General features: G+C 49.4%; 2 protein-coding genes and 1 long non-coding RNA gene across 8 annotated transcripts in view; 2 read left to right on the top strand and 1 right to left on the bottom strand.

Moving 5' to 3' along the window:
* Positions 1-19,579: 19,579 nt before the first annotated feature.
* On the top strand, positions 19,580-31,451 carry NR2F1 (nuclear receptor subfamily 2 group F member 1). Of its 2 annotated transcripts, XM_067315408.1 has the most exons (4): positions 19,580-20,096; positions 22,800-23,327; positions 28,175-28,362; positions 28,447-31,451. In XM_067315408.1, exons 1-4 carry the CDS (start codon positions 19,649-19,651, stop codon positions 28,453-28,455), a joined length of 1,173 nt encoding a protein of 390 aa, XP_067171509.1. In that variant the 5' UTR covers positions 19,580-19,648; the 3' UTR covers positions 28,456-31,451. The 2 variants fall into 2 exon arrangements, with proteins under 2 accessions (XP_067171509.1, XP_067171508.1); XM_067315407.1 differs by having other exon boundaries at positions 28,175-31,451.
* A 4,650-nt stretch (positions 31,452-36,101) lies between these two features.
* On the top strand, positions 36,102-41,600 carry LOC106494793 (uncharacterized). Its single transcript, XR_001294363.2, has 3 exons — positions 36,102-36,409; positions 39,417-39,521; positions 40,445-41,600. It is a non-coding gene; the product is annotated as an uncharacterized lncRNA (long non-coding RNA).
* Positions 41,601-52,522: 10,922 nt separating this feature from the next.
* The window catches only part of ARB2A (ARB2 cotranscriptional regulator A), a 271,256-nt gene continuing 253,182 nt past the window's right edge, over positions 52,523-70,596 (bottom strand). For 4 of the 5 annotated variants that reach the window (XM_067315874.1, XM_067315873.1, XM_067315875.1 and 1 more), the window contains one exon: positions 52,523-55,614. In XM_067315874.1, the coding sequence (XP_067171975.1) occupies positions 55,472-55,614 (143 nt within the window). In that variant the 3' untranslated portion in view covers positions 52,523-55,471. Of the gene's footprint in view, positions 55,615-60,434; positions 60,497-70,596 lie in introns of all 5 variants that reach the window. The other variant, XR_010886917.1, reaches the window with a different exon arrangement.

The raw sequence follows: 70,596 nt of genomic DNA, 5'->3' as shown, positions 1-70,596 counted from the left end.
TAAATATATGAATGGTGCTCAGGCAGGACAAGCAATGTTTTCTGGCTTTATAGCAAGGAAATCTTGCTATGACCTAAGTGATGGATTTGACCTGAAATTACAGTAAATTAACATAGGAAGTAGCAGGCTAACATCCTCCTGAAAAGCAGAAAAAATAGGGTTATAACTCCAGAGTTTCTTAGATTAGCCATGCACTTGTATCTGTGCTATGCAGTACAATAAATTTGCTGTCCCTTTGAAAGTAGCTATTGAGCTACTCTCATCATAAGGCAGATACGGAAGTGAAATAAATGCTTCTCTACTCTCAGTGCTGTCCAAAAGTGCTGTTTCGGCATGGCATAGCTTTGCATAAGGCCAAGCTGGAAAGACGTTAGCACATGAAAACATTACTTTTTACCACACAACTAATTGCATCTAAAGTTTAACTTGAGAACACTAAATCAATACAATTTTTAGTGCTGCATTGTGAAAAATAGATTAGCACAGCTGACCCATGTCTGCAGACGGTAAAGCAGTTCTGAAAAGAGCAGTGCTGTGGCTTGACTACCAGCAGCAGGCTACAATATGGGATTTTTCTCTCCTTCCCTTGCCCTTCCCCATAACATGCACTGGAAGGGGTTCCCAGCTCCCTTTTCCTGCCACATTCCAGTGTTTCAAGGCCTTATTTTGCGATCAGCTCACCCAAAAGCATGCAGATGAATTGATCTGAGAGTCCAATCCCAGCCACCCCCACAGCAGGCCAGTCTCTCTGAGACCTGACATAAACCACATTTCTTTGCGATAGCCCAGACAGGCAGATTGATCGATAATAGATTAGCTATAGACAGGCCTTGGATTTTAAGAAAGAATTAACTGTGAGGTTCACTTAGTCCTTCTTGGACACCTACCCCTATTGTTAAGCATGAACAAAACATTTCTTCAAGACTGTCACATGCCCATCATTTACATGCAACTACTTGCTGAAATTGCTATTAAAACTAAGCAGCCCCTCCAAAGGTCCCTGCAAGCTTTTCTGTAATGGGGGGAGGAGGGTGGAGAAGTCGGACTCACTTTTAAGAATTGCCAATTTTACAGCACAGCAAGGAAAAATTTCTTTATGGCTTTCCTGGGACTTCAGGATTTTGTGTTTCTATTTTTACAAGAATGGGCTGATTTGTCTTAGGCTATTACTGTCTATTACTGCTGGAAGTCCCAGGGAAAGGTGGGAAGCAGAGAATTCTGGCAATCTGCCTAAAGAGAAATCAATGAAACAAATTAATCCTTCGCAGGCTGCAATGACACAGTAATCCATCATTCAGAGCTGCTTTTATACACCAAATCAGAGAGCAGAGGAAAGAGCCCTGGGGGACATCATAGACAACAACTTACAGCAACACTGGGAAAATACTAAGGAATCAGTTTATTTAAAGAGGATAGATTTCAGTTGATTGCCTATTTCGTTTTATAGAGATTTTTCTTCCATAGTGCTGTGAAGCTCTGGGCGGATGGCTCTATCTGCTGAACACTGGCTCTCCGGATCCCCTCCTTGGGATTTCAGTACGGCTGGGGAAAATGAGTCCTTTTAGCCGTGATAGGCAGGCGGCTGTTAAGTGACTCTTGCAGGGGGTGTCAGGGCGCCGGGGCGAGGCGGCTTCTCGAAGCCCCCGGCGGCTGCAGGATGCCCCCGGCCCCGGCACTCGCCGCCCGGGAGCCCCGCGGAGCCCGCGTTGATCCTGGCCCACCTGGGCGGCCGGAGGGGGGCGGCCCCCAAAAAGGGGGGCGAGGGGCGGCCGCCCGGGCCCCGCGGGGAGGGCTCGGCCGGGGCAGCGCTGCTCCCCGTCGGCCGCGGCGCTCCGCGGGGAGCCGCGGGGCACGAGAGGAGCCCGGGCGCGGGGTGCGCGCTGCGGGGCGCTCCGCGCCGGCGGCTGCTTCGGGAAGCCTGCGCGGCGAGGAGCGGGGCAGAAGGGGAGAGGATAGACTGAGGACGAGCAGTCGGTGCGAGGCAGTGGTCACCCTGTATCCAAAGGGCGGAGGGGAGGCGGGAGCCAGGACGGCGCCCGAGTCGGGACCGAGCGAGAGGCGCTGAGCGTCCGTCCGGGAAGGGCCGGGCACCCGCAGCCCTTATTTCTGCCGGCGGAGGCACCGCCACGTACCCGCTGTCGAGAGAGCAGCACTGGGGGCGATAAGGCGGCGAGGGGTCGCTAACTTTCCTCGGCGGGCGGCAGTTTCCAGGCGAACAGCCGCTGCCGCCGCCGGCCGCCTCCAGAAGCACCTGCGGAGAGGCCGGCGGGGCTGGCCGCGGCTCTCCCGCGGGGGCCGGGGCCGGGGCCGGGGCCGGGGCCGGGGCGCTGCCGTGCGCGCCTGGGGCGGCGGCACCGCCGCTTCCTTCCCTTGGTGGACGTGAGCAGCGGCCGGAGCCGGCGCTGCGCTTGGGAGCGGCGGTCCGGGGAGCCTCTCCGCGCTCCCGCACGCTGCGCCCAGGCACCCCTCGGCGCGGACGCGCGGACACACGGACAGGCAGGCTCGGCCCCCGCGCCCCGCTCCCGGCGCACCCGCCGCTGCACCAGCTCGGGCAGCGGCTTCCCTCCGCCCGGGCTCCGCGTCGCGCTAAACCGTGCTGAACCAAGGGGGAAAACAACCATTAGTTACTCAGTGGTTTCGCAACACGCTCGAAATCCGTGCAAAACGCTAAAACAGCCCAGGGAAGAACCGCAGTGGAATGACTGAGTCGGAGAAGGGCTGCCCGTGCTGTTGAAACATAAACACCAGGGTGCTATTAGGAGGCTTTTTTCCCCACCCCTTAAGGGCAAAGCAGTAATTTTGACAGCCCGCTTGCGTGTTGGTTTCACCACTCCGCACACTTGGGAGGCATGTTTTATTCCGGCTTTCCCCTACTTTGAAGAGATGGATAATGTAAAGACCTGGTGGTGCTGCTGGGGTCAGGAGAAGTATGCTAATTGGGGAGCCTAATTGCTTCAAGCAGTCATGCCTCTAAACATGGAGAGCGCAGTTGATGGAGTCAGTCTGTTCCTAATAAAATGAAGAAGCACTGAATTAAATTCCCAAGAAAGGGACTATAAAAGTTTCCACAGTGTAACTAAATGACTTCACCTATACTATTACCCCTCAGATGACATCTTGAAAGAAGGCAGACTCAATAGAGCCTCCATATTCATAAATTGGCTGTGCTTAGGCCAGTAAATCCGGATTGATTTAAAAAGGCTTTTTCATCCTCCCAATCAAATGAAGTCATTGTTAATTAGATGTTTTCTGTTAACAATGTCACTATTCCCCGCATTACCTACTCACACATTTAGTGAACTTCTTAAAACATCTGGATCAGCGGTTTCTGCGGTATCAGGTTGAAAGGCGGTTTCCCTTTTGTGACACCTCTTTCAGGGCGAATACTATTCATTCTGCTCTTGGCGGGATAAATATCGCCTCTGGATATTTTTAGAGGTGATAAATGTTCCTGAACGGGCTGTGTAATAGGATTCTCCGCGAGCCCCCCGGGCTGCCTGCGGAGCAGGGGATCAGGGAGGAGCGCACGGGGATCCCGAGGCAGCGTCCCGGCCAGCCACGGCGCTTTGCTCGTGTTCCCGGGACCCCCGGATCACGCCGCAGCCAGACGGCTGCCCTGCCTGGGACTCCTGCCGAGGGGGGCACAGGCTTGGGGACAAGTGCGTAGCAGGAAAAGAAACCCAAACTGCCAGTTGTAGTTCAGGGTGTTTGGAAACAAAAGGAGAAACCAAAGCTCCGGTTTCTCGGGTTCCCCCCGCCATAGTGAAAGGCGCAAGAGAAACGTTGGTATGCACCTCGCTTAGTTTAATGGCTTCTAAAACGTGCGTTTGCTTAGCCTGCTTGTCTGCTCGAAGAAACTACGTTGATGCTACTTTTGTGTGTTTCTCACTTACTATCGAAGCACGACTTGATATTATGCACAGATTCAGCATTTCACAGCCTGGCGCAGAGCACACGCGTAAGAAACAGGATACGAGCTACATCCCTCAGGTTGTGATCTGATACGAGGTTATCCTAGTAAAGGGTATGCGATGTGTGCGATGCTGAAATATTTCTGCACTGGCTTGCTGGGGAGCATAGCGATGCACTAAGCAGTACACAGTTTAGCCATGCCTGTCTTAGGCTCGCTGGAGAAGGCAGGAGCGTCCTATTTAATTAGATATAGCAGGTGTTTTGCCAAGTGCTTTGCACCTAAACTGGCGACCTCTTCAGAGTTTCCCCGCAATCTTTTGTGCCATGTAAGCCCATCTTCATCCTACTTAGAAAGAGTCAGTCATGTGCTTCGTATGTCTCTCTCTCGGAATTGGCTCCAAATAAACGGATCACAAATGTGAAACTATCTCCCCAAGACATATGACTAGGAATTGTCAAGGAGACTTTGGTCCACTCTCCCTGTCTATTATGCTAGTCACTCATAATGATCCCTTGTGTTGTGTCATACGTCATCATGACACTGATCCATGACACAGTTTAACGCTATTCAGGGATGCTTCAGCATCGCATAGCAGGCTGCCTCCACCCTGTACCTTTGAAACTCTCTGGAAATGAATCCTCTGGTTTCCTCTCAAAAGGACCATTATATAGCTTAAATTAAAAGCGACCATCTCAGGCACTTTCTAGCCAAATCGCGCTGTTCTGAGTTTTTAGCCATTTCCTTGGTCTGGGGCTTTGTTTTGGACTCCCCCCCCCCTTTTTCACCTAGGCTCCCACACAGGAGCTATCCTCACCCTCCCTTTCCCCACCTTTCGGCTGAAGACAGCCTCTATTCATCTCGTTAGGTCTCTGTTGCTTGCGATACGTTATACCGTCCGTTAGACGTTAAGCATTCCTGAAATTAAACTGAGAAAATGCATTTCCACAAATGAGCTATCTATAGTGTGCGTGGGCGAACGCCAGCCTCTCCATACTCCGTACACACAAACGAGTGCGTGCAGGGAGCGCGTACGAGCGACTGGAGGGACGCCAGTGGTAAAAACATCAACTTCTCCCTCTGTGCAACGCCGTTATCCCGCCTTGGGTCTCTCACTAGCTTCGTGGAGGGACCTGCAGCCGCAGCACGGGCTGTGCCCGTATACGTGTGCACCAGGTCGCCCGCGGGCAGGTCCCCGGCGGGGTCGCACCGGGCAGTGCCACGCGTGTGTATGGATTTGCCGTCAGCTTGCCCCCGTGGCCACTCGTGTGCTCGTTACCTGCGCTCGCTGCGCGCACGGAGCAGAGCCACGCTGTCACTCGCCCCCGCACTGTATAGATGGCTCATTTGTACAAATACAGCGAGCTCTCCAGGGGAGGGAGGCTCGGCCAGCATACACACTGCGGAGATTTAAGCTGCCTTCTGCTTTCATCTAAAGCGGAAGGGTTGAGAGGCGGGTTGGGGAGTTCAAATGGAAACTGACGGGATGCCACTGCTTTCCAGAGGCTTTATGTGCCCCTTATACTCAGCTAATACTCCCCGGGCAAAACGCCACGGCCCTAGTAGGGATTCCCAAGGTAAAAAAAAAAAAAAAAACAGCAACTTAGTATCGAAACCTTGCAACTTCACCTGATCGCGCAAGGACTGAGCCCGAGCCCCGCCAGGATCGTTAGTTATTTATCGTGGGACGCGGCGGGGAGCGGGAGCAGCCCCTGCCCTCCCGCCGCTCCCCCTGGCCCGCGGAGCAGAGCGTCCCGGCTGCGGGGCAGCAGGGGGCGGCGGCGCAGGCAGCGCGGCCGCCGCGGGAGCGCAAACGCGGGGCCGGGCCGGGGCCAGACCCGCTGCCCGGCCGCTCCCGCGGCCCCGGGAGGCCGCCCCGGCCCCGCACGGCCCCGGCCCCGCACGGCCCCGCAGCGGCCGGCGCAGGGCGAGCGCCCGCCGGGTTTCCGCGGAGGCGGTGGGGCGCCGCAGCAGGGCGCAGCGCCGCCGCAGCACCGGGCACCCCAGCACCGGCGCGGCTGGGGCCGCGGGGGCCGCGGGCCGGCTCCGGTTAACTAGGACTTTCCTGCAGCTGCTCCTCCCTAGTTAAAGGGCTCTGGGAGGGAGGCAGACAATAGCAGCAGCTGAAACACCTGCGATCTATCATTGCAATAAAATATGTACAGTAATGTGGAGTAATTGCTCTTTTCGCTTCCAGAGGGAGCTCAAAGCTGGAAAATCAAGGTTAGAGTCTTCCAAACTGTAAACAATTTCCACAGGGCACATCCAAAGTGTAAGGAGATAGACAGGGAGACAGAAAGACAGAGAAAGAGAGTTCCCCGTTTGTCTCAGAAGGGACTTTAAGATTCATTTAACATTGTGCGAAGAGGGATAAGGAGTCTGTCAACGTATATTAATCTGTTTAGCTACAGCACAGGGATGTGAAACTTTTACCTGTGTGCAATTCAGCAGAGGTAGCAGAAAAGCCACGAGGTAGAAGGGGCGGGGGGGGAACGGAGGTAAAAGGTGAGCAGACACTGAACAGATTTACGGCCGGATTAGGACCGTAATAATTAATTCATTGCAGACCACAGCGTTGTTTAACAAGTATGTAAACTCTGGATGGAAATAGCTACGTACTTGTGTATATTCGCACAGGGATCACATATGTGTGTCTATATACACATTGTGCACGTACGGCTATATGTGAACGTTTGTGTGCCATGTGTGCAGATTTTCCGAATTTGGGCGCATATATATGTCTGAGTATGAGCGTGTTAAGTTATAGTATGGGATTTGGGTATATCCATCCACCTCTATGGGCTTACGTGCGTACATTTCTGTGTATGTTTTGTCTCCGTGCGGCTGATGTATAAATATGTGTGCATCTGTATCACATGTTTTATTAAATGCACATAATCCCATTCGGTGCCTCACAGTTCAATAACGGCTGACGCTAAAAATTTAGTGCTGACTCTGAAATGGCAAACTCTAATTAGAGATACAGAAGGTGCCTCAAACACAAACCCGCCGAAGAGTGGGTGGGATTCGGTTGCTGGGGGGGAGATTGCTTTCCTGGTGCCCTGGAAGGGACGGGCGCAAGTGGCCAAAGCGAAATCCCCGCTGCGCTGTGCTCATGCAGCTCTCAAGAGGTCAAAAGGCTCCGTCCTGCTCCTGCCCGGACCCGCGGTGCCCGCTCACCTGCCCGGCCTGGGTCGCACACACAACCACACACACACACACACACACACACACACAAAACCGCACGCACACACACACACACACACACACTGCCACACTCCGTCCCTGCCTCCTGCTCCGGCCAGGTGCGCCCCACCGCGCTGCCTCCAGCCCGCGGGCTGGCGGGTTCCCGCCACCCTCCCCGCCGCCACGGCTCCCAGCACTGTCATATTCTGCGCATAAATCACCCAGAACAAGTTGCAGGTTTGCTTCCTTCAGGGAAAAATAAATAAGTAAAAATAAATAAATGAATCCCTCTTTATTGCTCTTTTAGCAGAGAGACGGCACGTCAGTGTTTATAAAAAGGGAGGGAAGGGGGGGAGAGAGAGTACATTAGAGAATCACGATCGTCTTCCTGACAAGTTATTACGCCTTTATCCCCCACCAATTAACCACACCTCACAGGGCTGCTACTAACAGCTAAACTGAGCTTAAAAGTAAGGGATCCCCTTGCGTGCCGGCGTGGTGCTCTGACTGGCAAGATGCGCTCAGACGGCCGCGAAGGGGCTGCGGGCCCCTGCGGTGCCGGGCCAGCCCCGGGGAGGGGGCCGGGGGCCCCGGGAAGCTGCCCGGGCCGGGCAGGGTGCGCCCCGCTCGGACGCAGCCCAGCCCCTGCAGAGGAGGGTGAGGGGGGCAGGGCCAGCTTCGACCCAGGGATGCTTCTTCACAGCACAGAGCCTGAAGGGCTCTTGCTCGAGCAGGCAAACTTTTCCTCTTTCTTTTTTAGTTTTTCCTCTTCCCCCCGCTCCCATCCCGCTCCATGCTACAGAGGCAGAGGCAAAATTGCGCTTTTCTGGGAGCAGGGCGAGGAGGCGCTGGGGAAGCGGGGCTCCCCGGCGGGGCGCAGCCCTGGCCCCGGACTCGAACCTGGACCCGGACCCGCAGCCGCCAACCCCGAGAGCGGCCGCCGCGTTTCCCAGGGGAGCAGCCGCTCCCAAAGGCGCCTCGCAGCCCCCCCGGCATCAGTTACGGCGATCAAGCAGGACTTCCACACTCCTTGCAGATTCTTTTATATTTTCCATTTTTAATTTATTTTTCCTCCCCAGAGGTACCCACCCCGTGATGGAGCCCTGATCCATAGCAGTCCAGAAAACAATTCTGTTTATCACCTTACAATATTAATTATATGCGCTATAATGCAACATATATAGCAATGAATATGCATAGAGAGCTCTGAGTGCACATGAACGCATACCTTCAAATGTTACCTTCCCTAACTGTTCTTTTTCTTAGTTAGTTCCAACAAAAGGCATCCCAGATGCTTTTAGTAACAGTGAATTAATTCCAAATATTTGGTACACAAACTTAGCAAGTCCAAAGGAGATTAATTTTCCAGAGTAATCCAATTAAAAGATTTCTAAACTAATCTTTTCGCAAAAAAAAAAAAAAAAAAAAAAAAGTGGAAAGCTAAGGAGGAAAATCGTTTTTATGACAGTGATTTATTGCACTAGTTTGATCTATGGAACGAGGCTTTCCTGACTTGGAGATGACCACTCCCCCCCCCTTCCCCTCCAGCGAGGTCGCAAACATACCCCAGCATACATGCGGCTTATTCTGATATTTTTAATATATATTTTTTAATTTTTTGGAAAGACTCTCATCCAGGACTGACTCTCGCCTTTAACGCACCAAGGAAGGGAGTTTGGTTGCTTACAAGTACCTTAGACTTTTTAAAGTGCTAATAGATTTATGGTCTCTTTTCCGACGCCCATCCAGAGTAATTAGCACATATGTTCTAAATAGATGATAGTTTTGTGAGCAATAAAGCAATTACCCATCGCTGGAGCTGACAGTTCCTCCAACTAAACTCCAACCAGCAGCTAATTGGAGAAGTCATTTCAGCTCCGTTGTCTGCAATTAGTCCTGCTAAACTATTACGCCCAAACTACCTGGTCTGAGGTTTATTTATTCATTTCTGTTTGCATTTGCAAACGTTCCCCGAGTCACGCCTAACTTTTCCAAGAGATCAGCGTCTCTGGGGCTGGCTTTTTCTCCTTTTGAATTAAACAAGCCAGGCTCTCGCCTCTGAGCCCTTCCGCGGTCCGTGAGCACCGGAGGGCTCGGGGGGGGAGTGGTCACGAACATTTGTCCACGGTGCTGAGCCGGGTTGTTAAAACAATATTTCCTCAGCCGTTCGCGGGCTGCAGCCAGTTTAGCCAAATGGGCGAGCGAGGGCGGTGGGGAGCAGGGGAGGAAGGTAGGCGGGAGAGAGAAAGGAGGAGGCTGATGCTGCTAAAATAATTTCGAGCCCCTTTCAGCTCGAGCTCCGCATTTAGGGGCAGCCTCGGTGCCCCCCGGCTCGCAGGTGCCGATTCCCCAGGGGCGCCGGCCCTGGCCCCCCCCCCGGTCCCCTCGGGGGCGGCGGAGCACGGGGCAAGGTCTGCGGCCGGGGGAGCCCTTTTCTGTCAGTTCTCGCAACCGCCTCCTCCTCCTCCTCGAAGGCGGAAAAAATTAAAAGGCTGTGCAGGCTCAGGACTTGTGCACAGTGAGTGGAAAAAATGTGTTAAACATCGGTTTGACGCCCCACCGGAGCTTCAAAATATATACCGGCTGGATTTCTTCTACTTAATTTAATCTTTATTGGACTGGGTTTCTTCTTGCCATCCTTTGACCAAAAGTCCCAGCAAAACGTATCAGGGGAGAGCGGAGGGAGAAGAAGAGCACTGTGCAGTCCTTCATTTGAACCGCAGACTTTAGCAGGTATTTAGCAGGGAGGCACTCCAAGGAGTTTGAAGTAGGTTTCTTAAGTCAAGGCTCCTGCCCAGGGCTTGAGTTGGTCCTGGAGTGGAAAAGATTTGTGTGTTGGGATGGGAACTTGTAGCCTTAGCAACAAAGTAGTCACTCAAAGGAATTTCCAGCGAAAGCATCCTGGACTCAGACAGAAATGCCAATTTCTGAGCGGCTAGGAGGGGGAGAGATAGTGCCCTGGCTTGAATCGCGAGGTCTTTAGCCTCTAGAACAAAGCTTTTTCTATTTGCCAGCGGCCCCCAATTTTGTCTGCCTTCCCCCCTCCCCCCGCTTAAGCCTCTAAAAATAATAATCAGCCTCAGAAAGATGACCACTGTGTGCGAAAGAAAACCACACTCACTTCCCGTGGTAGCTAGCATGTTAGTCGGGCTCAAGGAATTCGGATATCAATAAACCGAAGTTAATTGCCCAACTTGAGGGAGGCAGCTACACGCGCTGCTGCAAGCCCCGCTCAGTTCCAAAGATATCCTGTTCCAACGGACGGGGCTGTCTCCGACCGAGCCCTGTTCCGGCAAAATTAATAAGCAGTGCCCTGGATATAAATAATCAAAACCTGGGATCTGCGAATAAGAGTGAAAATAATTATTGGCTGCCTGTGCGCGCTATATCCGCCGCCCCGCTCGCATTCCTCGGCGCGTCCGCTCACCCGAAAGGATCGCCACAAGTTTAGCGGCGAGAGGGGCTTTGCCGTGCTGGCTCTGCCCCCCGGCTATCATCGCTTCCCGGCTCCTCGCCCCGGAGCCCTCGGCAGGACAGCGGCAGCGGGCGGGGGGAGCCGAGCGCCGCCGCGGGCTGCGCGGGCCGCGGACACGCGCGGGCCGAGCGGCGGGCGCGCAGGGGGCGCGCGGAGGGCACCGCCGCGGGCTGCGCGCCCTGGGCAGCGGGCTACGAGTTCACATATACGCACGCAGCCAGCCCGGTGCTCCCAGAGCCTTTTTTTTTTTCTTTCCATTACGAGCGATTAGATGGTGTCTATTCAAACTTGCTGATCCAGGGAGAAAATAGGAGTAGATAAAAGGAGATTTCAAGTGACCTCCTCGTCCCTTTCACGCCAACCTGAGCCCCAGAATAACCAAGGATCAACCCGGACAAAAGCCCTTTCCTTTTCCCTTTCAGCTTCAGAAGAGTCAGTGCAAGGGGTTAACAATAAAACACATAACTCTAACCCAGTTTGATAGGATCATGCAATTTTGTATACTTTATTAACGACACCGTTGGATATGCCCGGGCTTCACCCCTAGAAATGTGTGAATAAAAAAGTCTTCGCATGGCAAAATACATAGCAGTCATTTACAGCTTTTGTGCTGGTCTGGGGAGATTTGACACGTTTTTATTCTGTTTCGTTTAAACTTTACCTAAAGCGCATCCTCGCCCTCCCCACGCAGATAGAATACGCTGTAATAAACATATCTTACTACTGACAGTTTAAGTGAAAATGTTAAGGTTTATTACTTAGATCAACTTCTGATGAGGTAAATATGATTATATCACCACTGTTGTTACCAGCCACATTTCTCGAGCAAAATACATTTGCACTATTTTATCTTAGAGGCGGGGGAGAAAGTGACATTAAATGCTCTAACGTATTCGAGAGATCTTTGGTCTGCGAAAAGTCCAACTCAAATCTACTTCTGATGGACTAATCCCTGTAGTAAAAGAAATGGGATCTTTGACAGGTAACCATTAAGGAAATGATTATATAGTACAGTCGATTGCATTGTCAGGACAATCTAGCAACTTTCAAACTCGTTTCCAAACGTCAACTCCTCATCAAAAGCTCTAGCCCAATTCAGAATAATAAATAACACCAAATTCATCCCTAACAGAAGTCGAGGATTTAAAATACAGCCAGATATGTTCCAATGCAAAGCCTCCTGTTAATGGCTTTTGTACACTTTTGTTTCTTTTGGCTTCAGCGCTTAGATCACCACAGCTTTATTTGTGCCGAAAGTAAATATCTGGTCCTGGATTCACCAGTGTGTTGAAAATGATTCCCAGATTTGCCTTATATAGGAAGGATTGATTTGCATCAAGAGGTCATCAGTTTCTTTCCTGGAGCTTACTTGGGAACTGCCACGCTCCTTTATACCGTTAGACAAGTGGCCTTCGCTTTGGGTGCTGTCTCTCCCCTCCCTGCGCAGACGCTTTTTTAACTTTCATGCACAGATTTTTATTTTATTTTTTAAGGCAGTCTTCGGATGCTCAGACGTTGCTGTTTGGATGGATGGCGAGCGCAAAGTTGTGATTCAGCGCCCTGCTTTTGCAGGCTGGCGCTCGAGCCCAGAACTTTTGAGACAGAACAAATGACAAAATCCAGCTCGCAGCAGCCCCGGCTGTTGGGGAGACGGCGGTGACGGCAGATTGTCTTGCCGAGGGGGTGGCGGGGGGTGGCCGGGGGGGGGGGGGGACTGGCTGTCACGCCGCGTTATGCCATACGGGCTAAAATAATTCCCGGGAGCGCAGGCGGCTTGCGCGGAGGGAGCGCGGCCGCGCCCGGGCCGGGCACACGGGGACACCGAGGGGCCGCGGGCGCCCCCGGGAGCCCCGACGGGGTCCCCGGTGCCGCCCGCGGCCCCTCGGCGGCTCTCCCTGCGCTTGGCCCCGCTGCGCTCTTGCTGCCGGACGCGGGGGCCTGAAGGCTGCCACTGCCACAAGTGACGCTAGAAATTTTTTTTTTGGGGGGGGGGGGGCGCTCCTGAGCGGGGCGTGGGTGCACGTGCGCCCCTTCCCCACTTCTTTCCCAAGGCCGCCTGCGTTCAGTGGGATCCACTAAAAAAAAAAATCAAACAGAAATGGCCTGCGTGGACGGGCTTTAGCAAACATACTGAAGAGAAGCGGGCAAATGCCCACCCAGCAATACCGAGGGAGGCTTGGGGGCAGAGGGGGGGGGTGTCTCTTCTCGCAGAGGTTTGCTTCCTTTGGAAATAGGAAAGGGTCCGCATAAAGAAATCCCCCGGGGTGTGACCCACTGAGGAGGGAGAGCAGGAGGGAGACTCCTGGGCAGGTGCTGCAAGCTGGCTGCAAGTGAGCAGCCTAAAAACCTGATGAGAGGCCCGCCATGCCCCCCACCCCCCCTTCGGCTGCGCAGGGTGATATAACCCACCGGAGACTACTTCCCAAAGCAAGGAGCAGTCGTTTCCCCTTATAAAAGACAACCTCCAGTCAATATATCTTTTATTGTGCTGTTAAAGGCTCTCGGTTGTCCTTCAGATCCGGCCAAAGCGGTGGGGGAGGGAGAAGGAAAAAAGAAAAAATAAAATACAAGAGGAAAAAGGCCTGAGAGGAAAGGCCCCGGCCCTGCTGATGGGAAATGAGGACTGCCTGGGCACTGCTCCCTGTCGAGGCCTGGCCCGGCACCACCCTGACGAGCGGCCCGGCTGGGAGCCGGGCCGGGCCGGGCCGAGGGCGCCGCACAGGGCAGCTCGGCCGCGCCGCGCCGGGCCAGATGCTCAGGGCTGGGAGCGTCCCCCTGTTTGCCGTGTCATTAGGTTTGCCAAGCAGCCCAGCCCAGGAAACGGGGTTAAAATGCGTGCTCCCCTGCAACCCGAGCCGGCTGCTCGCGGCCCCGGCAGCGCCAGCCGTCGCCTGTCAATAGTTATCCAGAGGTACTAAGTGAAGGGGGTGGCGGGGGCGCCCGGCGGGGGCGGCAGCCAGGGACGGGGCAGCACATGGGCTCTCGGAAAGGAGTTTCAAAATGTTAGCGTTTTTTATAGTTTCCCATCTTTAATGCATTTTCTTGTCAGAGCAGGGGATGATTAAAAATGCTAAAAGTTGGGAACGAGAAATATATTTTTACATGGCACAGCTGATCGCTGCGTCCTATGACAGCAGTCTATGTATTCATTGTCCTTCATGTACTCCACTCCGTTTGTATGTGCATATATATATATTATATATATATGTACGTGTGCTTGTGTGGTGTGTATGTGTATTTATATATATTGCTTTGTGGAACTTGGCATGTGAAGCAGACACTTAACATTTGTTTTGAAAAATACAGAATACAGATCTCAATCCCCAGTTTACATGTAGCATTCTCCTGTGCTACTTAAAGAATAATAATACTTTCGGCTGGGTTTTATACTTTCCCCCCGCTGCCCGCCAGAAATAGGTTTTAGAAGTTGTCACCACTAATCGCCAGAATTAACTTTTTCTTTCCGGAGGGGACAAGAAAACTGCAAAGGAGAAAGGAGCTAGCGCGGTCCCGGGTTCGGTTACTCCAGGAGGGAAAAAAGAGAAGGAAAAAAAAAGAGAGAGAGAGAGAAAGAGGGAAAGGGAAGAAAATCGCGAACAGCAAACTCTAAATCCCCCCCAGAACTCCGCGACCTTCGGATCCCAGCCTGGACCCTCGCCTGAGGAAAGTGCGATCTGGCGAGGGAAAGTGAAAATTAAGTTTGAGCAAGTCCCCAGCCTCACAAAGTTGCTAGCGCGATCTCATCTGCCCATTCCAGATCCGCAGGTTAAAAAGCAATCAAAGCTCATTTCTCGATTAAATATGAGTTGTGACCATTTTTAAGTATTCCTGTAATTTGTCGGGGAGAGGAAATGCCTCCTGTCGATTGAACTTTGCTTTAACCTGGGCAGCTGAGGAATGAGACTAGTTTTATTGATAGATTCCCTCCATCCCAGCTCAACTGCTACCAGTCTCCTTCCCCACATTTGCGCACAAAACAGGACACAGAAGATGGGCTTTTCCTCAGGAACCCCGCAAACATCACCGGTCCCTCCAGCCTCGGCTTTTTAAAATACATATTTAATAGTTGCTTTCTACACGTAGCAAATGAAGATCAGCACCATTTACAACAAGGCGAGGGGAGAAAACACACACACCCCCCCCCAACACACACCCTTCAGACCAGAGCAATGTGAGTGGGTTTGGGCTTCCCCCTGACTCAGTTCAGTTCAGAGGAATCTGATTGCTGTCCCTTTAATCTGTTGACACTATCGCCCAGATAAACAGGCTGCCATCGATCTTTTCATTAGGTGATCAAATAACAAACTGAGCAGGTGAAAGACAAGAGCATTAGTATGCTTACACTTCTTCACCGGGCAGCCGACCGCCGTTATTAGAGCTATAAGTTGTGTTCAATATTTGCGTGGGGTAGGTGCGTGTCTATCGCTTGTGCCTGCAGTATCTGCGTAGGTCAGCTCAAATAAACACACTGCGCTATTTGAAGGGGGGTGTAAATATCCGCACACGTCTCTGTATTTGTGTGGGGTGGGGGTGTGAGGAGGAGAGAAAGTCTCAGAACAAAACGCTGAAAGCTGTGGGCTACACGTCTCCCCATCCGCTGCTCACGCCGCCGGCCGCCACACGCCCCAGCTGCGCGAATAACGGGACATGGGGCTCGCGTTGGGGAGCCGGGGGGAGCAGCCCGCAGCCGGCGAGGGGCAGAGAAGCTGCCGCGGCGCGGCGGGCTGCCGCCCGGCCCCGGCCCGCCGCCCCTCGCCCGGCCCCGGCCCCGGCCCCGGCCCCGGCCCCGGCCCCGGCCCCGGTCCCGGTCCCGGGGGCCGGCAGAAGCCGCGGTACTTGCCTGCGGTCGGCTCGGCCGGGCCGGCGGCGGCGGCGGCGGCGCTGCGCGCTCCGCGGAGATCTCGGCGGCGGCGGCGGCGGCGGGGCTGCGGCGGCTCGGTCCGTCCACCTTCTCCCAGTCTTTCTCTCTGTCTGCGCCTCTGTCTGTCTCTCTCGCTCTCCCTCCTCTCCCTCTCCCTCTCTCTCTGTGCCTTGCTCTGCATCTTTTACTCCCTGTCTCTTCACAGTCTGGGGAGTAAAACCTAGATGATATACATACGGAGCTCGCTTTTTTGTCTGATTTAATCTTATTCGTTTCACCTTTTCACTGACCAAGAGACAGGACCGAGAGTTTACTTGGAAAGAAGGAGAGAGAGAGGAAAGGAGCCTACTGTTGCATAGTCAATAACATCCTTTTTATCAATGCAATATACAATAGAGACGGCTTGGCCAAGGGACTCATTGAAAATCTCTTCATTATTTCAGGACAAAATCAAGCGTTTATTCTGATCTCAGAAATTATGAAGGATTCTCCTCTCCAGCCGGCTCTCAGTCTCAGATTTCAGAGCTGACACAAAAATAAAACTGTGATCACGATACATCAAAGTTGAAGGCTTTTTTTTTTTTTTTATGAAAGCAACACCTCTTTACAAAAACAATAACAATAAAACTTCTGTGATTTCATCCCTTTTCCCCCTGCAGGTTTTTACCCCGGCTTCCAATCTGATTATAAACTTTTATGGGAGCTGAGAAGAGGGTACTCTCTCTCTCTCTCTCTCTTTTTTTTTTTTTTTTTTACAGTTTGTTTCTTCTTTGTCACAGACAGGTTTCTTAAATTCCTAAAGCGAATTTTAAACCTCTCGCAGAAGGGAGAGGTTTGAGGGAAGGAAGGTTTGTGAGAAAGGAGGCTAGGAGTGGTACACAATTAGAAAGAAGGGGTTTCTTTTCCCCAGTGCAGTTGCTAAAAAAAAAAAAAAAAAGGAGAGAGAGAGAGAGAGAGAAGGAGAAGAAGAAGAAGAAGAAGAAAGAAAAAAAGAGGGGAGATAAAAAGCCATAACAAGATTTTGTGGCTTCCTGCTGCTTCAGAGGAGGCAGAGGCTTTGTGCGCGGCGGCGGGGGGAGCGGAGCGGAGCGGAGCGGCGGCGAGCGCAGCGGCTCGGCTGGCTGCCTGTCCGCTAGATGGCAGCCGGATCCAGCGATTCCGCCCTGCTCCGCTCCGCGACGCCGCCACCGCCGCGCCGGGGCCGCGCCGGGGCCGCGCCGGGGCCGCGCCGGGCGGAGCGGAGCAGAGCGGGCCGCGTAGCGCGGCGCAGCGCGGCGGAGGGGGCACCGCGCCCGCCCGCCCCCCGCGCCCGCCTCCGCCTCCGCCTCCGCCGCGCCGCGCCGGCCTCCGCGGGCGCGCACCCGCCGCCGCTGGGCACTGCGCTTCGCCGGCATCGATCCGCGCAGGCGGCGCGGCGAGAACTTACTTTTCGGCTTTTATTAATCGCCGGCGGGGCTCTCCGGGCGGCGAACCGCGCTCTGCAAGAGGACACACAGGCGTGACACGGGGAGGCATAGGAATCCGGGCTTGGTCTGGCCGATTCCCTCTCCCCCCATACCCCCCCCCAAAAAAAAAGCTTTTCGCCGAGAAAAGAAGGGTGTTGACTTCTGATCCCATTTCATGACACTATAAACCCCACCGGGGCGATGGGCAGTATAATAAAAGGAGGGTGGACATATTAGGTGAGGAATGAGAGCAAGAAAGACCAACAACAAAAATAGCCCAAAGTGGAATAGGAGTATATACAGATGTAAATATGCAAGTGAATGTGTATACACACACACAAACACGTCTACTCCTTATTGTATAAAGCTTATTTTCTTCACCATCATTAAAATCCCTTGCCTGGCTTTTGCAGTTGAAAACAGACACAGAAATCCCATTTTAAAATATGAAAAACTTTTCACGGGGAGCCCAAATCGTTCCCTTTTAATGCCCCTTTCCGCCTATCGCAATGCATCCTCCTCTTTTGATGTGTGTGCATGGGTGTGTGTGTGTGTGAGAGAGAGAGAGAGAGAGAGCGAGGGAGACCATAGACGACCCATACTAATCAGGTCTCAAAGTAAATAGCAGCGCAGGGCGATCTCAATGTAAATTGTGCTTGTCAGAAGAATCCCCTCTCCCTCCCTCCCTCTCTCGCTCCCCCCTCCCTCCCCCCTCTCTCCTCCCCTCCCTTCCCCATCCCAGTCAGTAGGTAGCAGAGAATTTAAAAAAAATTTAAAAAAAGACCTGGGGGGGGGGTAACCAATGGAGTGAAGGAGGCTTGGCTAACCTTAGCCTCCCATTTTCTCCCCCCCCAATTCAGGGCTCTGACCAGTCAGTCGCCTTTGATTATCAGTTGCCAGCAGCCCTTCTCTTGGCTCCTTGACATGAACTCCATATAAGGCAGCGATCTCCATAGAAACGTGTCAGTTTCAATAGTAGTGTCAAAGTTCACTATATACAGACATTCGCGCAGATCCCCCTTTCGGAAACATTGCTCTGCTAGGCTTCCCGTTTAAACGCATTCATTTTTTGGGTCTCTCTCTCTCTCCCTCTCTCTCTCTCTCTCTCTCCCCCCCCCTTTCTCTCTCCTTTCTTGCATATTCTATTAGTTGTTTTTTTCCCTTCATCTCCCTCTTCTCCTTCCTTTTCTTCTTTTTTCCACCCTTCCTCCTTGTGTCTTTCGCTTCATTCCTGCAGGAGAATAGGAGAGAGGTGAAACTAAAAAAAAAAAAGAAAGAAAGAAAAAGGGGAAAAAAGCAGAAAGAGAGAGAGAGACAGGGGGGGAAAAAAAGCCCAGAGAGAGAGCGAGAGAACGCATTCACATCTTAATACCATTATTATTTTGACTATTCTTGTCTATTTTTTTATTTTGGGGGAGGGTTTTGCTTCTGGCTGATGAGTTTTTACCCGAAATACTTTTTTTAGACAAACAAACAAAAAAAGAGCCTTTTTTGGGGCGATTTCCACTGATTTTTTTTGCAACCAGCATCGTGTGTTCTCACAGAAGAAGAAGGAAGGGGCAAGAAAGAGGAAAAGAAGAGGATTTATTTATTCGACCTACTTTGGATGTCTCTTTTTCCTGCGTGTGTCATTATTATTCCCATTCTCTATTTTTACACTTCGCCGTGAATTCGTCTCCTCTGCGAATTTAGTCACATCCGATTTTTTTTGTATTTTTTTTCTAAAAAAAAAAAAAAAAGCGAGAGAGAGAGAGAGAGCGCGAGAGAAAGAGAAGCGACCGGCAACCTCCTCCACCACCACCGCCACCAACACAAAATCAAACTGTCTCATCTCCCAGCCCGCCTCGACCGCGCTCCCCGGCACTGCCGCCCTGAATGGCTGACGGCGCCCTGCCCTGGACCTGGCCCCCGGACACCTCCATGCCCTGATCGCCGGCAGCCGGCTCCTCTCCGTGCCAGCGCGGCGCCCCGAGAGCCCGCAGCGGCGGCGGCGGCGGCGGCGGCGGCGGCGGCAGCGGCAGCGGCGGCGGCGGCGGCGGCGGCGGGAGCCTCCGCGCCAGCAGCGGCGGCAGCGGCGGCCGGGCCCCGGCGGCGAGCGGCGGCGGCGGCGGCGAGCGGCGGCCCCGACCTCCTCCTCTTCCTCCTCCTCCTCCTCCTCCTCCGCGCTCCGGCTTCCTCTATGTCTGCACATCCTCTGCACTCCTAGCGCTCGGACCGCGTGTGCGTGTGCGGGTGTGTGTGTGTGTGTGTGCTGTGTGCGCCGCGCGGGTGTGTGTGTGTGTCCGGCGTGGTACTCTCCTGAATGCCTCTCCCGACAGCTTTATTTGCCGTTTCTGATTTTGCAACTTGAAGTGGTGGGGGGGGGGGGAAGGAGAAGAGCAGAGGGAGAGAGCGAGAGCGAGCGGGGGGAAACAGCGAGACGGGGGTATTTTAAGAGGGGGGGGGAGCGCGGAAAAAGCCCTCCATCTCCCCCTCCCCCTCCCTAAAAAAATTAGCGAGCGAGCGAGCGAGCGAGAGGAGGGGGGCTCGCGGAAAAAATAAATAAAATAAAGAGGACGGCAGGAGCGGCCCCGGCAGGCAGCGGCGGCGGCACAAGGGCAGCGGCGGCGGCGGCGGCGGCAGCCGAGGCGGCGGCAGGCGGCAGGCACGGTCCCCTCGCTCCCCGCTCGCCCCCGGCGCCCGGCCGCCCGCCTCCCCCCCGCCCCCCGCCTCTCTCCCCGACAGCCCGCAGCGAGAAGCGCCGCTCCCCAGCACTTTTTTGGGCCCGAGATATGGCAATGGTAGTTAGCAGCTGGCGAGATCCGCAGGAAGACGTGGCCGGGGGCACCCCGAGCGGCCCCAACCCCGCAGCGCAGCCGGCCCGGGAGCAGCCGCCCCCGCAGCAAGGGGGCTCGGCCGCGCCGCACACCCCGCAGACCCCCAGCCAGCCGGGACCCCCCTCCACGCCGGGCACGGCCGGGGACAAGGGCCCGGGCCAGCAGGGCTCGGGCCAGAGCCAGCAGCACATCGAGTGCGTGGTGTGCGGGGACAAATCCAGCGGCAAGCACTACGGCCAGTTCACCTGCGAGGGCTGCAAAAGTTTCTTCAAGAGGAGCGTCCGCAGGAACTTAACTTACACATGCCGTGCCAACAGGAACTGTCCCATCGACCAGCACCACCGCAACCAGTGCCAGTACTGCCGCCTCAAGAAGTGCCTCAAAGTGGGCATGAGGCGGGAAGGTGAATATTTCTTCCCTACTATACTATCGCTCTCTCTCCCTATGGCTATACATAAGTGTGTGTGCGAGTGTGTGCGAGTGTGTGTGTGTGTGTGTGTGTGTGTGTATAGGTACACACACACAAGCACACGCATATATATATGTATATATATTTACAGCTCTTCGTGGCGATCTAGGTCTCTCTATATTTACATGCACATGTCAATCTCTGCCTGTGTCTGCACTCCATCTGGCAGCTTTGCACCAGGTTTTGTTGTTATTGTTGATGGTGGTTGGTGGTGTTTTCTTTTGCTTTTTGGTTTGTGCCTCCTGCCCTCCTCCTGCTCCTCCCCACCGCCTTCCCCAGCACCGCCACACTCTTCCCTTCCCTGCTCATTGTGCTGAGAATTTATTATTATGATCGCTCACTAAATATTTATCATTTAGCCGCTATCTCCGTGTGTGTGTGTGGATGTGTGTGTGTGTGTGTGTGTGTGTGTGTGGATGTGGTTTTGTCTATTGTTGGCATGAGACTGGGGGGGAGGTGGGAAGATATACATCTCTCTGTACGAGATGTGCTTCCATTCAGCTCCCCCCCCCCCGCCCCATCATTTCTTTTTAAACCCACAACACTTCTCGGTAGATCCATTCCCAGCCTCATCTTTCCTGAAAGAAAGATGAAAGACGTGTAAGTAGGAAAGAAAAAGAAAAAAAAAGGGGGGGGGGGAAATGTGCCACTCTATCTCCACTTCCCTGTGCTTCCCAGTGCCCTGGAGTGTGCTTCTGTGTGAGATTTGGCCTTGTTTTCACTCCATGAGTTAAAAGGAAAGTTTGTGACTGAACTGGGTTTCTGTACTTCTGTCATTTTTTTAGCACGCTGCTCATTTTATTTCTTCATCAAACTCCACCCTCTCCTTAAAGCCTGCATACAAATTGCGATTTATAACCTATTTACCGATCCTTCTCATTTTAGCAGAATTCATAGTCCGCATCTGGCAGTGGGCTCCTCACCATTTCCAAGTGCTCCTTTATTTATTTATTTTTCTTCTCCTTTCCAAGAGTTGCTGTGGTTTTCCTTGCATTAAGGCTCATTTTCGCGTAGGAAGATTTCCTGCCCTCTTTTCTCCTCGAAATATATTTCTCGGTTTACAGTTAAAGTTTATCCTGTGACTATCGTTAAAGATGTCTTAGAGTCACATCAGCGAAACAGTCAGTTTTGCGGAGTGGGGATTACTACTGCCTTAATTGGTTTTAAAATTATATTTTATGTGCCACAAGAAAAGGAATGGAGCTGCTCCAGATCTGAAAGAGCTTGCAAATATGACGACTTCATTGGTAGCTTCAGGGTTGGTAGGCGTCTGGGGAAAAAAAAAAAAAACAAACTTAGAATTGTGCTTGCAGTTAATTGAAAAATAACTGCCAAGTTTAAAATCAGATTCAAGAGAGAGAGGTGGGCTGGAGGGCAGAAGGAGGAAGATCCGGCCCGGCAGACGTGGAGGGCTCGGTGGGGAACGTACGTGCTCTGCTAAACTGGAATAAAAGAGAAAGTTGAGAAAATGTGGCATGCTGGAAAGATGAATTATCTGTGTGCGAGTGTGTGTGTATATATGTGTGTGTGTTTGTGTATAGAAATAAGCCTGAGTAGCCGTATCTTCTCCTTAAATTACCTTTGTTTACATGGCATGCCGTTTAAAACGCTGGCACTGATGAAGTGAAACACACACACGCACACACACACACACGCACACTAAAAAAAACTTTGGTCAGCTTTCGGGACTCGAGGCATGCTTACGCTCTGTGTGGAGATGGTTAATGAATCCAGTGTTTTTGCAGTTGCAAGCTTGTGCATTCACTGTGCAACGCTGACTGCAGGCTTTTGCAGTGGCAACAGCGCACCAAAGATATTAATTACACCGTCCCCTTTTTTTTCCACGAATGTTTGGCTATTGTAAGTTCGGACCTTTTGTTTTATTTTCCCCCTTCCCTTGATAATATTTAATCTTTCTCTTCCTTTTAGCAGGGAGAACTTTGCTGGGCGGGGGAGGGGGGGGTCCTGTATGGAAAGCTTGTTCTGTGTAATAAAGTTAGCAGTGGGGAGCTGGGGGGGCTGTGACCTGTTCCATTTTTAAGGGTAATGATGTGATATTTTTGAAGAATATGGATGCATTTATTTTTATGATTTAAAAAAAAAAAAAAAAGCACCGCAGCAGTTCACTTGTAAATCTCAATGCTACCAGGGCAATCGGCTGGGATACACAACAGAGTTTAGCTATATTTTTAACAGCTGGCTGTGATTTTTAACCCCACTTTCTTACCACCCGGAGGATTTCTTTGATTTTATTTTTATGTGTGGGGCTGCCTTTTGTTGCAAGAGGGGAGGGGGCCGGGGGGCGGATTTGCCTTGTTTGCCTTGGCTTTTTTTTTTTTCTTCCCCTCCGCTTTTTAATCTGTGTTTATTTTGTTAAGCCTGCCCGTAGCGGGGGCGGGGGGCGCTTGGCTGCTGCTGGCTGGGGCTGCGTGCGCGGGCCGGGCCGGGGCGACGCGGGTCGGCGCGGCGGCGCCGGTGCCGGTGCCGGTGCCGGTGCCGGTGCCGGTGCCGGTGCCGGTGCGTGCGCGGGTGCCGGGGAAGCCGGCATTGTCTGCGGCGGGCGGGCAGCGCGGCCGGGCGATGCCTGCAAGCCTCCTGGATGCACATTTCCTCTCCTTCTCTCCTTCTTTTTGTCAGCGGTTCAGCGAGGAAGGATGCCGCCCACCCAGCCGAACCCAGGCCAGTACGCGCTGACCAACGGGGACCCCCTCAACGGGCACTGCTATCTCTCGGGATACATCTCGCTGCTGCTGCGGGCCGAGCCCTACCCCACCTCCCGCTACGGCAGCCAGTGCATGCAGCCCAACAACATCATGGGCATCGAGAACATCTGCGAGCTGGCCGCCCGCCTGCTCTTCAGCGCCGTCGAGTGGGCCCGCAACATCCCCTTCTTCCCCGACCTGCAGATCACCGACCAGGTGGCCCTGCTGCGGCTCACCTGGAGCGAGCTCTTCGTGCTCAACGCGGCGCAGTGCTCCATGCCGCTGCACGTGGCCCCGCTGCTGGCCGCCGCCGGCCTCCACGCCTCGCCCATGTCCGCCGACCGCGTGGTGGCCTTCATGGACCACATCCGCATCTTCCAGGAGCAGGTGGAGAAGCTCAAGGCGCTGCACGTCGACTCGGCCGAGTACAGCTGCCTCAAAGCCATCGTCCTCTTCACCTCAGGTGAGCCGCGGGCGGCGGGCGGCGCCCCCGGCACGGCCCGGCACGGCACGGCACGGCACGGCCCGGCTCGGCCCGGCTCGGCCCGGCACGGCGGCGCGCAGGGCCGGGGGCTCCCGCAGCGGGCGCGGGCGCGGGCGCGGGCGCGGCGCGGGCGCGCAGCCCCCCTGGCGGCGGGGCCGGCGCGGGGGCCGCGCGCGGCGGGGAGCCGGCGGCCGCGGCTCGGCAGGGGCAGAGCGGGGTCCGAAACGCCGCTGCCCCCTCGCCGCCCCGAGCGGGGGGCGTTGGGGCCCGCAGCTGCCGCAGCGATGGGGGCTCCGGAGAAATGGGTTCGAGCTCGGAAAGAAATATAATAACATAACAGAAGCAGGAAGTCGAAGGGGGCATGTCCCAGCCCCGAGAAAAATCTCTCCACCGTGCAAAACCACACAAATATTGGAATTTTAACAGATTGCCTAAAAAAATAGCAAATTAAGTGGAGGCGGTGGAAACATGCGTGCATGCATGTTAACAATTTTTCTTGTGGTAGATGGTTCAAATTAACTAGTAGGAAAGTGCATTAACATCGCCTTTGAAGTGCTCTGGTTGTAGCCTATAAGAATATAATGCATCTCTTATTATTATAACCTGCGAGAGAGAAATTTATAAACATCAAAGACGAATGAAATGGAGGAAACGTAGGAAATAGAAACAAGGCAAGATAAGAAGCCTCGCAATGTCACTTTTTAATTATTATTCTAATTATCGCCACGATGGGGCTAATTGCCACTTTGGGGGCTTGTTTGTTTTTCTTTTTTTTTTCTCTTTCCTTCCCTTTCTCTTTCGTGTTTCGGTTTCTTCTCTTTTTTGTTATTAAACTGACCTTCCGAGCTGCTAATAAATAAATAGTTTCAATAAGTCTAACTTAAAACTAGGCTGAGGCAAAATTAAAAGCGTTCCTGAACAAAGATGGCAAATCGTTCAAAGGCCTTGTTTAACAGTAAGCAGTTTATAATCCATCAATATTTGTTGCCTTTCATGCATGAAAAATAGTATTTACATTGTATTAAAATGACTCTTAAATTTGCACAATATTGTAATGTAGCAAATGTAGTATTAATATCGATTTGAACATCAGATAATTTATTTAGACAGGAGTATCTAATTTGTATGCAGGGTGGTCGAAGACATGTACTGTGACTGCCCCCTTTTACTTCCAGTGCAAATGCAGTCTTAGTGTTGGAGGGAATATTTCTTTGCAGAGGATAAAGTGCAGATCTTAAAACAAATGGAAGATTTACTGAAGAGCCAGCTCGACATTTTAATGCATTTTATCTTAATAAGTCTTCTTGATGGAAACATGTTTTTCAAAAGTGACAAAGAGACCTGGCAGCATTTATCAGGCTGATTTAACTCCAGAGCCTGCCTCCAGACTTGCATACTTTCCATTCCCATTCATTTCAGGATGTTCATCAATAAACAGGGCCAGTCTGGGAGAACCCTCCTTTTTTCAGACCCAACTTTAAGAGATTATTCCTAAGTAGAGAGAGGCTGGTCTGAGTCTTAGCGCTTCTCTCCCCAAAAGGTCCCAGGAAGGCGGCTGCCCCAAATGAGGACACCGTGGGGGGATTTTTTCCCCTCTCTCTCTCTCTCTCACACACACACTTTCTCTTCTTTTCTTCTTCTTTTTTTACCTTTCTCACACGATCGACATTGGCCAGAAACGTAGCTAGTGCCTTTAGAAGACCATTTCATTTCCATATATTAAAAACAAACGTAATAATTAAATGTTTAGGAGGGGAGAAGCCTCTGCCAACAATTGAGTGGAGCGTGAATGGGGTTTAGAAAGGGAACAATAATATTATTTTGGAGCAGGATCGCGTGGGGCATCTCAGAAAATGGAAATACAGCTGTCAGGAGTAATCTACCCCTTCCTCTTACCCCCATCCACACATTTCCACTTTTGACTAAACTTGTTTTGATTGCTTAGCCAGAGGGGAATTCATGGGAAGCCTTTCTCAAAGTCATCCAACTTTTAAACAAACTTTGACTGATGGAAAAGACATTTTTAGGCGTATTGTCCTAAGTCCTTCGCTGAGGACTAAGTATTTAAAGCTGGCATGGGTTTCTCCTGTTGTGGTTTTTACATTTGGGCTCCGGATAGTATATTTAATCCGGAAAATTCTGGACACCGTCCAAAGATTGGGTCGTGACCCAAAACCTGCTGCTTTCTTGCCTCTTTCTTTTTCTTTTTCTTTCTTTTTTTTTTTTTTTTAAGTTATTAATTCATACACCTACCTCTTTCTTGTAATAAATAAATGTTTCCAGGAAAGGACCAAGCTAGATAACATAAATCCAATAAATCTATTTGCAGCACAATAAGAACTTTGATTTCTAGTTAGATGCCAGCTGATTACACCTATATTTTCTGAACACTAAACTCTTCTGAACGCGTAACATGAAATACATTCCCACTACTACAAAGGAGAAGGCTGGAGTGTGCTGAACAGTAATGGTTATTTATTTACATAATTTCTTTTCCATAGACTGCAGGAAGAAATATAGAGCTTTCCCTTATTGACACACTGCCATATAAAAAAGTGAGGTGCACAGAATTTTCACATTAGCCCACTTTCTTAGATGGGATAATAATTCACCTTTGGTAAACATATATTGCATTATTTTTTCCATGGATCCCTTCCATGGATCCCATCTCTCTGGACTGAATAATCTACTCGAGCTTTGCATCCTTTAATTATTATTTTTAATCCCGTTTAAATGGAGAATTAAGCCTCCCCCCCCCGCCACCTTTAAGGTTGCGAAATAAAATCCAAATAAACGCATATGCCAGACCATTTAAAATAATTAAAGCTCAATAGATATTATCGACGTGAGAAAATCCTAAGCGTTTGGAGATCTGACACAAAATCCAAGACGCATTTTTCTCTCCCTTGCTGTCACCTTTCTAGCAAGCAACTTGCTCATCTACACTGTCCAGTGACCTACAGTATAGGTGCACTTATTGTAAATATCTGATAAATATTTTACTAACCTTAAGGGTATGACATATGGGGCATTAAAAAAAAAAAAAAAAAAAAGCCCTGCTAGGGTGTCAGTAAAACCCTTTCATATTGTATTGTTTGGAAGTTGAATAGGATCCTAATGCATAATGGGCAGTTAATGCATGTAAAATAGCAAGATATATGTAAATATGGAGTGTGATTTGTGGCAATCAACATATGAACAGGCCTGTGGTTCTGATATATATTGGAAACAAGAGCAGGCCTATGCTTTTGATACATATATATGTTGCAAACTGGTGCTTTAGATGTTGCAAAATATCGTTGCATTAAAGGTACAGTATGGATTAGCAGAACAGTCTGGCTCCGATAATTGTATATTTGAGGGATGCCAAGTCCGCAGTTCAGGTCAAAGGTTCCTTTCTTCAGAAGTTCTTGAATTATGGCTTGTTTTATTTGTAATTTTGCTCGAGGCCATAGTATTATAGATGAAGGTGTTCAGAAATCTTTGTAAAGCCGGTTCTTGATATAGAAAGACATAAACTTCAAAAATGCCATTGCTACAGACTTTTGCTTTGAATCATTTGTTGTGTCTTTCCAGGGTCATAATTCTACATTCACAATTTTGTAATGTCCTTTTGGGGCCATTAACATGCATTAATTCATATACAGATCTATATATTAGCAAAGTCTGGCTTTGATCTATATTAAACCGCACTGCCAGCTGACTGCTTCCCTGTGATCCTTATGTTTTTAAAAATATTTATTATTAATCTGCGAAACAATGTAGATGTATAAACTATGGAGGCAAACCCATCACGTTTCTGTGACTGTAGGTTCCTGCGCAAGTCTCTCACTGAGCAGTCGATGCACAATTATCCTGTTTTGCGTTATGCCTACACAGGGATAGGGGTGTGTGTGTGTGTGTGTGTGTGTGTAGACACACAGATGCATATCTCTCTCTCTATATATATATATCTATGCACACATATACACACACAGACATGCAAATATATAAACGTACAGATTTGAAGGGTTCCAGTTTATGCTCTAAGATTAGTACGCCTTTGCCTGGATGGTATCATTCTGCAAGGTGTGAGGGATATATTTCTAGCGATATACGTGAAATGCACCCGTATATGAAGGATATATTTCTGGCTGCATTTAGGCAGTGCTTACCCACTGCAGCCGTTTCTAGCTTTGTGTCTGATAGCTGCAGATGTCTGCTTAGCACAGCCTGCAGTAACCGAGCTGTATTCCGCTAGATTATTATACAGCCTACAAAGATGTGACCAATTTTCGATCACTTGCTCTGAGCTCGGGGTAGGGGGACCCCCTTTCCTTGCAAGCGCTCCGCAGCCGCCGTGCGGGCGGCTCCAAACGCTGCGCGGCCCGAGCGTTTGCCTTGATCTCATTTGCAGCCATGTCAACAAACTCGCTGTGCGTGCGTGCGTGCGTGCGTGCGCGCAATCTGTCTTTTTCTTTTTTTTCTTCTGCTCCCTAACTCCCCCCCAAACCTTTTTTTCTTCTTTTTTTTTTTTTCACCTGCGGGCGGGCGGCCCGGGCTGCCAGCCGCGGCGGCGGGGGCGCGCACACACGGGGCCGGCGCGGCGCGGCGCGGCGCGGCGGGCGCGGGCGCGGGCGCGGGCGCGCATCCCCCGCGGCGGGGCGCGGCGGGGCGCGGCGGGCGCGGGCGCGGGCGCGGGCGCGCATCCCCCGCGGCGGGGCGCGGCGGGGCGCGGCGGGGCGCGGCGGGGCCGCCGCTTCGCCGCCACTAACCGCTTGCCCCCCTTGCCTCCCCGCCGCCGGCGCCGCGGCCGCCGCGCTGCCGCGTGTGCGTGGCCCGGGCAGACGCCTGCGGCCTGTCGGACGCGGCGCACATCGAGAGCCTGCAGGAGAAGTCGCAGTGCGCCCTGGAGGAGTACGTGCGGAGCCAGTACCCCAACCAGCCCAGCCGCTTCGGCAAGCTGCTGCTGCGGCTGCCCTCCCTGCGCACCGTCTCCTCCTCCGTCATCGAGCAGCTCTTCTTCGTCCGCTTGGTAGGTAAAACCCCCATTGAAACCCTCATCAGAGATATGTTACTGTCTGGGAGCAGCTTCAACTGGCCTTACATGTCCATCCAGTGTTCCTAGAGCCCGGCCCGCACCCCCGGTACAGACACTGCGGAGCGGCACAGGCGGGAGCGCACGCACCGAGGGGAAGTTGGGGTGCAGGGGGGGGCCCAGGACACAGACAGGACACAAAAGACAGGCCCGAGTAGGATCACATGTGTGGCCGTGTTTGGGAGGCAAAGAAAGGACCTTGTGTCTGTGGAGATTTTTGGAGAGGAGAAAAAAAAAAGACAAAAAGAAAAAAAAAAAAAAAAGGACCGAGGGGATTTTAATAAAACCAGAAGGAGAATAATGGATCTTCCAGGATTTATTGTGGACTGATGTGGATATATTCTGTACAGAAACCATCAGACAAACAAAAGCGTTGGAGCTGAACTGAACCTTGTGTAGAAAGAAAAACAAACAAACAAACAAAAAAACCCACACGCAAACACTTACCACGAACATTGTTACTCATTTTGTAAAATATTAGTCTTTATTTTCATTTTTTGTAAAACTTAAAACATCGTATGCACATAAAGGAAAAAAAAGAAACAAGAATTAGGGGAAAATAACATTTTCCAAATAATTATAAAAAAATTGTCCTGTGTCTATGTATCTATATCTGTTTTGTATTTTTTTCTGGTTCCAAACCAGGTTTTCTGTGATTCTATACTAATAATTTTTGATATAACCCTTTGCTTCTTATAATGAGTGCGATATATGTTGTCGAAGCTGTTCTTCAAGAATTAAAATTGAAGTGAGAATTTAAACAAAAATAAAAGAATTTAGCAAAAAAATCAACTTATCACCCCACAACCCATGAGTCTTGTTGCTTGAAACATGCCAACAGTTCACCAAAAAAAAAAAAAAAAAAAAAAGAATTGTACTCCCTCAATTTTTAACTTCTATACTGGCGTTAAAAGGGAGAACTTAAAAATACTTGTAAGGGGTAACAAAGTTGTATAAATCACGTGACGTTCCAAAACTGACTTGACTGTGTAAGTTTAGGGCTGAGTTGTCAAGGCCTAGGAAGAGACAATTGGAAACACAGGCAGCGCAATGCCATAGGCAAACTCATTTCGCCGAGGCTGTATAGTAGACTTTCCACCAACGTTTATGTGCATATTGCCCTGGCCTGCACATTTTGAAACACCTTTTCCCGTCAGTTGGAGTTTCTGCTGAGTTCACACCTTGCTGTTTCCTTTTAGCATTCATGGGCATGGATTGAAGTCACTGTATGCTACCATCACTGTGCGGAGGTGTACAATATATGGCATATTGTAGTCGTGATTCCTGTTATTCGTTTGTTACAGGCTTGGTGGTTTTGGGGTTTTTGTTTCTTTCCCCAAGGATTCAAGGACCCACGAGTGCGTGTTCTGATTTGTGTGTGCGTGTGCGTTGCATTGGCTATCAGTTGAAAGACCGCTCTTTCTGATTTTCTTTACTCCAGTCACCACTGTGTGTGAAGCATATTCCCAGCCCATTAATATAGAAATCTAACTGGAGGTTTGCTCGTTGGGTGGTGAGCGAGCGTGTGTTTTGTGCATGTTTGTGTGTGCGTGTGTGTGCGTGCGCATTGTGGTCATACACAAAACACAGATAATAACTATACGTGCGCAGATCCTATATGAAGCATTGTACCATGCCTGCCTACAGCAGGACCTGGAGATGTGTGCGAAAAGCCCTGTATCGTTTTGGGTTTTTTGGTTTTTTTTTTTTTTTTGGTAAAGAAAATTAAAAATCGTTTATGTAATGGAGCTCCTTTGAAGGTAAAGGCTTCACAATGCTTCTAGCTGGTGGTGCAGATCTCTGTACAGCTTTCAGTGCATTAATGTTTTATAGGATCTGAGACGGAGCTGTAAGAACACATACTACCAAGGGAGCTCTTTCTTAACGTATTAATAAATCTGGATCTTTAAAAATAACATTCCCCCCCACACGCATACACCTCCCGCGCCCTCCAAACAAACTCGGATGAGGCAGGCTTTTCAATTTGTGGAGTTGTGGAGTCAATTTGTGGCAATGTTTTTCTTTTAATTTGCTGTCCTCCATACTCTCTAGATTTTTTTTTTTTTTTTGGGGGGGGGCATTAACAAGATTCTCCAATCCAACCCGCTTGGGGTTTTTAATATTCTAGGCGCAGCAGATCCGAGGGAAGAGCAGCTCTATACAGTAGGCACTTATAGCTGGATAATCAACATCGCGGGCAGATCCTCTATGGGGGTAGAGGCCATTTCAGTATGGAGACGCGGCCTGTATTCATAGGTGCTGTATGGGGGGGACTGACGGTTTCAGACCTGGGCACACAAGGACGGAAATCAGCCCCACCAGCACCCTCCCCTTCTAGCTCACACGGACGCTGCACAGGCGACAGCTTTGTTCCTCGACCGGGTTGCCTTGCCCGGGCGGAGGGGCTCCCCGGCCCCCGGCGCTGCCAGCGGAGAGGGAGCAAGGCGCTCAGCCCTTAGAGGTGCCGAAGTAACTTTTCAGCGTTGCCTTTTGGTGGGATAGGCGACTGGGGACCCAGCTGGACTAGCAGTAGAAAAAAGCGGGGGGTGGGAAGGGGGAAAAATAAAGAAAAAAAGAAAAAAGCTCTCGGTTTCTTCCAATGAGATGTAAATATATTAATTACAGTGTTATCCCACTGATGAAAACAGGTAAACTTTTTCGTAGGTCAGAAACGTATTTTTCAATTAATTTTCATATTTATGAATAATAATAACCCACCGATTGCCAAGAAACTTGCAGGTGTAGAGGAGGTGTACGAGATGCACTTATTTCCATGTATGTGCCTAGAAAGAAGTGTTTCAATCCCTTATTAAACTTTGCTTATAAGACGGTATTGTGTTCTGAAGTGTTAAATATCCAGTCTCTGCTGTGTTCGTGGATGTTTTCCTTTGCCACGCTTCAAGCTCTTGGGCATTCTTGGCTAAAAATATTGTATGATCTTGTCACCAAACACTATATGCTAAAAATGTGAATGTGGAGAGGGGCCAGGTCCCCCGCGTAAGTTTCTGCTGACTTGTTCTTACCTACAATATACTGTTCTAAAAGCAACTCCAGTTAAATTTCTCCTGCCTTGTTATCGCTGCTAGCCCGCTGCCCGCCGCCGCGCCGCCGCGCCGCGGCTCCGCGGCGCTGCGCTGCTGCCCGCGCCCGGGCGCTGCGCGCAGGCTCCCGCCCGCGGAGGGCTCCGCCTGCCCCGCCGCGGGACCGGGGAGGCTCGTTAACCACTTGGGCAGCACTTCAAGGGAGGGGAGGAAAAAGGGGAGTGGGGGGGGAGAAAAAAAAGAGAAGAAAAAGAAACGAGCGGCCCTCGCAGCGCAGCCCCGCGTAGCGGAGCGATTTGTGTCATCGCTGCGGTCTGGGAGCGGCCCGTACAAAGGGCCCCACCTCTGAGCTCCGCGCTAACTAGCTTGCCTCCTCCCACTGCCCAATTAGGCCCTTTCCACATATTCAATCCCATAAATATTTGGAGATACTTCTAAATGGTAGGTTGAACCAGGGCTGGTGCAGGGGGGTCGTGGGAGGCTGGCCTAGGCACGGCTGCCCTTTCCGCGGGCAGCCGCGGAGGTCCTGGCCGCGGTCCCCTCGCCCCTGCCGCAGCCGCGGCCCCGGCGGTGCGGGCTCGGCCGCCTGCACCTGCAGCGGGGAAAGCCGCCCGCAGCACTGAGCCCCGACCGCTCCCGAACCCCTCGAAATTAGCCTGAATTAAAAGGGGGGGGGGACCTCCACCGTAAGCGACTTTTTTCATTGCACGCTTAACACCACTAAAAGCGGCGAGCTTAATAATGAAGCGGGGTCGCCTATATGCAAAAAAAAAAAAAGCTTTTTTACTGCCAAGTAAATAATGGGAATAACGGGTCTTACACGGAAAGCGTTTGATCGAATGCCTGTGGCTTGGGGTCATTTTAAGTGACAGCAGAAGTAATAAAAGAAAAGTAAATTCTACTTTGTTTCATGCGAAGGAAACTCTGTTTGCCTCCCAACACAAAGAGAAATATATATTTTAGCAGACGGAAAGGGCTTAATACAAAGTCTCTGCCTTTTTTTTTAATTTACCTGTGACATATGAAAGTCAGACGTTCCCTTTTCAACAAAAACACTCACTGAGCGTCTGAGAACTTCAACTCCTTTGAAGTAGATTTAAACTGTTGTAGATGTAGACACAAGCTTCGCTGATAACTCAAAAGGGGATCTCAGGGAAGGTGCCCCAAGGAGCTGCCAGCCGAGCGAGCCTGCACGTCAGCCGTCTCGTGGAGCAGCCCTGCTGGAGGCACGGATGGACAGACGGACGGGGCTAGGCTCCGTGTCAGTAGCTCCATCACCAGTGATCAAGGGCATAGCCAAGGAGAAACAATGTCCCCTAATGACATGTGCACGGCTATTACCCAGACTGTGGATGTGCTTCCTCCGGTTTCACGCAGCATTTTGACTATTCAAAGGGTTAGTTTTTAAGTCTTGAAATAACGTTTTTACAGACCCGATCCTTAATCCTGTCTACTTTGAGCTTTATTGGGAGAGATGAGACTCGGTCTCCCCGTCTTCCCACTTTTCTTCCAGTTTCTTTCCACCGGCTTCGGGCTAATTTTAGAAACGGCATGATCTCCACAAAATGTATCTGTATATTTGTTTTAAAAGGCTCCTTTTCTAATTGGCTTCACAGTCACTGACTTTGACGTGAGATTCCCCCCACCCCTCCGCCTTTTTAATCCCCAGCGGGTCAGAGCAGCCGAAGATGAGTATTTTGCAGGGATTCCGGGGTGCAGTAGGAACGATAAATAAATACATTTCAAAGCCCCAGCTCCTGGTTGCCATGAAGCCTTGTCCGACAGAGCCCTGCCCTGTTACCTTGCAACCTGCCGGGTTTCCCAGGCCAGGTGATGTGGGGGATTCCTTACACGAGAAGACTTTTTTTGGGGGGGGGGGAGAGAGAGAGCGAGAGACAGAGAAATAAAAAGAAGGAAGGGGGGAAGGAAGGGAGGAGGAGAGTGAGAGGGGGAGATCTGAGAATACAAGTGGAAACTAATAAAACTCTTATTAAAGTGCTTGCTCAGGATCCACGGCGTCACCAATCTTTTACTTAGGAAGCCAGAGAGTTTTATTCCTAAATGAGTTAAAGAGCCATTTACCTCTGTCGTGTTCTATTCATCAAGCCACAAGTCGAGAGTCCCTAACATGAAACTATTTGTTTGCTTACACAACCAGCTGGGTGCAATTTCACGTCTGAGATATCTATCTGAAAGCGCCTCTCATTTATTATCCTTACTTGTCAGCGAATCCATTTTCCAACTTTTTTTTTTTCCTTCTTCATTCATTGAAGGCCCTGGGCTTAAATACTCCCTTAAATATTTCAGCACCTACCCCTTCTCCCTTCTGATCTCACAGGACATTCAGCGCAAAATGGCTGGAGGATAAGGCGGAAACTGCAAAGATCACAAAGGCGACCTGGCCAAGGTGACTCCCTTATTGCAGCTTCTGCCCCCCCTCTCCCTCCCTCCCCCCACCCTTCCTCTTTTTCTGAAGGCCTGTGTGAGGACTATATATTTTTTTAAGTGTGTCTAAGATCGCGCTGGACATTTTCCCATGGCTGCTCTGGTGCAAGGTGCAGGCACCTGAAAAAATAAAATAAAATAAATAATAAAATAAACCTGGTGGGGGGGGGGAGGGTCGAAACCCGCTTTGCCACTGCCCTGTCACTCGTGCAGGCAGTGCACTGCCCGGCACTGCTGACGGGGAGATGCGAGGCCGCGGTGCGGGAGCACAGGTCTCCTCTCTGGCCTCATCCTGATGCTTACGGCAGTGGGGACTTGGGGGTCCCATCCAGACCAAGGCGAGGAAGAGCGGAGGGATGCCAGGATCTTTTCTCCCACCCCACGTGGTTTCCACTAGAAATACAAAGACACAACGTGAAACGGGCCCAACCGGGTTATAAATCTAATTGCGAGGAAAGAAAACAATTAACAAAGGGGACAGTGGGAAATTGTATCTCCCCTCCCTCCCCTTACCCCCAATTTTGAAAAATCAGGATAATGTGAGTAGTGTTTCAAAGCAGAACCGTCTGGCTGACAAGAGACTCACTGTTAGTAATCTCAATGATGGCTGTATAATAGTGTATATACATCTCCTTGTCTGCGGAACCCTCCATCAAGCTTAAAGCAATGGATCAAATCCAAAACTACAGGGTATAAAATATCCCCAGTTGTTAAAAAAAAAAGGAGGGGGGAGAAAAAAAAAAGAGAAAGGATAGGAAAGGAGTGGAGACAGGCTCCTTGGAGGAGAAGCAGGCTGGTAGCTGTAAGCTATCCTATTGTGTTGATTTAGGAAGACATTAGCTGTATATAACGTTTAAGGCTGGTAATATCAATGCTCGGCTAAATAAATAAAGCATTGGCCAAACCACGAGGTCACTATCGATCCCTGTGCTTGCCGAGAAGTGAGGTGTGTGTGTGTGTGTGTGTGTGTGTGCGTGTGCGTGTGTGTGTGTGTGCGTGCATGTGTGTGGCTCAGAGACCCCGAGGTTGTGTGTGTGTGTGTGTGTGTGTGTGTGCGCGCCAGGGCCAGCCCCAGCCTGCAGCCCGCTCGGCGAGGGCTGATTAGCATTCCCTCCCTGCCCATGGACCTGCACTGACAACTAACAGAGATATCCAGCTCACCACTAGGCCTCCTCTCCTTTTGTCTCCAAATCTCTAAGAGAAACAGATTTATCCGTGGGATCTGCACAGTGAACTTCCACTCGCTGCTCTGCAGCACCGTGAAAAATCACAGCCAAAACAATCCAAAGACACCCCAAACCTACCTACTTCTTGCTGGGGTTGTCCACCCCCATCTTTTTTTTTTTCCCCCCCTCGTTTCTCTTTTTAACTTGACCGCGGAGCCGAGGGAGCCGCTGCCTCCCACCGCCGGCCGGGATGCGGAGAGCTGCTCGCAGCGGGGCCGGGCGTGTTCCCGCGGCTGTGGGGCTGCGTGGGGCTGCGTGGGGCTGCGTGGGACACGGCACCGCTGGGGCTCCTCTTCCCACCGCTCACACACTGCAACAAGCCCAGGCTGCTCTTTTTTTTTTTTTTTTGCTTTGTCTCATTTCGCTACAGTATCAAATATGCCGGTGACTTTATTAAACAGACAAACGAGGCAATTTCTCCGTGTTTGCTTTTCTTTTGTCTTTTTCCTCTGGGTTACTTTTTGGATCAAATATCTTTTGAAACACTGGACCTGTTCTACACAAAGAGCCAGTAAAGGAGTTGGGACTTATATCCAAAGGCCAGAAAACTCTTTAAACTTCGAGATTTCAGCCAAACTACATTTCTGAATGGCGTTGCTGAGGCTAAAGAGTCACGCAAACTTCCAGCAAAGTAGCTGCGGCTCCCTGAAGTGATAAAAAAACCCTAGTCAGGTACTTTTTTTCCAGAGAGCCTTGCAAATTGGTCCATGTTGACAGATGTTTGTCACTTAGTAACTTCTTTCCAAGTTTTTTTCCCCTCCCTCTCCCCTCCTCTAAGCCTTCTTCCGAGCTTGCTTTGTTGTTTTAAAATATGCATGTCTCTCAGGAATGCAAGTCACGAGTCCAAACTTCGTGTCCAACCTCCCACAAGAAATGGTCCTTTTATAGGGAACCCGATATGTCTCAATCTGCACTTCACTCAAAGCCTCTGGATATAGGGCACTGGTCCCTGCTCAAAAATAACTATGCAGAAACGCCTTTCCACCTAAAAAATCCCCACGAATGATTCCCAGGGAAGAAATATAGCTCCCATAATTAAAGAAGGCAGCGGTCAGAGGGGAATGCAGCCTGGAGGAAAAAAAGAGAGAGAGAGAGAGAGAGAGAGAAAGAGTTTTTATTTCTTTGCTTATTGCACTGGGCCGTCATTAGCAGCAGGTTTATCAGGACGAGCCTCTGTAGCAGCTGCGGGTGCAGGGGAGAGAAGGCGTCAGCTCCTGACGGCCAGAGGAGAAGCGGAGAGATTAAGGAGCGCAGCGCAGCCTGGAGAACAGAGTAAGTGACCCTCAGTACAGCAAGGCGCCAGGGCACCGCCGGGCTCCGAGCTGGCAGCTGAAGCTCACTCGCAAGGAAGCACAATGGCGTGAAAACAGGCTAGAAGCGGGTGGGCTGGGGGCGCCTGGCGGGGCTGGGGTACCCCTGCGCCGGGGGTGCCGCGGGGCAGGGATGGCCGGGCCGGGCGCAGGGGGCGTCCCGCACGCGGGAGAGCTCCGCTCCCGGCGGCAGCAGCAGCAGCAGGAGGGGGAGGAGGGGAGGGAGGAAGGTCTCGGAGGGCCACAGCCGGGCAGTGCCCCTCGGAGGCGTTTGCGGCGTTTCGCGGTGACTACGCGCTGCCCTCCCGGCGAGGGGCTGCGGGTCCGCGGGGCAGGAGCGGGCTGGAGCCGGCGGGGGCCGCGCAGGGAGCGGGCGGCGAGGAGAGGAGAGGGAGAGGAGAGGAGAGGAGAGGGAGAGGAGAGGAGAGGGAGAGGAGAGGAGAGGTGAGTGCTTACTTGTTTGCAGAAGAGCGAGAGGGAGAGGGAGGAAAGGAGGGAGGGAGGGAGGGAGGGAGGGAGGGAAACTTCGCAAGCGATGGGAACCAGATGAGATCCTGCCTGGGTCACGTTTGCTCCGCGGCGCTGATGTGCAGTGACGTCACCCATGACTGCCCTATCACGTCAGAGCGAGCGGCCGGGAGCGGGCCTTGCCCCCGGCCCCTGGGCCCGGCCCTCCGCCGGGACACCCTCCGCGGCCCGGCGCGCACCCTGCCCCGCGCCGCGCGCCGCCGCGCACCGCCGCGCTCCGGCATCTGGAGAGCCCGCAGGCCCCGGCGCTTCTAGGGGCTGATAATGCCTCGGCTTTCAGCAGTATTTGCAGCACCGCTTTTAATACGCACCAGATGGTTCTCGCGACTCGGCTGCCACAGCCCGCTAGCTCCTCGATTTTACTCAGCAGCATTTTGTTGCAATTATGCTCCATGCTGAGACCAATTTTACTGGTGACCTATTTTTCATATCTGCAGCATTTTATGTTAAAAACCTCCTCCCTGGCCCCTTCACATAGGGCAGGACTGAGAGAGGCAAGGAGCAATCGCTGCTGCCTCTAGGTTGCAGACAACTCTCCTAATCTTTAATAATGAGACGCTCCTGTTTGTGTGTATACATGTGTACGTAGATAAATAATACATATGCATATTTAGTCACTATGTTTGGTCAATAACACTCTTATTTGTTAAACCTCAATTGAGCGCATTTGCCTTCCTGACAACAAACATCACAGAACAATAAATATTGCATACGGTTAATTATTATGCCAATGCGTTATGCTTAGCTTCTCTTATGTACGCACGCCCTCGTAAAACTCCTTGCAAACACGAACATATCTCACAGATATTTTGGTATGGAGAGGAAAAAAGCCAGCCCCTTGAATTCTCTGGGAATTCTTAAACACTGACAGGAGGAAACTGTGGCTAGTACATTCCTGCGAGCTAAACACTGGGCTGTTAAAGACAGAGAGCAATTATTGCCTACAAAGCATCTCAGGACTTTTAATCTAGTGCCCAGGATATGTTAGCACGTTGTGCAGAAAGCTACAGTGAGGATCACATTTTTCTCGCGGAGTTTTGTAACCCCTTTTACTGTACAGAAGAGAGCCTGTTTTCTACGTAGCAGTATAAATAGCCAATTTACTCCTTTGCAGGTGTGTTCTCTCGACACAAATGCTTTTTCCACTTTTATAGGAACTATTAAAAAATTTTTTGCCTCTCCTGATAAAATCACAGATGTTTATTTTATTGATATAACCTATACCTTGGTTATGCCGAGAGTAATATGCTTCAACTAACAGTCATTTAGCAAATAATAGAGGCGTTCTGGATGCTTTCCAATGTTACACATGTACTTGCTCATAAAATGATACGTGAAAGAATTAACATCTGCTTTCCTAAAGTAAAGTGTTCCAAGTAGCTTTTTATGAATGCTTCTCTCATTTAAAAAAGAAATATGTAGAGATAAACTGGCATCCGTATGTATAGCATATTTATAATGGTTTTAGGATTTGAAGGTAGCTATTCATTGCATAAGCCATTTAGAACTGACATTTTAAAAGCTACTTAACCTCAGACATCCTTGAATCTTAAAGAAGGATTCCCAACGATACTATTTAAAGAGGAACTTGCTGCAATTTAATTGCATATCAAGGCGGAACTATGCACACGCACAGCCCCGGATGCTATGTTTGATAACGCTCCAACTTAGATTTTATTTACCTGCGTCCTCAACACGTCCCGTCTTCCCTTCAGACCAGCTGCCTGGGAAGTACGAGCCAGCTTGCTGCACGTTTTCCTTTCCGTGTTTCCACGTTTGTCCACCCGCTCTCAGGGACCGAGGCGCCCCTTGGAGCCACTGCTCACATGCGGGTTATTTAATTAAGCTTTGTCCTTTGCTGGGGGGGGGGGGGAGGGAGGCGAGGGGAAGAATTGGGATCTATAATCATTAGTGTCTTTTTATTATTTCTACAATAAAGGGCCGGGCTCTCTGCTGAATGAGCTGCTTGAATGTTTTGCAGATGTTCCGCTCGCACCCGAACTGACCCTCTGCTTCTTCCCTCGCAAAAGGCTCTTAAACCCTTCGCCTTTGAGCGCGGAGAAGCCCGGCTGCAGGCGCAGCGCCGTGGGGAGCGCAGGCTGCCCGCCGCCGCCGCCGGGCCGCGCTCCGCCCGCGCCCCGCGAGTGGGCGGCCCCGCGTGGGGCAGGGCTGCCGAGGCCACACACCCCCGGGCTGCGCCAGGCGCGCAGAGCCCGCGCCCCCCCGCGCAGCGGCTCCCCGCGCCGGCCCGGCTGCGCCGGCGCCTGGGGCCTAGCGCTGCCTGCGCCCCGTGGGGCCGCGTGTCCGCGTGTCCGCGGGGGCGTGGGGACGGCACCAGCCTGCCTGCTGGCTGCGGAGCAGAGAGGTTACGGAAACGGCCCCTTTCTGAGTGGCAGGGCGCTTTTTTTTTTTCTTTTTCTCTTTTTTTTTCCCCCCCAAAGGCCAACCAGCAAACCGCTGCTAATAAGAACAGACGAATTCGCAGTGCTCCGCCGAGTCGCCCTCTATTTGGCTTGGTCCTGTGGTTCATTTTCTCTGCCACGAAGGTTTGTCCGAGGGGAAGCGGGCATGGGGTTTGGCACAGAAAAGTAATGTCCATTTTCTTAAAAAAAAAAAAAAAAAAACCTTCCTGGGTTGGTAAAATCATTAAAATATGTTAAGTGACATGAAGTTTGGATTTATGTGGACACACCGGACAGAAAGTGGACAGAGCCAGCAGGGAGAGTCACGCTTTAAGACAGGGGGTCTTTATTTAAGGATGGTGTATTTATGGGGAAAGAAAGGGAATATCTTACAAAGCTCTCACTATACCCCTGATAACAAAACCTGTCACATCTTTACTTCTTACTAGAAAAGAGCGAGTGTCCTCATTTGAACATCTCTAAAGTGATTATTAGATGCCTCTCTGAGAAATCAGTTTGTGAGACCAAGCACGGAACACACACACACAAAAAAAAAAGAAAGAAAGAAAGAGAGAGAGAGAGAGAGAGAGATTTGTTCACATTGTGTCCGTCTCTTATTTTACTTTCCAAATATTGCTAGAATATCCCTCCTTTCGCACTTTTATTGAAGGACCTTTCGTTAGTAAGAACAAACCCTGCTTTAAAATAAAAGACTTGCACCAAGAGCGAAAAAAGGGAAAGAATAAGAAATCCAGCCCACATTTATTATTATTATTATTATTTTGCCTCCCTCCCTCCCCCGATAAGATGTGAGAACTTTTTTTCTCCGAGAGTGTGAAATGAAGGACACAAAGACAGTATATCAGTGAAAAGAATAAAGTGGCCTTTTAACGAGAACTAAAGAAAACCAAAACACAGATGAAGTGCACCGTAAAAGCTGCTTCAAAGTACATTTTAATTCCCCTGAGTTCAGCCATCACATAGGTTTGGTAATTGGGAGTTTACTGCGCAGAGTTAAGGCAGCATGGTATGGATAACCCTGTATCTTTTCCCTTCAATAATTATAGATAAATTTTCCAGACTGTCTTTGCAAAGAGCCATGAGATATTAGAGACCTTTTACTCCTGCAATTGAAGGAAGAGCCTGTCATCACCATGAAAAAGCTACCTGTATGCTCCAAATTAAAATGATTTTTCCCTTTTCTAATTGTGATCCTGGCTGCAGATGGACTCTAACAGAGGCGATAACATCATCAGCTAACTGCTGCTACCTTTATTGGTATTTGCTTCTATGCCTGGCTTTCATTTTGTGTGTATTTTCTGACCTTAGCTTTTGCTGTATCACAAAAAGTCTCCACAAGTAACAGAGCAATAAATCCAGCCAAAAATAAGACAGATTTCCTCATCGATGTGTAATAAAGTTAAAGGACATTGTTTTGTCAGACAAGCGCTAAGTAGAAAATAAATCTGGGGAAACAAAACGGAGTGCTGTTGGCATGTGTGTAAATTTACTTTTAAAAGCAATAAATCAATGTTAAATTAAACAGCTGGGTTCCCTATCTTGGAGAAGGTTTCATGTTTAAGAAAACCTTGCTGGTGAAGTGTGCGATTTAATAAGACACCCTAGAAGTTAAAGCCTGACTTCAATTCAAGCCTCCAGTGTCCCTGCCTATGGGTTGCATCTGAACTTCACGAGCTGCTGTGAACTTGAGAGAGAGATTGAGGGGCAGACAGACAGACGGGGACCGTCAGGGCGAGAGAGATTGCGCCCAGTGACTTACTTCAAACCTCCCTTCCACGTGTTACCCGCGGAGCCCTCACCACCCCAGACCTGCTGCCGAGACGCTGCCTTGCAGAGATGTCTTTCATTTATTGCGCCAGGGTTAAATATTGTAACCTGTCGAAATAGTTTAATACTGTTATTATCTAAATGCTAATTTCATCATTTCTGCATCATGACACAGACACATGGCATGTAGGAAGCCGCATTAGAGCGAGGCAGAGATCTCTGGGGTTTTTAGATGAAACCCCCCATTTTAAGAGCGTTCATAAGCGACTATTACGAAGTTAAGCATACCTCCTTGCCACAGTGTCTGAGGCATTATTTTCCTAATCAATCAATCACGTTTGTGATCTATTTCTACAAATGTTATAAAACAGAGAGAGAGCAAAGAGAGAATGAGAAGGAAAGAAGAAATAAAAAGAGAGAAAGAAAGAGAGAAAGAGAGAGAGAAAGAGGTAAAGAAAGAAGGAGAAGGAAAGAAGAAAGAAAGAGAGGAAGAGAGGAAGAGAGAGAAAAGAGGCTAGAGAGACTTGCAATAGCGTTTTCGCACTCTGATGTAGACAAAACATTGAATCAATAAGTTATTAAAAAGCCGAAACAACAAAAACAATATTGCAGAACAGAAAATGACATGGTTTTGTGTTAGGAAATATCTGTATGTGGTTGAAAATTTTTAAAATTGTGAAGTAAAATTTTAAAATAACCTGAAAATAAAGATATTTTAATACTTAGGCATGTCTTTGTGTTAGTCATTTTCTTCCAAATATACAGATGACAGTTTAGACGGAGAATTTATAACGACTCCTATTTAGTATTAAAGCTTCGGATGTACTCGCAGATTAGCTACAGTGTCTACAGATCACCGATATCGTGGTTTAATTTTACAGAAATAATGTAAACACGGAGTGGAAGCATTTATTTTTTTCCCTAGGATCCCTAGAAGTTTCCAAAATAAAGGTGACCGGTCACAGGACAGGAACTAAAGGAGACCTGTAATATATTCTGGTTTTGTTTTGCTTTCTTTGAGAGCAGGATCTAAATAACCGGCAAAGTTTGTTTGTTTGTTTGTTTGTAGATAAGGACATTTTCAGTTTCTAAGTTTCATCCAAGGCACTGCCGCTGCTATCAAGTAACACTTAAAGCAATCCATTTAGTTGCTGTTGGTGCCTTAACAAGTCGCCTTGGCTCTCCGGGCGCATTCAGGTCTACATTCTGAATGCGCCATTGTTTCTTATTATAACGCCAAGAAGACGTTTTATTATCTGTCTGTCCATCTGTCCATCTATCTATCTATCTATCTATCTATGCTGCGTTAACATTTTCCCTTAAAGACACTAGCTGGGATGATGAGTCCTGAAGGTTAATAACTGCCAGGCAGGTGCGCGCTGCTCGCCTCCCCCAGTACAGAAATACGCATGCAGCGGAGAGTGCTCACAGAGAATTAATTTAAGAAGATGGAGAAATAGATTATCCTAATAAACAGAGGAACAAATGAAGGACAAAGAGCAGAGCTGCCGCTTCAGAAGCCGAGCGGGGCCGCGGAGCCCCCGCAGCGCTTCCCCCAGCCCCGGGCCGCCGCCGGCCGGCGGGGAGCGCCCGGCGGCGGGGGCGCGGCCGCGGCCTCCCCCCGCCCCGCTCCGCCCCGCTCCGCCCCGCTCCGCTCCGCTCCGCGCCCCGCTCCGCGCCCCGCTCCGCCGCCGCCGCCGCCGCCGCCGCCGCCGCCGCCGCCGCCGCCGCCGCCGCCGCGGCCGGGCGCGCCGCTTCCCGCGGCGGGGGCTAGATGGCGCTCCGCGTCTCGACACCCGCGGCTCGCCGTGCCCGCCGCCACCGCCGCCGCGGGCAGCAGCGCGGCCGCGCTGGCGGCCGCGGGACAGCGGCGCGGGCAGCAGCTGCCCCGTCCGGAGCGCGGCGGGAGGGCGGCGGCGGGCGCGGAGCTGCACCGCTTGCTTGCTGGCTTGCTGGGGTTCTTGTGCCACGGAAGGAAACCGGGAAAAAAAGCTCATTTATGCCCACGCATAGCCTAAAACACCTCGTGAAATACCTTCGGAGCGCCTACCTAACCAGGCCTAATTTGTGTGTGCTTAACGGCGCAGGTCCGCAGGCTGAGGCTTATTTGCCGGCGGTGCAGGGAAAATACTTCCTCAAGTCTAGTTTCAATAGGAATATAAACACGTCATCTAGAATTAGCCTTCGTGTCACTCTGTCATCAACCGATCAAAACAATTATGATATATTTAAAGTGTAAATGCCCTAAAATCAAATATAGGCCTTTGATCATTTTAGGGCTGTGAGGCATTCTGTGTATTTTTTCAAAGGCACGTGTCAGTAACCAAGGTAAAGATTGATAACTTTAAATACTAAGTAGCGAGGGGGTATTTTCCTAATTCACTCATCGCCTTGTTAGGATTTAATTCTAATTTCTTGTATTTAAAGAATAAAATCAAGTTATTTTGTAAAGAAGAAATTCTCTTCTTGCAGGACAAATATTTTTAAAGTTAACTGAGGAGACAAAACTGACAAAGAATGAATTATATTTTAGATCATTGGGCTGCAGGCTATAGTATTATCATCACTAGCGCTGTTGTTGTTGTTACTATTATTAATTGAACTGGGAGGATTCCATGTTTTGCATCATTCCAGCGATACCTTAAGGAAAGTGGCCTGTGAGACGGGAAAAAGTAATAGTAAACAGTGAATCATCAGACGCTGTCTTCCAGAGCACTCTTGCAGATAAGACAAGACGAGGATGATGCTGAACTGCTCATTTGAACTCATTTTCTCAGAAATGTGGCAGCTCCTTTCTCAGTAGGATGAATCCGAAGGCGTTTGAGTGGCCTGATTGGTAAACTTTATTAGGGATTTGGATCGGATTATTTGGATTTGGTGCTGTGGGATCTTTGTGGAGTCTTTCTCTCTCTCTCAATAGGTGTTAGGCTGTAACTAGGAGGCGCTGAAAACCTGAGGCGGGAAATTTACAACTTGATCAGCTCCAAACCATACACACACCAAAAAAAATCTGCTACTGTTGCAAACGTATGTTACGGATTAAGTTAAGCAAATGGCTCTAGTTTTGCGAGGTTGAAAGCTGATAATGAAAACTTATATGCTAAAGACTTTGGCTTTTGTTCTAACTCTAGTTCCTTAAACGCTAACAAATCCCCTGTACCTTTCTGGAAAAAAACTTAATCTATCTGAGAAGGGAGCTGTGTCAATTGCCCTTCTGCCGGAATTGTGCCTGCCCCGACTTTAAATTTCTCGCCAGTCAAGATCGGCCAGGTATTCGTTTCAGCGAAAGCTCTTTGGGGATAGATACTGTCAGGAGGGCTCGGCGCTTTTCAAGTCGCAAAGCGCCCCAGCCATCCCTGCCTTGACTGAGAGCTGCTTCCCAGGCAAGTGAGCTCCTCTCGTTTGGTAGTGGGTTTCACGCGAGACACTCAAGCACTCTGAATGTTTCCTGAAGGCTTATCAACATCTTAGGAGTTTGTATCCCCCCCCCCCTTTCGCCGTGCAAAATAGGGCAATGTTACTTGGTAAGTGAAGGGTGCTTCGCTTACTTGCACTGAAGAAGAAGATAGCTAGGAATGGGCTTTCAGGAGGAAGGGCAAGTCCAAAGGTCCCCGCTGGACTTTGTCACCTACTCTCGCCGCCCCTGCCTTTCCGCGGCGAGCTGCCGGCTGCGCTGCCGCGGGAGGGCTGGCGAGCGCCCCGGGCGCCCCAGGCGCCCTGGCTCCGGCCGCGCAGGGCGGGCAGCCCGCACCGCCCCCGGGCACCGCCTGCAGCGAGCCAGGCACGGGCAAGACGCCGGCAGGAGCCACTGCCCGCCGAGGGGCCGCTCCCTGGGAGCTGCCCTGTCCCGGCTCTTGGGGAACGGATCACTGATTCCGCAGCAAACTGAATAAAAGTGTCTGTGAGTGTGTGCAGAAATAGAAACGCGCACTCACTTTTCTTTGCCTAAGCAGGCAGCGTGGATATGACATTGACAAATGGCTGAAAGACAAGAAAAGTCATTTCAAACGACTTTGAAGGGTTACAGGAAGAAAGGGCGAAGAAAACGCAGAGAGGGTCTCGGGACTCCTCCTCGGGCTAGGGAAGATATGCTTATTTCCTCTCAAAGAGAGAAAAACCGTCTCCAAGAAGGAAAATAAAATAAATTTGCTCGTCTTGTACGGGAAACTTTCTGCGCTCCCCACGCAGAGGGGAGCCTGGGCAGGGAAAAACGCGTTTAAATGACCCTTTCCTTCCCGCAAAGAGCGGCCAGGTGCGCGGGGCACCGTGTGGGAGCGGGGCCGCCCGACAAGGTGGCACAAGGAGGGCGGGCAGCGCAAAGATCCGCGGGTACCAGCTCGCAGCGAGGGTGACCGGTTCCGCGATCTCCACGGGCTCAGGCTAAGAGGCAGCGACTGACCCGTTCCTGGCAAGGGACACAGAGTAATAGGGACTTAAAAAAAAAAAAAAAAAAAAAGGAAAGACAGAAAGAAACTGAAAACGCAACTAAATCTGGGCACTTCGGGACCGAATCCGAAAAGCTGGGGCAGATCCTAACGAAACTCCAGCGTTTACATTTGCTTTCGAAGTGCCCGGAGACCCCAGGGCTCATTGGAGATCGAGGGGTGCTTTTTCCTGCCCAAAGTAAAGGCGCAGAATGGGCACCAGCTCTGTTTCCATCTTGCCTTAAAAAATAAAGAGAGAAGAAAAGAAAAAAGAACAGGCGAAGAAAAGGAAAAGGAAAACAACTCTGCTGGATGAATATTCAGCGCTGTAAAATATTTAAGCCTTCCGTTTCGTGTGCCTGTGGTGAAGCCTTTGATGCAGACGGCTCCCTCCGTGCCGAAGTCGTTGGGCGAAGTCCCCTGCGCTGGGGGAGCCGGGGGGAAGCAGCGAGAGCGCCCGGCCGCGGGAGCGCGCCACAGGTGCCCGCTGCCGCCGGCTCCGCGCCTCCAGGCGGCCCCGCGCCGCCCGCCCCGGCCCCGGAGGGCGGCCTCGGCGGTGGCTTGCACCAGGCAGGCAGCGCCGGGAGTGGGCAGGAGGGTGGCTGGAGGGCGACACGCGCTATTTCGAGACACCCCCCCCTTCCCTCCAAAAAAACCCCGCAAACGATACGCGGACGCGCCCAGCAAGGAGAAGGGGCAGCGCGGATCTCCTAAAGCCAGCCCCCGGGAAGCCACGGCCAGAGGGGCTTCCGGGCGGTCAGCGTAGGGAGCAAACGGATTCCCGGCCGCTCTCCCCTCCAGCGGGCCCGGAGCCGGGAGGTGGCCCGGGAACAGCTCCCCGAAGTGCCGGGCGCTGGGGCCAAACGCCGCCCCCCGGGGGAAAGTGCCTGCAACGGGGTGCGCTGCGCTGGAGCCAGCACGACCGGGGGAGAGAGGCTCAGGTGTCTCCCGGGCAGGGGCTGGCTTGTGCACAGTGATTTCTTCCGAGTCCCCTCGGCAGAGCCGGACTAGGACGGAGCTGGGTCCCGTTTGGACCCGGAGGCGCTCACACACAACCCCGGGCTCAGCCCTGAAACCCCTCCTGCTCCTCCTCCCCTCGCTGAGAGGGGCGAGGTGCACCAAGGAGCAGCCGAGAGCAGTTTGATAAACAATGAACTTTTTTTCTTCCCCACCTCTTTTTTTTCCTTCTCTCCCTGCCTGGGAGCAGCAGACACGCCGAGAGCTTTGCCTTACAAGCTTCAGGGCTCTAGGTGTTTTGCTGAAGTGACAGTGAAATGATCAAAGGGCGGCGTGCGGCGGCACGGCCCCGGCCAGCCGCGCCGAGCCCGCCGGGCCGGGCGGCGGGCGGGGGTCTCCGGCGGGGCAGGGCAGCGGGAGGCTCCTGCCCCTTTTCCCTTCCCTTGGCTTTGCTGCCGAGGAAGGTGCCGGCCCTGTCCCGAGGGAGGCTGGGCAGTGTCTCGGGAGCCGCCTCTGCGGGGCTGCCGGCAACGAGCCGCCCGAAACACGCGCGCTCGCCCAACGGGCCGGCCCGGAGCGGCGGCTCCGCGCCCAGAGGCCGGGGCCCCGCTGCCCGCCCCGCCGGGGCAGCGCTGCGGGGGGGCCGGCGCTGCTCCCCCGGGGACACGCGGGGAGGGTGCGGGACGGGGGGGGCGCTGGCGGCGGGGGGGAGGCCACGGGGCGCGGGGGAAGGCGCTCGGCGGGAAGAAGTTTGGGGGTGCTGCGCAGGAGCAGCCCGGCGCCCACCTCGGCGGAGCGGCCGGTGCCGGTGCCGGTGCCGGGGCCGGGCCGGGCCGGGCAGCCGCGTCCCCGCGGGGCCGCCCCGGCCGGGCGGCGCGGGCAGCCGGCGGCGGCGGCGGCGGCGGCGGCGGCGCTGTCCATGGTGCTGGGCGGCGCCCGCCCCGCCGGCCGCGCCCGCCGCGGAGCCCCGGGAGCCGCCTCGCCGCCGCCCGGCTGGCGCGGGGGCCCGGCTCCGCCGCCCCGGCAGGTGGTGGTGGGGGGGTGGTGGCGGTCAGCCCGCCCGGCACCCTCGCGGCGGCCGCGGGGAGGGTGGTGGCTGGCGCCGGGTCGTTGGCCACGTTGGAGCACGGCTCCAGCGCTGGCTGCGCCGAGTTGCTGGCTACTGAGTCCTGGGCTGAAAGGGAGGGGCGGGAAAGACGTCGGACTTTATGTTTGCCGAGCACCTGAAAAGCACGATCGGCGCGTTGGGGAGAACGACGGGCTCCTTCCCCATCCGCGCTCCCCCTTTTCGGGAACTGTTGTCACTTTGATCCAAATAACCAACTGGTGGAGCGGTCGAGTAGGAAGCCCATGGAAAATACTGAAATCCAAACACCACCCCACGGTCTCGATCGCTCAAAATTCTGGCACTCTCCCCACCTCCCAAAGAGTAGATGTACACAAGATTGGCAGAAAGTACAAAGGAAACTACCTAAAATCCCCAAGCCTCAATTTTAAGTGCACTTAAAGGGGTGGTGGTGGGGAAATCTCCCAAACAATTCCGTTAGCCCCCAACCTGAGAAGGAATCAAAGACTCGCTCCTAACTGAATTAGCGAAGAAACTCAGTGGGAGCGAAGGCAGATGCTACACGCGTAAGAAAGCGACCGAGGATCAGAAAGAGCTGGCAACAGTGATCAGCAACTGGCAGCATCTCACTTGCTATTTGCTATGAACCACTAGATAAATATTTGCAAATTCCATGTAATGTTAATGGCTTTCTCTGCACAATGTAGACAAGCAGGACCGGGTACAACGTTGGGGAGGGAGTTATTTTTATACCTGGATGTTGCGGGGGATGGGGGTGAGGGGCAGAGGACTGCTCATACCAAGTAGTTTACTATACAACACAAAACAATATTTCATCATTTGGCAAGTCAAGCTTAGAAAGAGAACGCGTAAAATTGTCCCGGGGGGGGGGGGGAGGACTGCGAGGGAAGGTTATTTATCTAACTGTGTCAAAGATAGCAGCTTTAAAGAAGGAGTTTGAAGGCAGAAGTCTGGAGACAGTCCTTTGCCAGGCATTAGGGGATTAGGTAAGGCTTGAGTAAAGAGAAATGGAAACGACAAAAGAAGACAGCTCGGGCCTTTCCACAGAAGGGTCATCTCTCTCCTGCGTCGCATTTACTGAGAAATAAGTGACTCTATTGTCTTAATCGCGATAAACCAGCCTGCAGAACTGTCCCCTGGAAATATTCACATTTACTTGACCTGAGGTGGGGGGGGGAGGTAGTTAAAGTGGTTCATTTTAGTCGTGAGCATCCGCCGCCAGAGCAGTGACTCCGGCCGGCGCCTCTCTGGCAGGTTGCGCGGGGGCGGTGGGTGCCCGCGGAGGGCCGAGCCGCAGCGCGGCGGCCCCTCGCCCGGGCTTGCCGGGGCTCCGCGCCCGCGCTGCCTACCGCCGGCTTGCGCGGGGTTGCTTCCCCTGGGCGCTTCACCGCTCTCCGCTGAGAGAGGTGTCTTACAGCAGCGCCCTGCAAGACTTTTCGTTAATGCAAATCTCGGCTCTTCCCTCGCTCAGACAGTGAGACAGTTCCTGCTCGGGGGCGGGGGACGGAGGGAGACTCTTGTTCTTTACTATTTTTATAGTTTACAGTCATGTTTCACCTTGTTTCTGCAAGGTGAGAAGGCGGTGCGAGCCTGGTGCGTCTCTCTGGAGCAGGCGTTTGGAAATCACTGAGGAGTAAAAACTTTTCCCCCAGAGGCACGGAACTACGCAAACTTTCCTGGTGCCAATCTGTGCTATAAACCCACTTCCTCCAGAAAAAAGGGTTTTCGAGTTGATTTTAGTGAAACAGCATGAGATCCTTCAGGAGAAACTCTTCTCCTCTCCAGACTCCCCACCCACGCAACTTCTCAGCGCCATGCAGCTGTGTGGTCCTTTAATGGTGCTGCCTCTCTCTGCTATACGCTTAGAAAATCATTACGATATATGCTACTTAAAATAAGCCCTTTAAAAAAGTTACTTTAAAAAAGTCTCTGCTATCGAAGAGCTTAGCGGTACCCGAGCGCAAGCTTGCAAACCGTAGATACATTCCCCAGCAAGGTCACAACTTGGAGACCAGAGAAATTTCAGTTTACCGACAAAGTTACACACGGGCGGCGTATCTCCCTGAGCTCGGAGAGTTGCTGTTCACCTACACGTCTGAGAGGTCCCCCGGAAGTGTGAATGAACACGGTTTTGTTAAGAACTTAAAACAGCAGCTAAAAATTTCTAATACACTAGCTTCGGAGGTCTTGGGGGGGGGAGTTGTCACCGGCTTTACTGCTGATCAGTTATTATCACTAAATTCCTTCCTCCTCACAACGATGTGCTTTGATCGCATTCAGAATTTAGCGTGTATCATAACTGGGACATGCGGTTACCGTGCAATTGATGGACCAGAACAAACTCTGTAGCACGGAAGATGATTTCGTTCATATTTATGTCGAATACCTAGTTCTTTATATGGGGGCGGGATGGCGGGGCGGTGTGTGTGTGTGTGTGTGTGTGTGTGAGGGGAGACACTACTTAACAGGAAGAATAAAAAACTGCTCTAAACGGACGAAATTAAGTGCACTGGTCACTGCTGGTTTGATGAGAGAGGAGGTGATTGTCTGCATTTACACATTTGGCCACTTTCTATTTTTGCCCCCATTCAATTTACAGCACTTCGACGGTGAAATTTAGAGATGCAATAAAGCTGCCTGTCTGAATCTGCTTTGAAGTAATGTTGGTGGGTTTGAAATCCAGATCTACGTGCTAATCTCTAGTTTTGCCTTCAAACGGAATTCAGTTACGAAGAGCTTGGAAAGATTTTGCATCCATTCAAGAGGCACAAAATTTTTAATTTTCTGAGGAGTAAAAACTCCCCAAGAAACTTCATATAGCTCCTTAGGTTTTGCTTAGCATACGTGATAAAACATTGATTGTCGCAGTTTGGTGACCCATGAAATTTGGGGGTTAGTTTTCTCTTCAGACCAGAGCATATAATTATGCAAATAAAGAGCTGTCACTGATCTAGTGAAATACTCACAAACACATGCAATCCAAACTGGAACAGAAAAGTGAAAATTTGTGGTATTATGATAGTACAATGATAAATGACATCTTCCTCCAAGTTTCCCGAGAAGTACATTTTTCACACTTTGTCGAGGACGTCAACATAACGTGTGCGAGCGCACACACGCACACGCACACGCACACACACACACACACACACACACACACATCCCTGTAAGATTCAGATATCCACAAGTGCGTGCATAGACATACACACATCTCACAACTCTCTAAGAGCTAGTCCTACCAAAGCACACGCTAGCTGTACCCATTGCTTGGCAGGTTATTTTTAGTTGTCTGGCTCGAGAACCGTGCAATATGTGACTCCACACAGTTTGAGGTGTGACACTTCTCATTTGTACTTTTGAATGAAATTCCTGGAGGAAAAACAATTAGTGATGTTTCTCGGGGACAGGGGAAAAATGCACATTCCCATGAAAAGCAGCATCCTTTGACCGAGCTGGAGAGAATCGCACCGTGGTGACTGTAATCAGTGCGTTGCAGTGTATGCACAAGGCAGATAAGGGATTTCTTTGGCTTTTTTTCTTTCTTTTTCTTTTCTTTTCCTTTTTCACAGCCCTGCTGTATTTGAGGGTCCACACGACGAGGTTGGCTGGCTGTTTTCCTCGCGGAACGTTTTTTCCCGATCCCTCTCTTTGGCGAGGAAAATTTACGCTCGTTGACCCATTGCTCCAGCCATGGCATTTCGGCTTCAGCTCAGGCTTTCGGTCACGACAAGCTGGTGATTGTCCTGTAGATCCAGTCCCACCTTTTGGCCGGTTTCGGACTCCCAGTTCCAAAGCTACCCCGGCACAGACTGTTGCATAATGTCAGATGTCACCGAGTTTCCCAGTGATGAAATCTGAGAAAGCTCATGTCAAACCTCTGGCTGCTAAAGACATCACTACATGAAAGATCAGTGGTGTGAAACTTTAAAAACATCGATCCAAATGAATCAATTAAATCAACATTCATCCGTCCTAAGTGTGCTTTAAGACTATCATCGTTGCCTTTTTACACCACACAGATCTGGAGATAAACGCTAGGAGGTTTTCATGCCCCCTCTGTTCTTTGGAAATCGACTTTGTGCCGTTTTCCCCTTTCAGCAGCTAATGCTCCCAGCGCACACCCTGCATGCGGGACCAGCGCTGCCCGCTTCTCCCAATCCGCCCCCACAGCAAAGGTCCTTCCCTCCCGAGGAAGGGGCTGAAGCTTTGGTAAGCATCGATCTACCCCCCTTCCCAGACTCCAGGCGCCTTATTTTGTTTAGACTAACGGAGGATTAGCAAAAAGGGAGGGAGCTAAAATTCGACCTGCCCCCTCCACTCTGCCCGCAGAGGGAAGGGAAGGGAAGGGAAAGGAGGGACAGGGAAGGGAAGGCGGACACCCGCGCTCCCGTGGGGGCAGAGCAGCCCGGGGCCGCCCCGCCGCTCCCCACGGCTCTGCTCTCGGAGCCGCGGCCCAGGCGAGCGCGGAGAGGCAGCGGCAGCCGCGCACTCGAGGCCGGGCTTGGCAGCGGGGGTTCCCTCCGGCCCGGGGGAGCGGAGACAGCGCCCAGCCGCCTCTCCCGCTTGTCCCTACAAGGGGGAAAAACGTAACCGGACCCGAAGCGGATCCTTTGCCCGTAATTCCCAAGCAGGCTTTACCGGCCTGAGGCAGGAGCCCGAGCGAGAGCTCCCCGGCGCACTTCCCTCCCCGACTAGGTCCCGTTTGCAAACACCCCTCTCCTCCTTGTAGGCCGCTCCGCTTGTTTAAACTCAGCCGGCAGCGCCGCGCAGCGCCGCGCGGAGTCGCGCGGAGCCGCCGCTCAGAGCGGCCGGAGCCGCTCCCGGCCGCTGGCAGCGGGGCGAGACCGCGGCTCCCGCGGAGGTTAGCGCTAGGAAACGAGCGCGCAGGAGAAGAGAAAAGATCATCTTTATTTTTGTTCAGTGTAAACAGAAATGTACAAGTCGTAAGAACTCCCTGTGCTTTACAGTTCTTTACAGAAGCAATAATAACACAAGCCAGGAGACGGTAAGATAAAGAAACGTTAAAAAGGACAATTATTACAGTAGAAATTTTTGTACACTTCATTTTGCATTGACACTTAAAAAAATAGAACCATTTCCGCGGCATTTGGCACCTCGGAGATCCCTTCACGCATCCCTGGCGCTGGGCAGCGTGTTTTGGGGAACAAACCTCTCCCGGGCTCCCCCTCCCCGGCTCTGGGAAGAAGCACAGAAACCCAAAATATGAAACGTAAATCCACGAACAACCAGCTCCCCCTGTCACCGAAATCGGCCTTTTGGTAACACCCCCACCTCGAACACGCAGGGAACAGGGCTGCGGTGGAAACAGGCCAGGGGCGACTGCGAGCACCCGAGGCGGGGTCAGGCCGGCCGCCACCTCCAACGCCTTGGGAGAGCCTGGGGAGAGAGAGAGGCGGTGACCGGGGTGGCCCCAGCTGCACAGCAGCCCTCTCTCCCCCCATCCTCCCGGGCAACAGGTTCCCCTCGGAAACCTGGCGGCGCCGGGCGCGGATTTTGCGCTGCCCCCGCCTAGGTAAGGCGTGACCCCCCGCCCGTGTCCGGGACCCGGGGCGCAAGGCGACCTCCCGGGGGAGGCAGCACGTCCAAAAGGGAAAGGTTAAGGACAATAAGGTGGCTGCAGGGGGAGGGAAGAGACGGAAATACCGTTGCTGTTAGTGTGTGGCAGTGATTTACGGGCTCCGCGGCAGCCGGCGGTGCCTGCCCCGGCGCCCCCCGGCGCTGCACCGCTCCGGAGACAAAGGAAGAACTTCGCAAATCCCGCGGACTTGGACTCAAAGCCGGGCAGAGCCTCCCCGCACTGCCCACTCGTACCATTCCCGTACCGGGACGCTCACTCCAGGCAACATGCATCAGACCCACAGCAGTCGCTTGCTCCCTCCCCAAGCCCTCACATCGTATTAAGCCCCCCTCCCCCAGGCCCAGCTCTGAAATAGGAAATATTACATTAAAGGGGGAGGGGGCTCCGTGTCCCAAGCCCACGTGGTGGATGCAGACGACTGAACCGGTTGGAGGAAACCCAGAGGTCGGCTGAAACACCGTTTCGAGTTTTGTCGCCTTCGCCTCGGCTCTAATAACATCAGAGGCGATACAAACACGGCCATTGAAGAAAAGATCACTTTAATTTCGCATCACCAAAAGCCTAAGAGCTAATTAGCGTACTTGCTTGCCAGGCACGGCATCGGGCGCGTCTCGGCGCTGATCACACAGCAGCAGTGCGAGGCGCCGGCCCAGCCCGCCGCCGCCGCCGCGCGGGCGCTGCGCGGGTGCGCAGGGCGCCGCGGCCCGCCCCGAGTGCGCCTCTGCCTCGGGCGAAACAGGGACCCCCGCCCGCGCGGCCCCCAGCCGCGGCGGGCACAGGGGGCAAGTCACCGCGGGTTTCGAGTAGGAAAACGTAAGCAGCTTCGCGTTAAAAATAACCAGGAAAAACATGCCCCCCCCCCTTTTTTTTTGCGGTCATATTTCACAGTGTGGTCCAGGCGGTTAATGAATAGGCATTTTAAGTAGGACTTTCAAAAGGAAGAGGAGATCTACAAATAATGCCATTGATCCAGCAGGAGGAGAAAATCTCTACAACAAAGGGACTTTCCCATAAATCTGGACCAAACTTCTCGGACCCTCCTATCAGCAGAAAATGAAAGAGTGAAGAGCTGATCTCACTTGGTCCCAGAGAAAGAGAAGGCTACTGAGTGTAAAATCATGCGCTTGTTAGCACTGCAAGATAGAACTGGCTTTAAAAAGAGTAATTCATATTTTGTTCTGTCTCAAAATAGACTTTCTATCAGAATAAAAAATAAAGGTATCAACCAAGTGCGAGAAGTAAATTTTAAATACAGACATTTAATTTATGTTACACTTTTCATTAATACGTGCACTAGAACAGTTTGCAGTTTTAAAATTAGAGTTGCAAACTCTTTGTGAAAATAGCAGTTCTAGGATCACAAAGCAGTGAGATTTTAGCATCACTAGGTTTTGTTTTAAAAATAGTTATTTTTGTAATGTACAGATTTACTGGAAACCTTACTTTAAATTCAGAGATATTTCTCCACAGAAATATCTAGTCTTGATTTATTATTTCATAGGAGCTACTTTATGCACTGTCTGTTCCCTGGTCTCATAAGAAAATAAAGCCAAAACAAAAAGATTTTGTTAGAATTACAGAGAATAACTAGTATTTATAAGTCCAAATACTATTTAATCATGTTTGTGCTGTTTATGGGTTTGCTTTTTAAATTTTAATTTAGTCATTATGGCTTGAAAATGAAAACCCTACAAAACCACAAATATACTGTATTATTAAAAAATGCATGTAAGCAGTTTAAAAGCAGATGCAGATAAGGGGAAGGATGGGAACTGGGGAGACAAATCTACCTGTATCAATTATTTAAAAGCAATTCTTAAAAAATGCATAAAACCCAAACTTCGCTCCTGCAAAAGAAGAAGGAAAACAAAGTGAACCCTGGAAGGAAGCAACAAAAATCCTGCAGGCAATAGGACCACGAAGAAGCCGTTAAATTCTGGCATCAGCTTGGTGCAGGGCTATGTCAGGGCAATTAGAGCTGCACCATGCTGCACTGTGCAGCACCACTGTCAGCCTTAATCTGTGTGCTGATGGGCAGCACGAAATCCAAGTTACAGCCCACAGGAAGCACAACCAGTGAACCCATATTGCTTTGACAGTTGCACTCATCTAGAAATAATGCAAAACGCTATTTAGATGTATGCATCACGACCCTGTGCTCTAGGAAGAAAACAATCTAATGAGGGGCTGGGAGACTGCTTGCGGAAAACAAGCAGTGAAGAGATTTGTTTTCCTGCTTTTAAAATTCTTCGTATTTTATCCTGTTGGAGCGCCGCGTTGGGGCTGGTTTCCCTGAACTGTTCTTTGCCTCTATTGCTTCACTGAAGAATTTGAAAATAGACGGAAAACTCTTCCAGGAAGTTAGTTCATGGCGCTCTGTACCTGCAAAACACAAAGGGCAGAGTTTGACCATGAGTCACTGTGTGCCGCCAGGTGCGCTTGGCGCAGTGCCCCGTACTGCCCCGGCCCTGGCCCCAGCCGCCCCCGCTGCCGTCCCTGTCCCTGTCCCCACCGCGGGGACCGGGCCGGGGCTGGGGCCACCCCACCACAGGGTGCTGCTGGTGCTGGCACAGGCACACGCACATGCGCACACACACACACACACACACATGCACACACGCACACACAACACTCGCAGCCTGGGGAGCCGTGGCCCTGGCCGTGCTGGGCGCCTCTCCTCTCCTTGTCGCTTGCTTGGGAACCGCAGACCCTGAAAGCGTCTCGGGCCTGGGAAAGCCAAACCCCAAAGCACCCTGCTAAGAACAGCTTCATTAAACCATTTCACCCACCTGGCCTAACTCAGAAAAAAGTCTCTACTTCTCAGGGCTTGACTACTCCATACTTTTTTTTTTTTTTTTAACATTGATTTCAGCCCAGTATACACATTTTAACTCAAACAGAACACCTGACTTTAAAAACAACTAATGCATCACTTTGGTGATTCTTTTCCCAATAAACCTGTACAAAATACTGAGGCAGAAAAGTGACCCTCTTCTGTTATCTTTTCCCTCTGCATACAAATTCACCTGTTTCTGATTGTTGCGGTCAACGCTCATCTATTGTTTTACAAGCGTTTCCTTAAATGCACAGTACATTTGCTTTATTAAAAAAACCCCAACAATATTAATGTCTGCCCTCCCACAGAGATAACGAGCCAAGCGCTTTGAAAGACTTGGGATCTCTTCCTGGATAACCCAATTATGCAGAGATGCTGCCTGGAAGTGTCTGGATCCTGGGCCTCTGTTTGATACTTTAACAGTGTTAATGATAATTCTTTAGTCTGTAATAGTAGGTCATTGCTATGGTTACTCTACAATGGTGCAACACTTCGCTTTCCCCTTCAGCTATTCGCTGAGACCTGGTAACCACATTTGTTGCCTAGCAACAGTTTTGTGACAGTATCACAATCGGGGAGTGACAACAATGAAGGACAGGGCGCGCTTGGGAGCAGCAGGCTGTAGCGCAGCCGGGCGCTGACCCGTCTGGTGCCGGTGCTGGTGCTGGTGCCAGTGCCGGGCCGGGCGGAGCAGTGGCGCGGGCGGCCCCACGGCCGCGCGCCAGGGCCAGGGCCGGCACCCCGGCGAGGCGTGCCACACGGCCGGCCCTCCAGAGACACCCGCTGAACAAAGGCAGGCCACCACCACCACCAGCGCCCATATGCACACCCCCTTCGGAGACCCTCGCTACCTCACGTCTACACCTTGCCTAGCCCAGAATACGCGTACTTTTCGGAAACAGTTGCTACACATACGCCTTTCCCTCCAGAAACTCTTTCATAAAGACACTCTCAGCCACGTTTCCCTCCCCCAACTCACTAAAAGGCAGCCATCACACAAGCTCCTCCAAAAAAACCCTCTACATAAAGACACCACTTCCCACACAAAGAGACTTTTTTATACAAAGACAATCCACGTCACACACATACACAGATTTTTCCCCCCCACGTTCGTTGTATGAAGACAATTCATGACATCTTACACAAATTTCCCGCAGGCATCTTTTATACAAATACTTTCCACCTCCAAATTCATCCATCCTTTTGCAAATCCTCTTTACTGGAAGGCAATCTATCATACCTTACAGATGGCTTTCAATGCAGACAATCTACCCCTTTCCCTGCAGAGATCGACCCTGCAACCGTACTTAACAAGGTTTGTTCCCCACTTTAGGGTCACCCCATACACAAAGGTGTCCAACCACAGCAGAAGGATAAAATTCCCCCTTCAGCATATGCCACAGACCCTTCCTGTACAAAACAGTTTTGGTTATGGTGTGACCTGTATGGCATGGTATGGTTGTCTACTGCCACCATACACTGACACAAGCAAAGGTATCATCTACAAAAGTGCATTTTACAGAGACATATGCTATCATAACATACACAGAAGACACCCCTGCACAGATAGATCTCCTCACACATCCATGTCACAGCATACATTAACATCATGTTGAGCCCCAAGAGGCAAAACATCTTCACGTATGGCTTTCTGGGCCCTACGCAGACACTTCCCATATGAACCCATCTCTGTCACTCCCACCTGCCTTTATCCATCTCCTTCTGTCTCTGTCGTATTCACGCTCATTAATATCTGCCAGCTTAAACCAGTTGAAAATATAGGCAGTGAACATTGTGCTGCCCTTTCAAAAATTTTTTTTAAATCAATGACATTTCTCCTTTGTGAAAGGGCCATCCAGAAACAAAAAGTGACAAAATAATAAGTTTAAGAAGCCTCCCCCTTCCTTTCTCTATCTTGCCTTCTCCCATGCACTCTTCTCATTTCCCCAGGAGGGATCAAGCTCACATGCACTGGTGTTACTGAAACTGATTAACCTAAAGCTTTCCTGAAGCAACCCCTCTCAACCCACCCCTCTCAAAAAACAATTCAAGCTTTGAATCTAGAGGGACTCAATGATTCACTGGTCTAAAGCAATTTTAACACTCTCTATTTTCCCTTTCCTAGTAACAATCTTACTGACAGATGAACAATTTCCCTGGTGATAAAAATCACTACAATAGCTATTTAGTTTCTAGGATTATGGTGATTCTTTCCTTGATTAATATTGCAATAAGAAAAGCCTGCCAAGTATCTACCTTGGCCCTTTAGAGTCATTTAAAGGTCAAATTTTGTCCTTATGTATTCACATCCAACTACTACTAAAGGGAGAGCCCTAAAAATTTAACACTGCATAGGCCGTGCATTTGTGATTTATATACTGAAGGTCTGTAAGACTGGACAGAAGCAAGAGGAGTTATGTCCTAACGGCAATGACAGATTTGGCCATAAGGTTTTCACAGGAGGAAAAATATTGTTGAAGACCGCAAGCTCAATTGCGTTTAATAGTAGACAAAGCTAAATTAAATGCATGAGAAGCCATCAATTTTTTGATAGAAAGAACTGTTTGCAAGAATCAGATAACAAGAAACATTTGTACTAAAACCAGGATACTCTAAGGTATTTATACCCTTTGTGCTCACTAATTTCAATGGCAGTGATTATAAATTACACGATTCAACGCATTGTATTAAGCAGTGGGTTGCAGCACAAAGTAAACAGCTAAGACATTAATTCTTTGGGTGTTTGAGAAATCTTAGGAGCACAATGTAATAAAAAGACATAACAGCATGCTAAGTGTGGGAGACAGCTAGAACATCCTAAAATATGCTAAGACTACAGTTGCAGAAGAAAAAAAAAAATGAAAAAAATCCCCCAAACCCCACAAAGAAACAGTGAGGCAGCCAATATGGCTACTCAAGGATCTGCAGAGAGAAAAGACTCTCTGCTGGAGGAGTATCTATGCTGGAGGAGTGTCAGCAAGGTACAAACAGAAAATGGAGAGTTACTTATGGATTCCAGTGAGAAATGCAATAAAAAAAGCAGAATGACTTCCCAGTTGCTAGTGAAGAAAGAGCTGGGAAGAACTGGATTTATATTTTAACAAGTACAGAACATCACAGGAAGAGAACTCCAAAGAGAAGGTGGTTCCATTAATAAATGAAGTAAAATGAGTAATGATTGCAAAATGGTGAACAAGTTTTATAATCAATTTATCCACCACAACAAAGAAATACTGACAATTAGAAATAATGAAGACTTGCCAATACAGTTGTTGATACAAAAGAAAAAAAAAACAGGTAAGGGAATACTTGCAAAAATTTAATATACAAATCTTCAGGTCTGGATGACACGCATCTGAGGGTCTTAAGGGAATCAGTTAATGAACTTGCTGAACTACTGGCAATTATTTCTGAAAATTCATGCACAATCAGGTAGGCACCAGAGGACTGGGGCAGGGAGAAGGAAAAATAATGCTAATTTGAGAAAAGAAGAATTAAATGAAACTATCACATGTAAAATTTACCTTTGAATATTATTAAAATAAGAGATCAACATTAAAAATTGCAAGTGCCACTAGGGTAACAGGGGCCTTAAGGCAAAACATGTGTAGATTTAACAAGAAAAGATAAAACCAAACTTGACCACTTCATTGAATCACAAAAATTGGCAGGCAAAAGATTTCTCCATTAGGGTGTCTTTCTGCATAGGTCAGCTTGACAACTCTAGCATGCAAGGAAGCTGGGGAAATCACTTGCAGTAGACTATGACCCTTCATTCTCTAGTGGGCTGCAAGTCATCCTTACGTCTAGTTTATAAACGATTTGCTTTTGTAAGAGCCAAGGAGCTCTTACGATACTCTAGATTTACGTAGGTATAATTCCAGTGTAATACACCTCCAAACCAGTGAGGTGGGCTCCCTGGGGCAGGGAACACCTCTGCAGATGAGGTGCAGCGAGGCACTCGAGCAAATAAGCTATGCCAGGCCTGTGCTGGCTCCAGCCATGGGCAGTGCCGCTACCTGTGCTCCATGCCCTCAGCACCAGAAGCAAGAGCAAACGCAGTGTCTGTGTGCGTTTAGATGTCGCACACCGGCTCCAGTTTCAGCATCTCATCTCAGTACCGTTCCTTGCCTCATAGCAGGCTGGGACTCTCTTCTCTGCAGCTGCACAGCCATAAGTTTGGAATAACATAGTGGTTCATCAGATTCACTACATTTTGACTAAAGAAAAGCATAACTTTGCAACTATGAGACAATGTATGATATATCAAAATATCTTGGAAATGAGCACTGTCACACTTCTCGGAAAGTAGCTAGAGCACTTGAGAAGATAAACAGTAAGTAACAGTATGGAGTTGAAAATATACCTATGACGTGCCAGAGGGATTGGTACTAGGGTTCAAGTCTTTTAAACACAGTTATCAGTGATCTGGAAGAATAAAGAGAGTGCATATTAAATAAATTAATTAGCAGGTGATACATTCAATAGGAGATGAAGCAAACATAAGAAGAGACAGAGAAATAATAAAAAGCAGTCTAAATTTGGTTCCATGTTTACAGAGGTGGCGATACAGCGTGATTGAGTGAATGGCCCAAGGGATCATTTGTGCATACATTTATGCATGTATTTTATCTGCCTCACCTTTTTATTTGCTCTCAAGAAAAACGGCTCTTTGGCTAGAGAAGCTTACAGACTCCTTCAGCTGAAATTACTGAGCCCATGGACCGTAGGAGTTGTGTCAGCTCGCCTCGTGGAGTTAGGAAGCCCCATAATTCACTCTCGCAGCGATTACCAGCTGTGCGGCACAAAGGTGCCCTCCTACTGAGTTTACCAACTGTGCAGGACAAAAGCCTCCCTCTGCAGTGTTTAGAAGCTGTGCAGAACAATGGTGGCCCCCCGTGGCGTTTACAAGATGTGTGGGACAAAGGGTTCCCATGCTGCGCAGGAGCAGACAGAGATTTCGATACAAGTCTCTGCACTGAAATATTTCTGCAGAGAAAAAGTTTCCAGGTTGAAAAGTTTCTTCCACAGATATTAGCCACAATGCTGACCTCGGGTCTGATTCCTTAAGCAACAGCTCATCTTTAAATACCATGCACTTCAAAATGAATTAAGGGTGCTCCACGCCTCAGGACTTCGTCCTTATTGGAACAGATTGTATTGCCATTCCTCATGAACTGAACTCACTCACTCAGCAGAAAGTTTACCATTGATTGCAGTGGGAGCCAACTCTATTCCAGTTGTCACACGCTGCACTGAAATCCTACTGTGCTGAAAAATGTTAATGCCAATATTAGGTAGCAGGTTGGCTCCAAACATTTGCAGAAGTTACTTCCACATTTCTGACTCAAGACTTCAAATTACACTAACATAAAAGACCTTAAGCCTTATCAAAACTTGATGATTAGAATGTTTCAAAGGGTGAAACACAGCCTTTCGGGGGCATTTGCACGAAGAGAAGCATTTTAAAACTCACTAAACAAGTTTTATTTATATTTCAGTAATTCAGAGAAGTCATACAATTCCATTTTTCCTTTACAAATAAATGAACAAACAAACCAATCCCTTCTGACTGGGGAATGTGAATGTGATATGCCTTCCAGAAAGAATTTTTCCTCCCCAAAGTTATGAATCAATGGAAATTTCTTTTTTTCCCTCTCATGCTCTCTCTTTCTCTCTCCACACATGCACACACACACTCACACACACACACACACACACAGAGAAATTAAAGTCTTCATATGATGCAATTCTAGTGTTCAGATCTGCATGCAAAGATATTCCCTGCCTCTGCTGCACCTATGTGGATGCTATTAAATGACTCCTGTATCACAGAGTTATTTCTAAACAGGAATTTAACATTTTTATCTTAGACTATGTCAGAGGTTATGAAAGAATGATAGGTTTAACTGTTTTTAATTTATAAGGTTTCTCCATTTATGATTCTTTGGCAGGGATCCTTTCAATCTGCACACAAAAATAGGAATGTGCTTTATAGATATTACTGCATTTGTTGTGACTATTTATTGTTGTAGACTCCAGATCTTAAACACAAAAAACAGCAAAAGCTCTCAGAGCATCACCAGCAAAACTAAGGAAAAAGGAGAGTTGAAAAATACCTTGTTTAAAATCACTAAGTACTTCTGACAGGGAATAAGAGAGCTTTGGGAAAAATGGGGAAGGAGTCCATTAACTCAAGAGTTTGAGAACCAGTGACCTTAGGAGCTTCTGCATATGCAGTTCTAGACATCTCAAAGCTAAAAAATGGTTAAAAGCTTAGGCAAAATTAAGAGAGAAGCCATAAAGCAATTAATGAAATGGAAGCAGTGATTTCAGAGGGAACATTAAAAAAAAAAAGAGAGAGAAAAAAAACCCTGTGTGTTTAGTTTGGCTTAGAAGCAATAGTTTATGGAGTCAGGGACCTGATAATAATCTAAAAACACCTGTGTAGGAAAAATGACTTGTTTAGAGGAACCAAGAGGGAAGAACCAGATAAATCTGAAGAAATGAAAATACAGCTTATATAGGGGACTTAAACTCACAGTAAGCTGTTTTAGATGGAATATTCATCCAAAGAAAATTGTGGGCTTCTGCTTGGCAACGGTAGAGAACGGACTACATATACTAAGATATTTTATACTGAGTTATTATCTCCCATGACACAGACGTAACACTTAATTTTTGTAGGACATTCGTTATCTGCAATATCTTTAGTGGGAGGAAGGAAAGAGAGCTACAAGATGCCCTCCCATCTGGAACACAGATTACCTCTGAACTCCCATATTTGCAACCAGCCTCCCCCCCGCCTCATTTATAGCATGTAAACTACTCACAAGAAGCAACTGATTTAAAAAGGTAACAGAATACATAATTCCTCTTGTCACACAAGCAACAGATACAAAGATTCATACAAAAGCTCACTGCAAATATGGTTGGTAAAGCACAAGAGACAGGAGGCTCACACACTACTGCAGTTGCCATTTTTCACTGTGCTTCACTAAATATTAAGGGCAGTCCCATGAGCACGGGTCATTTGTGTGCTCCTCTGAGCGCTAACTGGCCAAGTAAGTGAAAGTTGTAAGGTCATTCACTTCTGAGTGCAGGTCACTGGGTCACCAAAAGCCAAGTCGTTTTCTTTTGAGTATATGTTTTAAAAAATAACTGTTTCAAATAGCTATAGGTTCTTCCCAGTACGAACCATGCAGTGCCCTAAATCTAAGACAAAACTGTTATTAATATCAATACAATAGTCAGAGACTCTAGATGGTCACAGTAATACAAGGTCCACACAGCTACATTAAAAAAAAAAAAGAAGGAATCACAAACAGGGTAAGTGTTAAAAATGCAGGCTGAAAAAACAGCATTTCAAGAGATAGAAGAATTATAGCATCTCAATGGTTTTAAAGAAATATTGGACTGAGGGCTGGCCTGAATTGTTGCTCTAGGATGACCGAGCCTAAACGCAAACATGTCTTTGGCCCAAAATTTCATAACAGTCTTCTGCAGAAAGAGGCAAGAGTTGACAAAACCAAGTATAACTGCTCTTATCTATCAAATAAATTTGCAGTGAGTGTAGATATAAAAGACCAGATGCTTGGCCCCATTCCAGCGCCTCTGAATGGCTGGATAGCTGTGGGATTCGCTGGGTGGCACAGTTTGCATAAACACTTCTCCAGGATGCCACCCCTCTCAGCCCCGGTTTGCAAGGCAAAAGGGAGAGAGACTTGGCGGCCTGGCAAATGGCAAGAAGCGTGGCAGGCAGGACAGCTGTTACCACCTAGTTCAGGTTAAAATAGCCCTAATTTGCACCAGGGCCCAAACTGTTCCCCGGCAACCACAAGGATGAGGAAGCACAAATGCCGCCTTCACCCGGGCTTCATTCAAGGGCTGCCAAGCGCAGGGCTGCAGACAGAGGAGCTCCCACAAAGGAACCGCGCGAAACCCCTGCATTCACTCAGGGGCGGATTCAGTTCTCTGAGCGCCTTGTGTGCGGATATCCAGCTTGCCAAACATCTGCGGCACTGCCCTGCGCAGCGAGAGGCAGCCAGGAAAAGAGCCAGTCCGGGGGATGCGAGAGAAGCTAATGTCAGGCTTCCTAGGAATTCAGTTTAAGGGGAGAGGAAGCTGACTTTGGGGCCGACCTATAAGAAAAGTCACTGAATATGTGCTTCCAGTGAAATGCCACACACTGCTTGTGGGATGAGCTGCCCCCAGAGCTTTGGAGCCTCCCACCCATTGCCTGCTGAATCAGGCTTGCAGTGTGTTATTGAACTGTGCTCTAGCAAGCAGCAATTTCAAATGCAGTGCATGTTTATACAAAAATCAAGCCACTTCCTTGAAGAAGGAGGCCAGTATAGATGCGTTCTATATTATACAGCTATGGACTTTTAAAACTCATGGTAAAATGCTGTACTTTGCAGACAGAAGCAGGCAGGGGTTTGAATATATATATTTATATATGTAAAAACATAACAATTGTTTACCTGTCAAATGCAAGACGGGAAATTCAGATTACATTTTAGGAAGATGTTTCTGTGGTAAGAACTACATACCCATGGAATTTGTAGGGTCTCATCACTGGAAGCTAAGTATAGGTTAGACAACATCTCTTGGGAATAATATGGGTATAGCTGACCTTGCCTTTGGGGATGAGAAGAAATTAGATAACTTCTTGAGTTTCTTTCTATCCAGCCCTGTTTTCTGTGAGTCTGTGATTTTATCAGCTGCATTTAGACAACACGTAAAGCTGACTGAATTTGCATCGTACATCCTAGTAGCTCTGAAACATTTGAATAATATACTATAGTGAGCCAACTAAGATTTTCATAATGTAGATGCTATTTATCCTATCATGAATTAGAAAAAAAAGCCTTTATAAAATTTTACCCAAGAGCACAAATAAAGTACTTAGCATTTGAAAATCACCATTTTCTCAATGAGGAGAAAGGAAAATTATCTTTTAAATAAAAGAAGTTTTGACCTACTCAGAACTCTAAACTTCCTGAGTGAACATATATCCATGTGGCTGCTTTGATGAGATCACTGAAAAACAAGTATTTAAGCTCCAAAGCTTCCACAGTTTATAAAGCTGAAAAATATTAATTTACATGACAAATCTTAACATGCTATACTGTCATAAAAGCAGTCAGTTACATCTCATTCTACCTACTGCTTCTCAAGGGCATGTCTAATAGGGTTTTCTAAAAGGGAATTCATCATTATCTTGCTTTTGCAGATAGGGAACTCGCAGCCGAGACCGGTGACAGGTACCAGGAATGGAACCAAGGTCCCCCGAGCCCAAGGTTAGAGCTCTACTCACTAAGCAACATTGCAATGTAACCAGCACACAGCATTTAAGTGGTGATATTCCCTACATTCAAAACATACCACAGCAATACCTGCAAGTTACCTAATTCATGTCAAATGAAATACTAAAGGTCAGATTTTAAAATCTGAGCTTATTTCAAATTTCCTCAACTTTTTACTGCTTATATGGCAGAGACCTGAATACCCCTAACTGGCAACCTCTACTAACTTGAGCGAGTACAACTTACGCAAGCAGTTCCACTGATTCTGGCAGGACTGGACATGTGAAACTACTGGAGCTTAGAAAATAGCTACTTTCAGTGATAGTGTTTTATGATTATTTGCTCTTAAATAGTACTTGTAGCATCAAACATCTGGATGGAAAATTAGTTATTAGAAATAAATCAGAAAATGTTGATATAAGCTTACTTCAGTGAAGAATATCACAGATTTGTAAAATCCACCGAGCAAATGAAATTATGTAAATCACCAAAGAACAGCTGTACCAACAGCATGAGTACTAACTGATCCGGCACTTCGGCACTTCTGAAAAACACAGCAGCAAAGGCAACGCTGTGGAAATGGCAGCCCCTGAGCAAATAAGAATTAGGAAGGGCAGTGTTTTAAAATCTTGCATTGTGTGACTGTAAATAGTAATGCCTGAAAAGACACCCCCATATAATAGAAACAGAATAAGGCCCTTAACCACTAGTAGAATAAATGCAGATTTGCAAGATTAGTAATAAACCCATTTTAAAACAAAACAGCTGAATATAATTTGCTCTCCTACCTATATGCCAGGAACCGAGTTGGGAGAACTGCGCCGTCCCTGAACACCCGGACGACACTGTTAACAACCAGGTCATGCAAACTCTGCAGCTCCTGTGCAGCTCCACGGATCTGAGTGTGCTGGGATCCCAGATGCAATATGCCAGTGCATCAGAGCGTCCTGGGGGAAGGCGCGCTCCACGGCTAGCCACTCTGTGCTGGCCAGCTGGCCAACAGCGGGCTTGTGCAGGCAGTGTGAGGAGCCCTACCTTTACCTGGCACCTCTTGAAGCAGCAGCCACAGAGCAGTGATGAGGAAACCAGCCAGATTTGGCCATGGGCTACAAGGTAAAACAATTAGGAAAGAAACTATTTGTATCCTCATATGCCTGAGTGCCATCAGGGTCATTAACCAGCTTTTACTATGGCGGGCCTGACCCTGTAATGCTAATATTAGCATCTGCTCAAAGGTCACTAAAGTAAAGAGAGTTTTTCAAGGGATAGAAACAGTCCCTAATATAAGGGACTGTAAAGGAAACATTCATGGACCATAAAGGACTGAGACTAGTGCTTTTATAATTTCATTAAGAATCTGAAATCAAACACAATAAACCTTCAGGGAATAAATGAACTCCCATAATTCCCCTTACCCTCCTTCCCAACGAATATGCTTATAATATTTTACATAAGAAATATTTCAAAGAAGGGATTTTTTTTTTTTTTTTTAAATCTCCTCCTGGATTCTTGCGTCCTTTTGTATCTGTGTAGTCAAAAGATTACAGTCACCACAAACTCAGTATTTTCATAGGTATAGAAATGAGATTTTTTTTTCTTTTACATTTACAATTAAATGCAAAGGAAATTCAGTCTTATGCTTCCCTGTCACTACTACTCACATTCTCCCTTACTTATCATAAAACCCCCCCTATCTTTGAAAGGAAAAGAGGACACAAAAACCTGGATCCATTTTCCAAAGCTGCCTTCCTGCCTCATTAACCCGCCTGCTCTGTCTTCCTGCTATTGCCTTTGACTGGCCCCAACCCAACCCCACCCCGCCAACGCTGTCTTTGGCGTTTTTCAGCTTCTGCTGTGGTCCTTTGGCATGCAGCTCCCCTTGGACAAACCACAGGAAAGGCAATTCCCTCTGGCTGTCTTTCAGAGGCTCGTTTTATGATGACTAAGAGGAAAAGAAGTTAGAAGCTGCCTCTGCAACGCCAGCTTTGCTCCTGAGGGAGAGCTGAATGAAACTTTTCTCCATCTGGTCCTCCCCTCTCACTGGCTGCAACTGCAGTATGGTAGGAATAGGCCAAGTGAGGGGAAGGAAAGGGAAGGGCTGAGACAGGGCTATCCACTGTTTTTCCCGTTCCTGGTGGACACCTGTTCCAGGCGCCTAAAGCAGTCTAAAACCAGGTGTCAGAAAGGACTTATTACTTTAAATCAAGGTAGGTGAAATTTAACAGCCTAAATCCAAATGATCCTGCAAATCCTGATTCAGCTGCTAACTAACCCCCGAGGTGTCTGAACTCCTCCAACACCTCAGGTTCTGACCTTAAAGCTCCACACACGCCTTATTGCAGGATCACTTCTGTATATGCTCAAAAACACCTCAGGCCTGACAGGGCAAATATTTTCATGTGTCTGAAGCAGACAGAGAGGCCCCCCTGCAAGGCTGAATAGGTATGTAAGCCTCAGAGGGACAAACGTCCTCTTCACTCCTCCCCAAGGCTCCTCACTTAATTTTCCCCAAATACCTTCCCACTCCTTGCCAAATTTTCTTCGGTCCAAGGCATGTACTTTTGAAATCCTCCCGCCAAAACTTTTTCATCTTGCAGCTTTTTCTGAACCCTTGCCCACCACCTGGGCCTTAAATCCTGCTCCACCTGAACAACCAACCTAGCCCAGTTCTCCTGACCTCACACTCCTGGATTCCTCCCTTTTCCTGATATGCTTCAAACCCATCTCACCCTCTCTACCTCACTGATACTCCAGTGATCCAGTTCTGCATGCCCTGACACCTTGTCTCTTCATTGCCTTGCCAACACCTTCTGCCTTCTTCCAGTTGCTGGTAGTATTTGACTGAGCTCCTCTTCCTCCACCACATTTTTTTTTTCTTAACAGAAGAAAGTCCCAGATCTAGTTTCGGCCAGTATTTCAAAAACCTGGTCACAGGCTGCGCTTACCATTCAGCTGTAGCTGTGAAGGAGGACACATCCATGGAAATATGACAGCCCTACCCTGAATGGTAAAAGAAATGAATAGGCATTCTAGTAAGACTGATGGTTTCATGAGCAATTTAGTACACTTTCTGGTGATTTCAGGGAAAGGAAATATTTGTGTTTGTGCAATGCCTAGGACAACAGAGCTAGGCCCACAGAATACAAGCAGTACGTGACAAACGGAATTAAAAATTCAGATTTTGGGAGTCACTGGAAGGTTCTCTGTTCATTTTGATAAAATTTTAATTCTATCAAGTAAGTACAAGAAATATCTGGAAAAAAATTGATCAAAAATTAAAATTTGAGTTATTGCACTTGCAATAAGTCACTTATGGCTGACCCATATTGGATACATTTTTCTCATTTGTGTTTCATTAGCTGCTGTGTATATATGTACACAAACACATATTTACAAACACACATACACATTGTATACCTAAGACCTATGTGACCTACTTACAGAAGTCTGCATGGCTATATTAGTGAGAAAGATGGAAAGAAGATAATGCTGTTTCACCAGTGAATTTACACTGATATAGTGAGTGTTAACCTTCTTTTATTAGTGTGACCTTTGCTGGCCATTGCTAATGAACGTTCTTGAAAAAAGCAGGTGATTGAGCCCAGACTGCAAGATTTTATGGACAATGATCATTGTTGTGGGTCAAGTACACCTGCGCTGCAATCATAAAGTTAATAACCTCTACAACAACAGCTTTACATGTGGCTGTCTCAGAAGAATGCCATTTCTGTACCTCACAGCCTTTAGAGATGCTATTTATAATTTATGTCCAATCTGAAGTGCAAAGATTTTTCTCTCCTGTAAGTCACAGTAATCAATACAGGTCTGCACCTATTACAGCCCAATGAGGTGAAGTGCGAGGCAAGAATCAGTTGTGCTGGGCAAACACTGAAGCTCATGAACATAGCTTTGCAAAAGAGCCTGTCTCCAGTGGCCATTTCCAACATCTAGGTTGGAACAGTAAATAAAGGGTGGGAAAGAATTATTTGTAAGGATGCCATCCCAGCTGTTTAATGTTGCAAACTAAATTAATTGCATATTTGCTTTAGAACTACTCCGGAACTTGTATTTTTTGGCATGTGTCTCATGGATTTCAGACTTCTACACCCTAATTCATAACATATCAAGACTTAATATGTGATATTCTGAAGTTACCATATCATAGAAACCAGCAATTTAAGACTAAGCACTAATTCAAAAAAGCTCTGCAGACATGAATTACACTAAATCTAACTAAGCTGAATAATATCACAGTTCCTATTACTTAACCTCAAAGATGTCATTAGAGGCAGCATTTGAGATTAATGACCATAAGGCTGCATTTTAATCCCCACTTATCCCTTCTCTCTGCTACAGAAAATGGTTGATATGTTTAGAAATGTTCAATACTTTTCTCCGGTGGGTTTTCCTCATTTCTTACTTCTGAATCAGTATAGTGAATAATATTACCAAGACAAGCAAATCAATCACAGCCTCAGTATCCGCAATTCATTTTGGGAAGGGGAGGCCTCACTGAGCCATCGAAGTAGTGATGAGTTAAAGAAAGGTATCATGAGGGAGAGACAGTAAAGACTGACAGCACAGCAAAGTGAGGTACAGAACAGACAGGATGAAGCCAAGCACAGTCATAACTTAGACAAAATGAGAAGGTACTTTATGTTTAGGGATACAGTGACCGCTGCCAAGTTCCAGCCTAAAATTTCTTTGTTCCTCTGAGTCAGATGCATGAGTGTGTGTGTGTGGGAGGTGAGTCTATCACTAGCAGAATAAAGAACTCAAAAGTCTGGGACAAAAGTGAAGAGAAATATTAAGTTCATGATGGAAAGAGAGAGAGAGAGAAAAAAAAGCCTCAAAAGTGGGAAACTCTCACTCTGTGTTTACAAGCATGATCACCAAGGGCCCCATTTCTGAGCTGCAGCTGGAGACAGCTCAGCCGAATCAGGCATGGTCCACGGTGAGGGATGAACACGGATTCCTCCAGAAGGAAGCACCGATCATTTCCTGCCTTGTATACCACAGGAATAGCACAAAATGCCAGAATGCAGCCCCCAAAATCAAGTTTTTTCTGCTAATCTGCTCTTAATCATCCAATTGCAGAGCTGAAAAGAGCAGCATTTAACCATTTCATTATTTAAATAAATTCCATTTGGCAGATCATATTTATTGCAAAATGGGGACTGATTCACTATTACGTATTAGTTTTTTTTTTTTTAATAAACA

Source organism: Apteryx mantelli, chromosome Z (assembly GCF_036417845.1).
Source record: "Apteryx mantelli isolate bAptMan1 chromosome Z, bAptMan1.hap1, whole genome shotgun sequence".
Lineage (NCBI taxonomy): Eukaryota > Metazoa > Chordata > Aves > Apterygiformes > Apterygidae > Apteryx > Apteryx mantelli.
This window is presented reverse-complemented; position numbering and strand designations above follow the sequence as displayed.

Excerpts from the sequence above, each read along its gene's own strand:
- NR2F1 (XM_067315407.1), top strand. The coding sequence starts at position 19,649 with ATGGCAATGGTAGTTAGCAGCTGGCGAGATCCGCAGGAAGACGTGGCC. Across the intron at positions 20,097-22,799 it reads AGTGGGCATGAGGCGGGAAG|CGGTTCAGCGAGGAAGGATG; the intron begins GTGAATATTTCT and ends TCTTTTTGTCAG. Across the intron at positions 23,328-28,174 it reads CATCGTCCTCTTCACCTCAG|ACGCCTGCGGCCTGTCGGAC; the intron begins GTGAGCCGCGGG and ends TGGCCCGGGCAG.